This window comes from Mytilus trossulus, chromosome 5 (genome assembly GCF_036588685.1).
Source record: "Mytilus trossulus isolate FHL-02 chromosome 5, PNRI_Mtr1.1.1.hap1, whole genome shotgun sequence".
Classification (NCBI taxonomy): Eukaryota; Metazoa; Mollusca; class Bivalvia; order Mytilida; family Mytilidae; genus Mytilus; species Mytilus trossulus.
This window is the reverse complement of record NC_086377.1, coordinates 12,022,599-12,084,447: the sequence shown is the minus strand read 5'-3', so window position 1 is coordinate 12,084,447 and position 61,849 is coordinate 12,022,599. Positions and strand designations below refer to the sequence as shown.

At 33.0% G+C, this 61,849-nt stretch overlaps 3 protein-coding genes and 1 long non-coding RNA gene across 4 annotated transcripts; 2 read left to right on the top strand and 2 right to left on the bottom strand.

Moving 5' to 3' along the window:
* Positions 1 to 12,913: 12,913 nt before the first annotated feature.
* On the bottom strand, positions 12,914 to 15,172 carry LOC134717602 (uncharacterized protein C11orf24-like). Its single transcript, XM_063580095.1, has 2 exons — positions 14,968 to 15,172; positions 12,914 to 13,341 (listed from the first exon to the last, which is right to left on the bottom strand). Exons 1-2 carry the CDS (start codon positions 15,170 to 15,172, stop codon positions 12,914 to 12,916), a joined length of 633 nt encoding a protein of 210 aa, XP_063436165.1.
* A 20,086-nt stretch (positions 15,173 to 35,258) lies between these two features.
* Positions 35,259 to 38,653, top strand: LOC134718525 (uncharacterized). The gene is made up of 3 exons (XR_010107405.1): positions 35,259 to 35,636; positions 36,292 to 36,369; positions 37,299 to 38,653. It is a non-coding gene; the product is annotated as an uncharacterized LOC134718525 (long non-coding RNA).
* Positions 38,654 to 42,006: 3,353 nt separating this feature from the next.
* On the bottom strand, positions 42,007 to 43,222 carry LOC134717601 (uncharacterized). Its single transcript, XM_063580094.1, has 2 exons — positions 43,177 to 43,222; positions 42,007 to 42,881 (listed from the first exon to the last, which is right to left on the bottom strand). Exons 1-2 carry the CDS (start codon positions 43,220 to 43,222, stop codon positions 42,007 to 42,009), a joined length of 921 nt encoding a protein of 306 aa, XP_063436164.1.
* Positions 43,223 to 46,883: 3,661 nt separating this feature from the next.
* LOC134719417 (uncharacterized) lies at positions 46,884 to 50,768 on the top strand. Its single transcript, XM_063582416.1, has 5 exons — positions 46,884 to 47,783; positions 48,183 to 48,248; positions 48,395 to 48,475; positions 48,948 to 49,013; positions 50,391 to 50,768. The coding sequence occupies exons 1-5, from the start codon at positions 47,522 to 47,524 to the stop codon at positions 50,762 to 50,764; spliced, it is 849 nt and encodes a 282-aa protein (XP_063438486.1). The 5' UTR covers positions 46,884 to 47,521; the 3' UTR covers positions 50,765 to 50,768.
* Positions 50,769 to 61,849: the final 11,081 nt, after the last annotated feature.

Genomic DNA, 61,849 nt, shown 5'->3' with positions numbered 1-61,849 from the left:
TCTTGCACGTTAAAGACACCCTTGTAGATTTCGAAAAAGAGTAGGCTACTGCCGCTACAAGGCAGCACTCGCACCCGCACAGTAGAAAGGGATTAATATAAGTTGCAAAACTTGTTTCCCAATCCACTATACATAAATATGTTTAAACTAAACTATGTGGTCTATATTGTGGGAATGTTCTCTTAATAATTTTTGATATCTAGTCATAAACATGTGTCTTTTTTATTGTTTGAAGTATTACATACCACTATTGTTAATGTTATTTTATTAAATACTTTGGATAATAGTGCTGCTTGTGTTTATATATTTTTGTTTGAATCACTCAATAGGCGGAAATTTACGGTCTTTTGGAGACTTCCAATGAAAAGCTCTATTTTAATCCCGTGTTGTTTCATTTATGCGAGGGTTGTATTTGTGTTTTGTTTGATGGTGGGGTTTGACTCCCCCTTCCCCAATCTAAATGAAAGAAACATGCGCAGATATAAGCTTTAAGGGGGAAAGGGAGGTGACCGTCCGATTTCGGCGGGAATTAGTACTATAAAAGTCGAAAACCTATTAATTTTTTTCATCGTCATCAAGTTAAAATGGCAAGTAACGTAGTTTTTCAGCAGACCGAAAACAAAAGTGGGGATACCGAATTTAGGGTGAAATTTGGAAGGAATAAATCGTTAGTGTTTAGATTGATTGATTGATTGATTGATTGTTGTTTGCTTTAAGCCGCATTAGCACAAAAAGGCTATATCGCGGCGAGAGCTAATTCGAATATTTTTACAATTTAAAGCATATTTTTAAAATAAGACAAAAAGTCCTTCAATATACTAAAATTCTTGACTAAAGCAAATTGAGTAGATACAAATAAAAATCAACAGTAAAATAACGTGATAAAAATTAAAATCGATTTAAATATAACATTTTTATATTTTATAATAAATTCCAATTTCTTTTAAAAAAGCAACAATATTTGTAAATGGAACATTATTAAATATATCATACATATTATAGACATTGAAATGCTTCTTACGAATATCAGCAAAGTCAATACAATTAATTAAAACATGTGTAATAGTATACTTGCAGTTGCAAGGAACACATTGTGGTTCATCTTCATTTTTTAAAAGATACTCGTGTGTTATTCTAGTATGACCAATACGACATCTAGTAATAACACACTGATCTTTTCTGCACATAATATTATCAAAAGGTTTGCCTAAACTAGGTTTAATTGCATGCAATTTATTATCATCTTTTTTACTCCATTTAGTTTTCAATATATTAAAAACATATTCTCTAATATTAGATTTAAAATCAGTATATGGTATATCAGAGTTAGATAGAGGGTCACCCAGGGCATTCTTTGCCTCAAGGTCTACAGCTGTGTTTCCAAGGATTCCAACATGACTCGGAACCCATAGAAATATTATTTCTTTCAGAAGAATTTTTAAATTCCTCATTACATATAAAATTTTCAGGATTGTTGGGTTTTTAATTTTAGTATTTCGTATAGCTTGTAAGCATGAAAGTGAATCCGAACATATAATAAATTTGGATTTATCTGAAGAAGCAATAAATTTCAAAGCCAAAATTATTGCTTCTGCTTCAGCAGTTAAGATGGATGCATCAGATGTCAAACGGAGGGTTGCAGCTCTGTCCCTGAAGACAGCAGCAGATGCAATTCTATCACCATCTTTTGATCCATCACTATAGTCAGTTGAAAAATCTAGATAATCGGCTTTAATTTCAGCATAGTGTTGCTGAATTAAAAGAGGATTAGTTTTATTTTTATTGTGTTCATGGAGATCAAATATCATTTTTGGTTTGGGAAGTTCCCATGGAGGACATTTGCAAGTTTTAACTTGAGCAACAGACTTTAAATCAAAAGAAGCTAAATGTGGTTTTAAACGTATACCTAACGGAGAAATTTTATTTTCATGTTTTGCAAAAATATCTTTATAAATCGGATTAAAAACACAGCTGTAGGCAGGATTATCTGAATGGGCTTTTAGTTTGACAGCATATTGAAGTCCAAGCTTCAAACGTCTGTCAGAGAGTGAATGCTCATCAGCCTCTACATACAGACTCTCAACTGGTGAGGTTTTAAATGCGCCGTTAGTGTTTAGGAAACATGAACAGTTTTATTATTTAGATTTGTATGAAAACAAGTATGGGAAGGCCCGTTTTAATGGGATTTGTCTAGGACTTGATGAACTAGATTTCATCTTATATATCCGAAGAGATCTAGATTCCATGAGCAGTATCTTCCCGGCAAGAAAATCAGTCGAGGTAAGTTATTAATTTGTTTAACTTCTAAACTTTTCTCCGTTCAATGGAAATTTCACGACCTTTTTTAATCTGTAAAGAACCTTTCACCCTTTTTTTTAATTAGGAGTCTTCGCATAGGATTCAGCAGCAGGAAGAATCCAGTAGGGTGGCAATTCAACAGCCTACAAGTACAGTTGCGGCCTACCATTTTCCACCAGCACCTGTTCAGCCTACAAGTACATTCGCATACCAATAGCACCTATTCACCCTCAAGTTGCTTATAAACAATCAGGAGCATTTATTGATCCTAGCCTGAATGCTTTCAGACAACAACCGCCGCCAAGTCCTCCAGCAGGGTCGTGCCAACAGATTTATGAAGAGGTTGTCCCTACGAGGACTTATCCTCAGAAACGAGGATTTACTCATACTACTGAGTACAGCTGTTGTCCCTGCGAGGACTTATCCTCAGAAACGAGGATTTACTCATACTACTGAGTACAATCAACAAACTTTTACCCCTACTGTGAAAGATACAGAAGACCAAATAAAAAAAATGAGATATGAAACTATATCTCCCGCGCCATACACTGATGAAGCTCTTCCAGAGAATATTCTGGATGATTTAATCCTCTTTCATCAAATGAATTGAAATAAATTTCAACGCCTTTGTGTTGACAAAAAAATATCAATGATAGTGTCTTGTGTATTCGAAAAACCGTAATTTGATTTTACCTCCTTCCTTTACATAAATAACACTCATCGTAATTGGTGTATTTTTTATTTATTTTTTATATATATTCTCACTGCTCCTAGTTTGATCTTGCTATTATTTTGATTCAAGTGTCACTGATGAGTCTTGTATATATATTCGAAACATACGACTGTCATTAAAATTTTATTATAAGTCTTATATTTGACTCTGAAAAGAATCATCCTGACTTTAATTATTTTCTAGATAAATACAACATAAATGATTTATTTTTTATTAGGAAACAAACATCATATATATGTACATGATTTAAGGCAAACAAATCACATTTCTTCAATTTTATAATGTCCAAACGCATAACCTCTCTAATGGATTTTTCCAGTAACGTTTATCGTCGAAACTGCAAAGTCCCTTTTTCACAATTGTGTCTATGAAAAGCTGATGGTTTTTACTCCTAATCAAATTCATCGAATTTAATGTGACAGTTTCATTTAACAAGCACTTTTTGTAATTTTCATGTCTGAGTGTATTTTTAATTTAACATCTAGCGATCCCTTTAGCCACTTTTTTCTCTCCACCTGATATTTATTTATCCGTCCATCTTCACTTTTTTTTCAATCGCATCATATTTTAAACTGTACATTGTGGGACGTAAACCTACAAATTCTTTGATGGGAACACCTGAAAGTGTATAATTCCTTTTACTATTTAGAATAATTACGGTAGTTAAAGTGCTCTCTTATCTTAAAAATACGAAAGGTATGTATAATTTACATAAATCAGGGCTAGGAAGCAACTGCATGATCTCTATAGATTAGTGAAACTTACAAAGTAGCGATTAACAATTGATAAACGCGAGAAAAAAAATGTTTAAAGAAAGGAAGCAATAATTAATTTCAAATCAGCATATTTATCACTGAACAATTTTATTATGTAATAATCTATGTCTTTAATCTAGAATAATATATTATAACTAATACATTTCATTTAAATGAAATACTGGTTAAAACTAGAGAAATTCGAACGAGTATAAGTAAATACGGGTGGAGTAAAATAGAACGAGCTGCTTTCCCCTAGCAGAATAAGATCCTGGACGCCATTAGGAGTTCGAACAGAGACTGAGGAATTTCACTATTTTCTAGATATATATTTGTAACATACATCACTTATTCATTCGTTATGTAACAGATCTCTTCTTTGGCAACCTTTTCATATAGAATTCATCAGATAAAACTGAAGATACGCTATTAACTTTACCTGCAAGTTCATCTTTCATTTTCCCTGGCACCTTCGTAAATTCTTTTGAAAATAATGGATGGATTTCTGGATAATTTGAAGTGTCCAAGTGCTCTTTAATGGTATGCATGTCGTGGTATACATCTTTGGTTCTGATTTCATAACATAATGAGTCTAAAGAGCAAGAAAAAATACACTTAAATATACAACAGTCAATTTCACAAGCAAAGGCAGTACATAACCAATGAATAATAATGGAAGATTTTTAACGTGTAATTTCTTTCATTCACAATCTTAACTAAGTTTAATAGGACATCTGAAAAATAAAAATCTGTCATGAAATTAAAAATAAATAAAACTAATTTAACAGTTGTGAATGAGGCTTAAAGGTAGAAGAATAGTAAAGTAATACCTGTATCTGTAAACAGCAGTTCTATTTTTCCGGATATATTTTCTGCATGATATCATAATGGAATTGATGCATAAGTGTTTTTCGACAAATCTAATATGGCTTGTCCAACAAAGATTGGCTTATTCAGAACAATATTTGTCTTTTTGTTCAGTATTCCAACAAGTTGTTCATCGAAAATGTACAAGAAGAGGGACGAAAGACACCAAAGGGACATTCAAACTCGTAAATCTAAAACAAACTGACAACGCCATGGCTAAAAATGAAAAAGACAAACAGAAAAACAATAGTTCACATGACACAACATAGAAAACTAAAGAATAAACAACACGAACCCCACCAAAAACTAGGGGTGATCTCAGGTGCTCCGGAAGGGTAAGCAGATCCTGCTCCACATGCGACACCCGTCGTGTTGCTTATGTGATTACAAATCCGGTAAATAGTCTAATTCGGTAGGTCAAATTCATGAAAGGGAAGGGGATTGTAGTTACGACGTAAGGAACATATCCGATATTATTTGTGAAACGGTTATTCCATAACGGTCAACCAACTCGTGATGGCGTCCGTAAAATTTACGAAGGGATGATTTCAACTTCACCATTTGGAACTCTTGGTTTAATAGCTTCCTTGTGAGCAGTAACCCTCTATCAAGAAAATCATGATAGGAAATGCAAGCACGGGAATATCGTATCAATTGGGAGATATATACCCCGTATGCAGGTGCTGCTGGAATGTTGCTACTTAGAAATGGAAAGTTAACAATTGGAAAGCTGAAATCATCTCTTTTATCGTAAAGTTTTGTCTTGAACCGACCCTCATTGTCAATTTCTAGATGTAAGTCAAGATATGAAGCCGACTTAACTGTATCTGTAGTATCCTTTATCTCCAATTCGATGGGATAGATGCGATCCACATAGTCACCAAATTTTGAATTGTTTAGTGAAAGTTACTTTCTTTACTTATTATGAAATGTATATTTAAATATTAAATTTCTTCGAATTCAAAAATGGAGCTGTTGTTTAGATTTAGCTAACATAGCTAGTTTTAACTTTTTTACACCATTGAATTTCCAGTTAGATACCAGTACTGTCAACGTCAAAGTCTTTTTATGTACCTGTAAATGAAAAATACTTGCACATTCGTGGTACAAATTAAACCATGTTAATGTTTGCCTTTATGGCTTTGTGAACATATTAAATGAAGATTGGATAATAATTGCAGATAATATCAGAGTTATGTATGTATGTAACTAAAACTTTAAAGTGCAATTTGTTAAATTGATCTGTATGTTAGCATTTAACAGGGACATGAAATGTCATTTTTTTTCATTTACCCATGTGACAAAAAAAAAAACTTTGCATGGTTACGGTACAAGTTAAACCACGTGATGTTTACCATTATAATTTGGCGACATTAATTGAAATACTATTTTTAAAGTGCAGTTGTTTGCAAGTATCTAAATTAAGTTCTTGTCTTTATTTATTTTAAAATATTTCTTTTATAATATAAAAAATATTTGTATATTGATCTCTTTGTTATATATACCAAACAGCGACATGAAATGACAATTTCTTTTCCATTACCTGTGTGACGTCACGAACAAAGAAAATATGTGTTGACATTTAAACAAAGGGTTCCGTGATAGAAGGCAACGCTTGTACTACTGCGTGGCCTTACAAAATGCATGATGTAATCTGGCAGTATATTTTAATTCATATTTCATACATTTCTTAGATTATTCTTTAAAGCAGTAATTCCATATGGTATATTCGTAAACATAGATATAGAAAGATGTGGTGTGAGTGCTAATGAGACAGCTCTCCATCCAAATAACAATTTAAAAAGTAAACCATCATAGGTAAAGGTACGGCCTTCGTTAAAATGCATATTTATGTCAAAACATATACAATACAGAAGACCTAATCGTATTGACGACAATAGTGTTATTTGTTTGGTTCGAAAACAGTTTCTGGATCATGTTTACATAAGGTTAAAGGTATGTTCTAACAAGGTATATTTATACCTTTTGTGTAGGGTTCCTCTTATGGCATAAGTGTGAAACTTGCTCCACTGAAGTTGGCTAATGGCTTGTAGGTCTTTTAGAAGCCCGAACTCCATTTTCCTTAATTTGAATTCCAATTTGTTCCTGGTCTCATGAACCATAATATGGTAGACTGTTGTTACAAATCTCCCATACAAGTAATATACATTCACAAATTCTATAATTTGTAAAACAAATTGTTAAAAAGCCTTCTTTTCATAAGCATTGCTCTTGCATTGGATGCATGGACCGATGTGTAGTCAATTATCTATTACAGGCCCCTGTTCAAGACGAGGTTAAATATCTCATTGATTTTATTTGTCATCTTTTTTGTTATTTAAATCATTCAACCTCCTGTTAAGAAGGAGGATGAATTTTATTTCATCATCCTTATCTTTGTTTTTTCTGTCTATTTCTTCTTGAATACTTGTGACTCTTTTCTCCACAAATTCTTTACACTTTCTGATGTGTTTAGATTCCCTACAATAAATAAATAAATATGCTCTAATATATAAAAAGAAATATAATAAATAAAATAGAAATAGGTATGGCTTTTAGATTCAACGTTATCCCCAAGGGTGACTGGGGAATAGAAATATGGTCACTTGGTCTTCTCCCGACCGGCAGTAAAACGCTTGACGAAGTGGGGCGTCCGTTTGGCTGTGCGGGATGTATCAAGTTCGCAGTCACGTCCGGTCAGAAGGGGGACGTTAAATCCGATGCCTCGTGTAAAGAGAGTGCCACGCTCTTTGCACGTTAAGAACCCTTGCGACAATTCTTTGAGGGGTCCGTAGGTGGCCTGTTGCAAGGCTAAATTTCTGCCTTTATCCAATATACCCTCGTTTTCCAGTGGCAGTCCAAATTTCCCCGACCATCATTCCAGATGGCCTCTATTAAACCAACCTACATATTGCATTTATTGTGAACTTGTTCTCGTCCTGAATATGCATGAAATATTTGCCACTGGACGTTAAGCAACCAACAATCAATCAATCTATAAATTCAATGTTTGTGTAAAAATAATATTTTCAAAATTTAGTCAGTTATAATTAACAATGTTAAATTAAAAATGATGAGTTTCTTTTGTTCAGGACATTCAATATTTGATTTTTTAGCAGTCAATCTTAACTAAATAGAATGTTTTAAAAATTAACTTAATTTAAAAAAAAAATGAGTTAAGCGCTATTTCAGTAAATATTTATACCTTCTGTGTAGGGTTCTTCTTATGGCATTAGCCACACGTTCATCGGTTTGAAACTTGTTCCACTGAATTGGACTAATGGCTTGCAAGTCTTTTAGAAGCCCTTAAATGCCTTTCTATTTTTTTCCCTGGTGTTATGAACCACAATATAGTAGACTGTTGTTACACATCTCCCATAAAAGAAGTATACATCCATAAATTCTATACCTTGTAAACAATTGTTAAAAAGCCTTCTTTTCATAAGCATTGTTCTTGCAGTGGATGCATGGACCTATGTGTATTCAATTATCTATTGCAGGCCCCTGTTAGGTTTCCTAGTGGGTGTCCATTTGCCATGATTTTTTTGTTGTGACTCCTCTTTGGGCTGCCTCCCGTACTCCCATCGTCACTGGACATTTGTTTTTTCTGCAAATACAAAAAAATACAACATTTTGAAGGCCCAACTTACTAGTAACTGGCCTCGTCGTTCAATATAGCAGCTGTCAGGCGTGGACTGGCTTGGCGGCTGTGCCATTGGCTGAAATAATCTTTCCGTCAATGTACGGTTCTCATCAGTCAGGGACGTTCCTTTGGTAGGTGTAGTTCCCCCTGACGCGTCGTTTCCACGATGGCTTTTGCTGCCGATAACGGACTAGGGTTGTAAACGGATGTCGGTATCGTTGGTGCCACCGGTGTACTTGGCATTTTTGACAAATCAGTTCTTTTTCTCCTTAGCAGATAGTCGTTCATCGTATCTTTGTTTTTGTAGTTGATAAGAATGGACATCTTGATTGCTTCTTTTGTTTAAAATTTGGGACTTTCGGGCCTCCACCAAAATTATCAGGACTTATTTTACCGTCTCGTAGTTATTAAGACGGACCTGTAACTCTGCCGTAGTTTGGCTTTGGGTGGGACGTTTTGGCTGTGAATAATAGAAATGAAGTTTCTATATTTTAATATGCCGCAACACCGAAGTCATGTATTACAATTAACAATACATAATAATATATAAACAAACATAACAAATATAGATACAGAATAATTGAAGAAGTTTTCATACTATGTAGTAGTATATTAATAAGCGGTTGACCTTATGAGGTTAACATCCTAAATTATGTAAATAAGTTGTCCATTAGAAAGAGAAATAATGTTCTAGTTTATTTACTAAATATTGCATTAATTGTTTATCTGATATTGACACAACTTTGCATAAACATTCAAACCAAGTAATTTAATAATTTGAATTAACTTTGCTTTTGAATAAATAATAATATAAAAATAATTTATCTTTATCGAGTACTCAGTTTACTGCTTAAAACTTAACGAAAAATAGTGCAACTAACCTGTGAATAATAGAAATGAAGTTTCTATATTTTAATATGCCGCAACACCGAAGTGCCTAGTGTTGGGCGAAACAGGTTTATATAGTACTTTCGTTAGCAATAAACTGAGGCCCATGAAAGACAATTTCCCTTTATTTTCTTTTGAAAGTATAACAATATAAGAAATGAAATATTTGTTAGCATAATTTTAATTGTATTTCAATTATTCAGATTTGTGTTAAAGGCTTTGACAACTGTCTATAAATATTATTGTTTGTGTTTACAGTCACTGGAAGACCTTGCTTCCACTACTGGTGCGGTTGAGACCTCTCCTCATACGGAGGGGGTTCTCCTGACACCTCGACAGACCGGTCTCAAAGCGCTCCAACATCAGTCGTGTACGAGCACAGCCAAATGTCCAGCACTCTCCCTGACCATCAACAGGTCGGTTTTCAACTATAGGGCAAAGAGAATCCCTACTTAACATAATCATTGCATTGTGGTGATGTATTCTAAAAAACATGATTACCAATAACAATTTTGATAGTACTATTTTAGACATTTATACTTAAAAATTTCTCATGCTTAAAATTCAGCTAAAGCTAAATGTGTATTGATTGTAACATGAAGTAGGGTGTGGATTAGGTTATGTTATTTTGTTTGTGTACATGTAGTTTATTTTGTTAATTTAGACTACTACAGAATATGAGATGAACTCAGCAACACCATGGATAGTAGCAACCGCCACCACTTTAACAGGTAGCTTAAAAGTTTATATAATATTTCTTTTACCTTATATTTAACTTAAAATGAATATACCCTTCTAGATCCTTATTGACGGTGTTAACGATTGTTTCATATGTCAGTCGTTTCTAGATCCCCAAATACACAATTTAGGAGTCGTTCCTACATCCCCAAAACACAGATATGCAGTTAGAAAATTTGTATTTCAACATTGACACTTCAGGCCAAGGCCTAGGTCATGATTATTGTCTTTCACGTTTTCTTTTACGTTTATCTTCATGCAATAGTTTAAGTATACATCAGTGTATCTTGTTTATAGTACAGGGGTATGCAGTAATTAACATCCCTTCTAAACTTCTTATCTTACAACTATAACGTTATAACATCGATATCCATAAATCATGGAATATCCCATCTGTGAAAAAAAAAATAGAAGCAAAAAACCAGACTACATATCTGACATGCATATTTCATGCAAATTGTCCTCTTTTTTTTTTTTAATTCTAATGGAATATAATTTGTTAAAGTAATAAAAACCAGTAAGTTAACTTTAATAATTTAAAATAAATAATACTATACATACAATTAACCATAGGCATTCATTCATATGTAATCTGAGTGAAGGAGAAAAACTTTAAAAAATTGTCAGTAGTAATTTCCCCTCCTTAAATCAAACTTTTTTCTTAAGTTTTGTTCTGTCATAGCAATTGTTACTGCACGTTGCAGTGTTAGGTTTTTCGCGCATAATTTTCATCTTAAGCGTATCCTGAGATATTCCATTTATGAAAAGAAATGATCAATTATCGCTCGAGTCCCATCTTGACCCCTGAAAGCTTCTTCTGCCAAGGTTAATAAACGTTCAGCAAACACCTGAACGTTTTCTGTCGGTTTTGTTTTAATTTATTTACGAAAGCATGCTGAGAGTCAGTCACTTCAGCAAATCTTGAGCTTAGGTATTCTTTTAACTCAGACCAAGTTCCCCTGGGATTGTCCCTTAGCCATCTATGAATAAATCGCTTACCGAGCTTGTGCTTGACTGATAAGCTACTAATTTAGTATCGTTTTGTTCCAAGTTTGTTAACATAGCATATTTCTCAATTGATTTCATCCAATTTTTGAAATCACCTTGATTGCCCAAAAATGTTGGAATAATTTGATTTACCCATTGAGCCATTAACTTTATTGACAATACTTGTTATAGATGTGAAAATTTTTGAAATGCTACCCCAAAAAGTAACGGTTTTTAAAATGCAAAAGTTTGTTTTACTTTTTCTGACAAGAGTAAAGATTCTTGGATCATGGCAGCCAAAACAACCCTATATGTGATACTATAAAACCAATGGCTAAAGAGGATCTATTTTTTATTCAGTGTCTAGTTACAATCTGAACTGTCTTGTTAGGGACAGTTCTTTTATACAACTACGAACGTGACTTTAATTTAGAAAGAATTTTGTTTATGATATGTACTTACTTTTAAAAAGCCCAAAGCCACAAAAATAATGGTTCGAAATAGTGACCATTACTTCTGGTCTCATATACTTAACGTTAGGTTAATTAAAGCCTAACTATTAAAGTCCAGTATATTGAAGGACTTTTTGTCTTATTTTAAAAATATGCTTTAAATTGTAAAAATATTCGAATTAGCTCTCGCCGCGATATAGCCTTTTTGTGCTAATGCGGCGTAAAGCAACCAACAATCAATCAATCATTATAAATCCGATTCAAAATCCGTTATTTCGATAACCTTCCGTCTTTTTGTGAAGGCTTTTTCCTGAAAATAAAATAAAAAAGAAGACATAATCAAATAGATTGATGAACAAGCAGGATTATTATAATAAAATGTACAAATAATAACTAACCTCTTTTTCAAAATTTTGTTACACATCTGAAGGATGAAAGTATTTTGCACCCTTTCTGTCAAAACTATCAACCTCATTAATACTGTATTGTCTCCATAGTACAGGGGGTCCGTAGGTGGCATGTTGCGAGGCTAAATTTCTGTCCCTATCCAATAGACCCTCATTTTACAGTGGCAGTCTAAAATTCCCCGACCATCATCCCAGATGGCCTCTATTGTATCAACCTACCTATTGTATTTATTGTGAACTTGTTCTCGTCCTGAATATGCATGAAATATTTGACACTGGACGTTAAGCAACCTATAATCAATCAATCTCCATAGTACAGGAGGTCCTCTGATTTACCACTGCTGCCATGTAAAATGGTGTGGTAGAGTCCGACCGCCATTTTACTGAAATTGGTGTTGTCAGTTAGCCTAGATATTAATGCCATCTGCATTCTACAGTCCAGATCCATGGTGCAGTAGAGGCATGGAATCTGCCTACAATCCACCCATCTCAGATTGGGCATCTTTTGTAATCCGCTTGAGACTTTCATGAATAGATCCATTTTAAAGAAGTAAAGTTTTATCTGTTAATAAGCAAAAATGTTTGTCCTGTTCCTGACGCTGCGGTTGCTGACGTAGCTGGAGTTGAGGCACTTGCTGCAGCAGTAGCGATAGCTGTTGTGGCAGTTGTTGTCAAACTGGGATATAACGCAGCAAAACGCTGTGGTGTCTGTAACCGTAAATTTCCTGCAACAAATGTCGGTATTTTGGAAGGAATTAGTGGCTGGTGTGATACGCGATGGAAGAGATGGCGGTCCTGTCCACGATGAAACGAAAGGATTGGATTGTATAGGCGAGACGAATGAGAAAAAAGTTGGTCGTCTACTTCAGGGAAAGTTGTATCGTTGTCACAATCGGCAACTTGGTGTTCAATCGGATAGCCTTTTTTTTTTTTTTATTTCTGAGCACAATAACTAAATATATAACAGGAAACAAGTGTCAAATAATTTGACAAATAACTGAATGTTGACAGAACAAACAACAGTGACCCTTTTTGTCAGTACGAAACTCAGACAATCAGAAAGGACTTTAGTCAAACTGAAGTCGCTCTTCACTATACTTCTACCTGTCTCATGAACCATAATATGGTAGACTGTTGCTACACATCTATTGTGAAATTAACTGTGAAACTGGTGCCGCTGGTGGTAATGATGAAGGTGGCAATATCGGATATAGAGCTGAGAATTGCGCTGGCGTCTTCAATGTTGGTTTTGGTGCTCTTGTTGCCAAGGAAGCCGGAAATTTTGGTTTCAGCACCACTGATGGCCGAATTGGTTTAATTGGAGATGGGAGAGAAGATTTCTCCCAAGCAGGAATGTAAGGTTGCTGAAAAATTGGCGAGACTGGCGACGAATGGTATCTCGGTGGCTGCTCGAGTGGAACCGTGGTATCGTCACTATGCTTGTAGCAGTTTTCTCTATTAGTATTAAAGACAACAGTCTCTTCTCTGTCTTCAAGTTGTCCAAAATGTAACCTCTCAAATGCCGTATCCAGCTGTTGGTAGTTTATAGGCGTTTTTCCTTTTGGTGTCTTCCCTGTTGAAAACATGATTTTTAGAGGGTCCTCACCATTCTATTGTGTTGCTATTTTTCGTGTTCCAATTGTATTGCTTTACAGCACAATTGAGGGGTAAGTCTCACGGTAGAAAGGCTGGGAACGATGGAACGCAACAGGAAAGAAAACCAAACTAGAAATATCAAGAAACCCGCAATTAATTTAATAAAGAAAACATCAAAGTAATGACAATATAATTTTACAATATTATTTCAAAGTTAAAATAAATTGAAAACAATAATAAAATACAACATATAATTACAATAAATTGTTGAATAATATAATAATCATTGTTATAAATTTAAACTTTGTAAATTAAAAAATATCAGTTACTTATAAATTTTATTTAACTTTTCCAAAATAAAATAAAAAGAAAAATAATTTTAAATATAAATTATTTCCAAACTAAGAACTCACCTAGAAATATCAAGAAACCCGCAATTAATGTAAAAGCGGCTTGATTCACTTTATATAGTATTCGGTTCGGACCTATCAAAAATGTTTTCCATTGATTACAAACTAATTGTCAAAACAACCGAATATGCAAATGAAAAATGAAATTAGAATGACCAAATATGGTAATGGTCGAGAACCAGGCCAAAACTCAAAATTATATAAAAATAGTTTTTCTTAAATTACTTCTATTTCTTATTTCAAAATTAACCAAATTATATTTCAAACATATAAATAAACATTTTTCTTTTATAATAAAGAACAATTTGTTATTAAAACTATGCACAACATGATATACAATAATTATAATTTATATAATTTAAGATATTCATTAATGGTATAAATGACTAATTGATTTGATCGAACATCCTAACCAACACTTAAATTTGCCTACGTAGTTTGACCATTGTCCAAACACCTGTTACTTGACCTATTCAATCAAAACAAAGTAATTACCAATTTCGGTCAGAACTTGAAGATAAAGAATTGCATAACCCAATGTTATAAACGAAGAGAGATCAATCTGACAAACATGATAATGCATATTCTATTGACCATTAGCTAATTTAAAGTTTCCCTTTAATCCTAAAGGTAAATAAATAACTGTTACAGATGACCATACATAAAATAATCAATATTCTATATGAAACAAATTAACTGCAAAATCCTATTACAATACATCTCCAAAACAAGTAGTATACATCCACAAAGTCATGTAAAAATGTTAAAAAGCTTTCATTTCATAAACATTGTTCTTGCATTGGATGCATGGACCTATGTGAAGTCAATTATCTATTGCAGGACCCGTTTAGGTATCCTTAAGTGAGAATGCATTTGCCATGATTTTTTTGATGTGACGTAGATGTTGTTTGTCTATAAATCTCTTTTTAAACGGAGACCTATTCATCAAAATAATATTTTTTTGTGGCTGAAACTGTGCCATAATAAATTCTGGCATGGTCTTCCTAACGGAAGGGGAATTACTCTGCACTCTTTTGCTTTGTTAAATCATAAAAAGAACAGTATTGTTTAAAAGTGTTCAGCCAAGTTTCCGAGTTTTGAGAATTATTACCCTTGAATTTTTCGATCTTTTAAGAAGAAGACATGTTAAAAAAGTTCATAGGTGGTATTGGTGTCCTATCTGCTGCACTAACTGGATGTTGTTGTTGCTGGTGGTGGTGCAGAGGTCGTTGGAATTGGTAATGAAGATGCAGATGGCACTGTAGTGGCTGCTGTCACAATTGCTATGGCTGCTGGTGCCGTGTTTGAAGAAAAATGGGACGGCGTCTGTAAAGCAGGCAATGCAAGTTTATTTACCGGTAATGACGTTCTGGGTGTTGATGTCCCTGTAGACTGCATTAGAAAAGCTTGTGGAATTTTGGGTCTAACTTACCGTGTCGTTTGTAATGGCCTGATTGGAGTTGAGACACTTGAAGGTATGAACGGGTTATGCTCAGGAACAGGTCCATTTGGTTGATCATTGTATTGAGGAGGAATAGTCCACGGATCTTGGACGAACGGTATTGTGATGTCGTTGCGTTCAGGAATTCTATTTTCGAAACGGTGTTAAAGTACGAATTGCTCCTCTTCTGGAAACATGTTCAATTGATGAAACGCTGTCTGGAAACATGTTCAATTGATGAAACGCTGTATCTAGCTTATAGTGTTCTACTTCTTTACTGTAGAGGTGTTTTTCCCGGTTTTGTAGGTTTTCCTGTCGCTTTAAACATCCTGCACCATTCTATTGTGTCAAATGTTACTGTGTTTTATAATTCTTGCTAAAGTATTGACGTATGTCACAATGAGGGGAAAACAAACTCACAATCAATTAGGCCGTAATCAGCAAGAGGAAAAGCTAGAATACAATAAGTGTTCGAATTTTTAAATGAAGAATAAAGTTAAGACATTACAATATAAGATAATATCAAAGTATTTGTAAATTGAAAACATTAATAAAAATGAAACATCCATTTGTAATTATCGATCTAAATTATATCAATTACCACATGGTAAAATTAAAATTCATTTAATGCCCATAAAGGCGCAAGCCAGGGCCGACGTACACGGGCTGTATAGCCAGCTAAGGTCGTTAAAAACTTCCATTTTTTATAATTGTTCTTAATATAATTAAAACAGTTATAAGGAATACATTACTTATGATCTTGAAATTTCTTTAATGAAAAATGAATAAATTTACCTATTAGAAATGATCTTAAGAATAAATAGTTTATTTCAAATTATCTAGAATACAACACTGCATGAAATGATACGTTTACAAAATTTATTCATATATTAAATTTCTAGTTTTGAATTTAAGGTCTGATTTATGAAGAATTATTTTAGTAGTTTATTAAAGTTTCATAATTTTGTTAAATTTCTTATTTTCTTAAGTTTAATTTCGATTTATGGGTTATTAAATTTGTTATTTATTTGAAAAATAATACCAGTTTAAATTTGTTATTTAAAAGGTTTAAATCTAGTTTATCGCCATTAAAGTTTTCGTTTAAACATACGTTTATTTTTTAACAAACTACTAATATAAGACAATTTAACTGAAATTTAATTTGGAGTAAATAACAAGTTTAAACTAATAAACTTTCGTTCGGTAAATTTGTAATTTAAGGCAAGTTTCCGTAACTTGTTTAGTTTAAGTATCTTGTTTTATTTCAATGATTACTTCTTTTTCTCAAGGGTCAACAAATTAAGGCTCAATACTGTCACGACAGATGAATACATATTGTACAAAATAAAATGGAGAGTTAGTAAGAAAAAAAGACGACAAAAGTTACAATCGGGCTTATTATAATTGTCCAAAAAGAAAAAAAAAGAAAATCTTTCGTTGCAAAAATATCAACAACTAACGTAAATAATTATTCAAATCTTGAAAATCCCCAAATCTTTAGAGATTGTCAACCAAGTATATGTCTTCGTCAGATTTCCATGGACATTCTGGTTATCTTTTTATTTTTCTCAATAACAGAAAATACAAAACACAACAAATAACAAGAGCTCTCTAAATAATGGCTAAATTTCATCGTTTGTTTTTATCGTTTTATAAGGAATAACTAAGAAATGAATAGTTTGAAAAACATGTATTTATCGAAGTACATAAACACAAATAGAAGATATTTTTAGAAACAAGCAGTTTTGGTTATCCCCCTTATTATAGACTAAATATATTTTGCATTTTGACATTCTTCTTCCATTTGATAATTATAGTTATTCCATATTTATAAACTTTTAGTAGGTTTTTCTATATGAATGGGATTTTGAATAAATAAGCATATTCACCTGCGGAAAATGGATATTCACAGCGCTAAACGTCGCGTGCTTTTTCGTGTACAATTTTGGTAAAAAAAAAACGTTTGATTTACAATTACTTTTGGTAAATATTTTCTATTGCATTCATTTCTTTCTGAATATGGAATAAAACATTTACTGTCTTTTGTTTCGGTAAATATGTGGTTTTGTTGACTTTTGAAAAACTGATATTCACTTCGGCCGTTGGCCTCAGTGAATATCAGTTTTTCAAAAGTCAATAAAACCACACATTTACCTCATCAAAAGACAGTAATTGTATATTATTATAATCATATGTATACGAAATGCACTTCTGTACAGTGCACTTTGTCAGATATTTCTTAAAGATCGTATTACTTTAAAGTTTTTTTTAATAATATTCAAAATGGGATGTAACTCATTTTGTCATCAGTCATATCTGTTTCAGATGAAAATATTTATTTCTAAAATAAGTTATCTCCCATTACATTTGAAAAGCGTAAATATTAAGATAACATTTTATAAAAATTTCTTTTTCTTCTTTTTTTGTTTATATTCAACACTGTTTTACGGATGGATGGATAATCCTTAAAAAAAAGGGCCGCATACTAGTATAAAAGGGTCCAATAAGAAAAAGTAAGAGCTGTTTTAGCGCAAATTTCAAAATATTCACGACTGAAGTAAACGGGATTTTTTCTTTTTTCCAACTTCAAGTTGTCGTAGTTTGCTACTGAATCTTTCGCAAATAATGTTACTCGTTTGTACACCATATTTCGCTTTTCCGTAAGTGGACGTTACGCGGGCGCATTTTATTTGCGCGCATTTTGTGATTACATTGGCGCGAATTAGTTTTTCAGAAACACTGTGACAGGTAAATTAAGAAAATTCATATTAAAAATGACTGTAGTAATATTAAACTTGAACATGTTCAAAATTTAAATTATATATTTTTCATAATTTTGTATTTTATTTGTTTTTTTTTAAAGAAAACGAAAAGACTTAAAAGCAGACCGCAATAAGGACCTCAAATTGGATGTATTATTTTTTTTATCTATTTGTTTTTATCGTAAACACAATCTTACGTTTTGGGCAGGTTACATGTGCCTACCTCTTTCTCTTATTTCCTATGAGTTAAAAAACGATGAATATTTAAAAAAATAATTGTGCATTATGACGACCTGATTTGAAAAAAAAACAAAGAAACAATTGCAATAAATTCAGGATCTTCTTTTGGAATCATACAGTGAAGATCACTTCTAATCTCCCGATAGAACTGTAAGAATAATCTATCATAGGACAGTTCTAGATAGAACTGACCAAATCAGTTCTAGGTAGAATTGTCTAGATCAGTCTTAGGGTTGATTGATTGTTGGTTGCTTAACGTCCAGTGGCAAATATTTCATGCATATTCAGGACGATCAGTCTTAGGATAGAACTGTCTAATGTCTAAAACAGTTCTAGTCGTATAACTGTGAGCAGACCTGACCAAATCAGTTATAATCGTGGAAATGTCGGCAGAAGTGACTGTATCAGTTCTTACCGTAGAACTATCAACAGAACTGTCTAAAAGTTTTCTAGCCGTAGAACTGTCCAAACCTGTCAAGATAGTATAGAGCAGTTCTAACTGACGTCACTGCAGTTATGGGCATATATATATATATATATATATATAACTCGTCTAAACATCAACCCAACAATGTTAGATCTGTAAATTTGCTTTCGCAAATTTTTGGTTCTTCCCTCGCCGGGATTCGAATATATGTTCAATGACGTCACATAATGTGTATATATATATGTGTGCACCTTATCTACTATTGTTTCTGAAGCCTAACACATTTTAAAAACTAGATGTGTCAAAGCGACACGAACAGCCCCGTCTCAAAAAAGTTGAAAACTCAGGAATTTCAATGTGGACATTGTGGACACATGTGGACACAAACATAATAGTAGTCCTACATATCAAAAATCAGCTCAAATTCTAGAGGCATATAGAAAAAAAGTCTGTATAACTTATTTCTAACAATTTTCAAAGTTGTTTAACCTTCATTTTGGCAAAAATAAGCTGAGCAAAACCAACTCTTAAACTTGATCTGTAACTCATTGTGGTTAACTCACATACCACGAATCAGCCCAATATCTGAAAGCATCTAGAAAAAAATCGGTATAAGTGCGATTTTCAAAAATTTATCAAAGTCCGTAGACCTAAGCCCGAAATTACAGAAAAAAATAGCCGAATTGGACAAAACTTATTCTTGAGCATCATGGGTAACTCACATACCAAAAATCAGCCCATATCTGAAAGCGTTTACAAAAAAGGTATGTATAATTGTGCTTTTCAACAAATATCGAAGTTCAAAGCCCGTAATTTCGGTAACAATTAGCGGAGCGGAACCAAACTTGAACTTGACCTAGCTGTAACTCATCATGGTAAACTCACATACCAAAAACCAGTCAAATATCTGAAGACGTTTAGAAAAAAAACCGTTAAATGGTTTGTTGCGGAATAACGGAATAACGAAATTACGGAAAATACGGAATTACTGACAAGGATAAAACTATATGGCCCCGACATCCTCGTACGGACCCTTGCTGATGATGTATCTCTGATATACATGTAAGTTTGATAAACATTTGGAAAAAATTATACAGATGAGAGGGCTTTTAAACTGGGTGGCCGGACATATACACGGACACAACCGGACTCCCGGTAATTTTGTGATGCGGGATTCACACAGCGCTGATCATTGCTCCCGTTTGAGACCAGACACCGTAAACACGGAAAGTAAAAAAGTCGGCCTACTATCCTCAATGTCATGGAATGTCCTATTATTGACCGATCGCTGTAGTATACGTTCGTAACATATTCCTACGGCTTAGAGAGGTCCAAGTGAGGTGACTTGTAATAGGAATTGAGCAAATTCGATTTGTCTGGTCGGATTTCAATCGTGATTATGTCGTGACAGATTCTGCTGTAAATAAAGGCAACAGTAGTATACCGCTATTCAAAACTCATAAATCCATGGACAAAAAACAAAATCGGGGTAACAAACCAAAACCGAGGAAAACGCATTAAATATAAGAGGAGAACAACGACACAACACAGAAACGGACCAAGCATCAGACAAAACACCACGAGAATAACAAATATAACATGAAAACCAAATACATGAATTTGGGATAGACAAGTACCGTGCCACGTCTTATCTCAAAAATAAGAGAAAAACACAAACGACTCAACGTTAAAATGCAACACACACAGAAACGAACAATAATATAACGATGGCCATCTTCCTGACTTGGTACAGGACACTTTTAAAGGGGAATAAAAGTGGTGGGTTGAACCTGGTTTTATGGCATGCCAAACCTCGCACTTTAATGGCAAAGTTAAATATAACATTGAAATGACAACATAATATTACAGGACTACAATACAAATAAATAGGAGAACATATTAGACAAAGAAAAACATGATTAATAGATAACAAAAAGCATCAGGTTTAAAATTCAATACGCCCAAAACGCGCCTTGTCCACACAAGACTCACCAGTGACGCCCAGATATAAAAGATCGAAAGTGAAAAAAGTACAAAGTTGTACAGCACTGAAGATCAAAAGTTGAAAAGGTTTCGCCAAACACGGCATTGTAACAGTTACAGTATCGGAACAATGTTTTGTGTTTTTGGACGGTGTCCTGTGGAACGGGCATGATCTGGATAGATTTGTCATTGGTGTTGTTTTTTTTGGCGAACTGAGTCAAGATTGCATCCCGAATACGAACCGTCTTTGATGAACCCGGTCCGAAACAGTCCCGTAATTAATACGAAATTCGGCAATATACACTCTTCTGAGTTCGGACAATTACTGAACACGATACGATTGAGTCTAGACTTTTGTTCTGTGACTTTCTGTCCGTTTACCTAAAATATTTGTATAATGACCTATCTTGATCTCTCTCTATATATACTAACATTTCCCAACGAATATCTGGTGCATGGATTGTTCTTCTTGATCCCTATTCGAATTTTATTGACCTTCAAAAGTTATCGCATCGAAAGTTGAATCAGTGCCAAGCAAGATAGACACCCGAACATTTTCGTTAAACGAGTCAAATCCGTCTTCTGGTTTCTTAATCGATCTGTGTTAATCATTTTGATTGAGTCTGATCGACAATGTGACTAGAGGGGGCCACTTCCTATGTAATGACTGGTAGGGATGGGCCGCTGGAATAGGTCACTATTTCATGCTTCATGATATATGAAAAGGGTGAGAAATTCAGATTAAATATATCAATAGGTTGATATTATCACTTGCTGGATATATATTATAAGTATCTAAAACTAATCAAATGTTCCTGTTTATTTTTAATGCGGTTAAACCACAGTCGTAAATACATCAGCTATTTGTCAAACCAATTAAACTCTATTTATTCAATGTGGTATTTCCACTGAGGTTAGATATAGGAGCAATAAATCCAATCATTTTGACATTTCCACCTCATTAACATTGAAAGGTTTGCATACATGAAACATAAGAAGAAATTGCATAGAAAAGTGTCAGCATCCTTCAAGCGGGAACGACAAATCAGTTTTTAATTAATGTAAACTCAGTAAAAGTGATACTCTCTGAAGTGTTAGGCAGCAACCATTTGATTTTCGGGGGGGGGGGGGAGGGGCTATGTTTTTTTTTGGAAAAAAAAGTTTGTTTCGAGGTTTTGGTGAAAAAAATAATTTGTTTTGGCCCCTGAGAACAAAAAAATGTTTGTTTCACCCTCAGCTGCCACTATATGTAATGCTAAAAGTGAAAGAAAAAAATTGTTTTCCGTTGGTCGCTAAAAAAATAGATTGTTCTTCGCCGAAGGCGAAAAAAATTGTTTGCACAGAAAAAAAAACCATAGCCCAAACCCGCTCCCCCCCCCCCCCCCCCCCCCCCCCCCTAGAAAATCAAATGGTTGCTGCCTTACTACAATTATCTGATAAAACATTATCTATTGTCTTTGCAAATTGAAATTTCTTCATAATTAAAGTTATAAAAGGGGCAAAAAGAAGAAAGAGTGAAGAATATATTGGAAAAGCAATGTTTGATTATTGCGACTGCGTTGCTTCTAAACAAAAACGTATTAAAAAAAAGCGGGACCTCAAAATTTTTGTAAACTCTAATGTATCAGAAGATGAAAAATATCCAAATATATCTATAGGTCTGTTTTTTGTTCATTAATATATGACAAGGTATATATTTTTGATAAACAAAATATATGAAAAGGGTGGGGTACTTGATGTCTCAGCTGCTCACCCCTACCAAAAAAAGTTTGAAGTGGCCCCCCGGGCAATGTGAACCTTACTTTGTTATTAAACTCGGTACTTAAACATTTAACTTATCTTTTCTTACTCGATGTTTGACTTTCATATCGATAAGTACTCGATGATGGGCTCTCTTTTATGTGAAACCTGCCTGGACTATATTTTTAGAACTTTTTTTGCAGTCAAATTGGCAATTTTTGAATAAAATGTAAGCCCAAATTAGCGGCCCAAGAAACCAAATAGTTTAATTAACCACAAAGGTAAAAGAAATATTTATAATGATAATGTTTTTTGCAAAACATAATACCAAGACGGGCTATTAAAATGCAAACAAAATTTACACAATTATGCATATACCTAAGATGTCATGTTATGTTATGGTATGCTACGGATAGATACCGAAGCCGTACAGAAACATGCATGTATATAGATACATATAAAAAAGAAGATGTGATATGATTGCCAATGAGACAACTATCCACAAAAGACCAAACTGACACAAACATTAACAACTATAGGTCACCGCACGGCCTTCAACAATGAGCAAAGCCCATACCGCATAGTCAGCTATAAGAGGCCCCGATAAGACAATGTAAAACAATTCAAACGAGAAAACTAACTACGTAAAAAAAAAATTAACGAAAAACAAATATGTAACACATAAACAAACGACAACCACTGAATTACAGGCTCCTGACTTGGGACAGGCACATACATAAATTATGTGGCGGGGTTAAACATGTTAGCGGGATCCCAACCCTCCCCTTACCTCGGACATTGGTATAGCAGTATAACATATGAACGAACTATAAAAATCAGTTGAAAAAGGCTTAACTCATCAGATAGACAAAAAATAAGTACAGTTTCGATCAAATTTTGTCGATCTGCCTGCTGTCATTTGAAAGAAAATTCCAATTTATTTTCAAGGAAGCCCTATTGCCAGTAAGATTTTATTGAAATATTAATGTTTATAAATATCAAAATAAACAGACATCTCAAACAAGTTTCTCCAAAAAGACCCTTTTAATTTTGTTCATTTTTTGGAGGTAGATGTTAGCCAATAAGACTTCATATACCTGCAGTGGCGGATCCCTAATTTTTTATTAGGGGGGCTGGGGCGCTGACTGACCCAAATCTCTTTTCTCCGGAAAACGGGGAGGGGGCGGCGGCCAAGAACCCCCCCCCCCCCCCCCCCCCCCCCCCCCCCAAACCGAATCCGCCTATGACCTGTCCCTTTTCAAATATTCTTTTTTAAACATGATATATACCCATGTATATTTCCAAATATTTGTATAACAAAATGAAGACCTACACCTATATAATGATCTGATATGCGCTACATTGCCACTCCCTCTTAAAACAAAGCTTATCGACAATTGCAAATTCCAACAGTCTATTTTAGATGTCAAATGGGTGCACATTTCATAATAATGCCGGAAACATCTGACACATTTACAAATGTGATTTTAACCGCAACACAATAAATACTAGCATCAGACACTTAATTAGAAATAACCTTGACCGTTTTAAATTTCCCACCCTTTTCATATATTAATGAAGCTTGAAAGACTTATTCAAGCTATTCCTATATATAGCCTTTCCCCCTGGGGATTATTGGATTAATAAGTTCCATTATAAGAATAGGGAATTTAACTAGCGGATCAAGAAATGTTATAAGTGGGGCCCACTGACTGCCTAAGAGGGGTCCGCCCTGGTCATGCTACAGTGATAATCAACCATTTTCCCCCAGAAACCCCGGGGGGATCCCTGGCCCCCTTCTAAATCCGCTTCTGAATTTTAAACATCCTCTTTTATAATTTTGACGACTTCTCTCCCAAAAACTACAGTTAAATATGCTTTTCGAGCGTCTTTATTGTAGCAGGCTATTCTTAATACGACTTTTATCTTCCAAAGGTAATCATTCAATTTTTGAATGTTGACCTTGCTATAGAAATTTTATAATTTTTGTGCACAGTTGTGCACATTAACAACGCTCCAGTCTTAACACTTATCAGTAACTACGTAGTACTACATAACTTCAAATTAACATGTCATTTATATCAACCCCATGCAACTAGGTACACAGCTGCATTCAATGAAACATGATCAGAGATAAAAATAGATGTATATTCTGAATCAGGTCCTTTCTTTTCGATACAACATATAAACGAGGGAAAAAAAGGGGGGGGGGGGGTGTCAGAAGAAAAATTATCTTTAATTTTAAATAAACTGATGTATGCAAATTGCAAATTCAATTAAACGCTATCAGTGATTACTCATCATTTGTATCGATCAGATCTGCATTTCTTTTGCACCGATTTTTTTTATTACATTTTCGCCGAATTTGCGTTTCATTTGTGCTGTTTGTGTACTTGTAAATTACAGGTTCATTTTGATCATTATAAATCTCATTCGGTAAGTACAGAAGTTATGAATTGTCAATCATAACATGTATCTAACTGTTGTATTATACTCACGGGGGGAGGGGGTGGAAGTAGGCTTCCGAGCAGGATTATAAAAAAGAAGATGTGGTTGCCAATGAAACAACTCTCCACAAAGACAAAAATGATACAGAAATTAACAACTATGGGTCACCGTACGGCCTTCAGCAATTAGCTATAAAGGGTCCCTATATGACAATGTAAAACAATTCAAACGAGAAAACCAACGGCTTTATTTATGTACAATAAATGAACGAAAAACAAATATGAAACACATAAACAAACGACAACCACTGAATAACAGGCTCCTGGCTTTGGACAGACACATACCATGATACATAATGTTTCGGGGTTAAACATGTTAGCGGGCTCCCAACCCTAGCCCTAACCTTGGACAATGGCATAACTGTACAAAATAAGAACAAATTTAGTCAATTTAAAAAATTACTAGTAAAAGTACATCCATGAAAATTTACACTGTTATTCTTACAGTTTTCAACGCGTGCAGCTGACCAGCATTGAGGTGGCTAACTTGATGTTCAATATATATAAGTACAACATCTTAAAATGCATGAAATTGTCATCCGAGACGGATTCGAGCATCAGACATAATGGCAAACGTGAAGCACTCCTCGATTTCATGAGGGAAGGAAAGGTCACCGAAAAACTGCAGTAGCCATTAACTAATTTCACTTGAGTTTTCTCTATACTCTGTGCTTAGCCCATCAGACTGACCCCCCCCCCCCCCCCCCACACACACCAGTTACTTCTGCGCCAGATAAAAACCACAACATAAAATTGAGAAAGGAAATGGTGAATATGTCAAAGCGACAACAACCCGACCATAGAGCAGACAACAGCCGAAGGCAATCAATGGGTCTTCAATGTAGCGAGAATTCCCGCACCCGTAGGTGTCCTTCAGCTGGCCCCTAAAAATATGCATAATAGTACAGTGATAATGGACGTCATACTAAACTCCGAATTATACACAAGAAACTAAAATTTAAAATCATACAAGACTAACAAAGGCCAGAGGCTCCTGACTTGGGACAGGCGCAAAATTGTGGCGGGGTTAAACCGAATCATGGCCAAAAAAAGTTAAAAGGCCAAATAAAGAGCGTTGGGTACCAAAGCGCTCTCATGTCGACAATTTTGACAGATATTTATAAAAAATATATTCAATGTCTATACGAGCAATATCTAGTATAAGTTCGAAATTCATGCAATACTGGTCACTTTTCTTTCACCGTCTGAGCCATTAGTGACGATTCATCTCTGATATAAGCTTAATTCACAATTGACAAGAACTTTACATGAAAGAGCTAACAAACCAGGTGGCTAGACAGAAACACGGACACATTCGGAAGCCCATAGAAAAGTTCCATGTCCACCGCAACGTATGTCGCGTAGGGTGATACATTTTAGAATTATAAAGAAGAACATTGCTGACTGCCAACCTTCCCACCTAAATATAATGGAGCGATATAATTGACACGATTACTTATAAGAACTTTTTTTTTTACATGTATGTACTAATTCCCGAAGTCTACAAAAATGAATTCCGATCGTCATCCCGTTCACAAAAATATAAAAGTACCGCTTATATATGATGACTAGTATCACACAGTCATGTTCCATGGCGAACGAGGCGGGTGCAAATAGCATAAGAAGTGGGGTTTTTTTTAATTATTATTTGACCTTGATGTGTTAACGTCATGTTTCTAAAAATTTAGGCGAAGGAAAGAAATATTTATTGGCGAAAATGAAAAGATGTTCTACAAATGATTTAGAAATACCATGGCAATTCATATTTAAATGATTATAGTATAAAATTATAACAACCTTTTAGGAACTGTATATGCATGCACAAGATCCCCCAGCTATAGTTGATTTCTTATTTGAAATCCAATTATTAGTAAAAATGTATAAGAATGTATATATTTTGAAAAATAATAAAATCCTATATATACATATAAAAGAAGATGTGGTATGAATGCCAACGAGACAACTCTACACAAAAGACAAAACTGACACAGAAATTAACAAATATACGTTACCCTTCGGCCTTCAGCAATGAGCAAAGCCAATACTGCTTAGTCAGCTATATAAGGCCCCGAAATGACAATGTAAAACAATTCAAACGACAAAACTAGCGGCCTATTAAACAAAATTGAACGAAAAACAAATATGTAACATATAAACAAACGACAACCATGCATGTACTGAATTACAGACTCCTGACATGTGACAGGAACATACTTATATCAGGTGGCGGGGTTAAACAAGTTTAGCGGGATCCTAACCCTCACCCTTACCTTGGACAATGGTATATCAGTACAAAATAAGAACGAACTATATATATATACAACTCGTCTAAACATCAACCCAACAATGTTAGATCTGTTAATTTGCTTTCGCAAATTTTTTGTTCTTCCCTCGCCGGGATTCGAACCCATGCTACTTTGATATCGTGACACCAAATCGCCTGCACTACAGCCGTCCCACTAGACCACACGACCACCTGGGCTCTACAATAATAGAGCTTTCGCTGGCCGTGTGTTACCTTTCCTCGTCAGTTTTAATCTAGCAGCGTACTACAGTACATGATATATAAGGCATGAAGATGTTATAAACAATTGAAAAAGGCTTAACTCATTAGATGACAAAACTACAAGTGGACGTGGCCTGGTACTTGTACATCCCAACAACAAAAAGATACTAAGTGCAGATCTAATAGTACTCGCAGTTAACTTAACAGCTTGTTCAAACGGCCAGTAACAACTAATCATCTTAGACTAATATGGACTTGCACATCACTATTATGCGTATAAACATCCCAGTTGCGGAACTAGAAATATTCATAAGTGAGATTCAGTGACTTCCGAAAAAGGGGCTTGTTCCAGTCATGTTTCGGTGCTTCTCTTCATAATAAACAACAACAAAAATCACAAAAAGGGGGAGCAGGCCACCTGCCACCGGATTTCCTTGATTCGCCTCTTCATCCTACAAGATATCAAGGTCGTTGCTTAAACAATGTAGGAGTAGCTCTAGATGCTTGAAATATACATAATTGTTAAGATTCAACTCGGTCTTCCTGGCATTTAAGAATATTTGACAAAAATAAAAATGCCGAGGTATACATGCATGAACATCTCAATTGTCTGTTCAGGCAACCTCCGAAATATTAAAACTGTAGTTCAACAAATCTTGGAAGAGGAAGCAGGACAAACCATGATCTCTCTCTTTGCGTTTTATAATAAAATGTATCCAACTACCTTGTATTTTGAGGATATTTAACTTAAAATGTTTCAGTTGCAACCGTCAAAAACTGGACGAGGTGATAGTCAGACAAACCAATCTATAGCTGGACTAACAGACGAACGGGTAGACGAACGAACCTGTAAGCGATAAATTAATATACCCTACGATGAAAGTGGGGTCATACAAATCAAAACCTCATAGTTCTCAATTTGCTTAAACAGTTCTCTTCAGTTGTATAACCATGAATTCTAAGATTTCTTAAACCGTTCTAAATTTAAGTCTCTGAATTGAAAATTATTTTTCAGGGATCCGATGGCTGCTTTCTGTCAAATTCGTTTTTTTTTGTTTTGTTCTCGTTTTCACATACTCTATGCTATTGTTTCACATTTTGTCACATCGGTACATTTTATAAATTATTACATATATATTAGTACACTTCGCATGTGTTGGTTTATTATCGAAGGTTGTACTTCGAGCTTACCGATTGATTCGACGGGAGCATGGACAGTTACAATACATGTGTCAGATCGGAAATTATACAACATTTTCTGTTATTTCCGTATTTTGCGTGGAATTCTCGTCGCGTTGAAGATCGTTTTATTATCGAAGGTTGTACTTCGAGCTTACCGATTGATTTGACGGGAGCATGGACAGTTACAATACATGTGTCAGATCGGAAATTATACAACATTTTCTGTTATTTCCGTATTTTGCGTGGAATTCTCGTCGCCTTGAAGATCGTTGAAGACACATTAGATGACATCGGCTATTGTCTGCTTGTTTTCGAGTCGTTGTCTCTTTTACATATTCCCCATTTCCATTCTCAATTATGAATTCCAGATTTCAGCAGAACTGGAAACATGATAGTATATAGGGAATCACTGAAGCATGACTGGAGAGATCCCAACTTTAGGTCAGTCAACTGTCCCCCCCCCCCCCCCGGAAAAGTTCTGGATTCGCCACTGTTTGTCTTATCCGAGATTCTATTCTAAATTTTTAACTGACTAATTGTCAAAACTAACTCTTCCGTTTAAAATTCAAAATACCTGAATTGTCAATCAACAATTTGAAACACGAAACACTTCATTTCTTTTCTTTTGTGTTTGGGAAAGCCGCTGAGACTTCACGAACCGTTCCCTTTTCATTCATTGTGCACAGCAGACCAGAATATATGTATACCCTGTCATATATTTGTTTAAAAAAAATATATTGCCATTCATTCTAAGATCGAGGCTGAACATTTAAGAATCGTTTTTACAATTTATTTTCAATAGCTGCAAATGTTAAATAACACCAAGATTAAAAGCGCCTAGCGCCAACAGCTCCGTTGGTATATTTAATAGAAAAATAATATATAGTTGTTAACTTGTTATATTTGCAAATGGGGTAAATAAACTCATCATAAATACCAGGATTGAAATTTTACATTCACGACAGACGGGTATGTCGTCTACTAAAGACTCATCAGTGACGCTCAAGTAAAAAAGTATTAATAAGGTAAAATGAAACTGACCATTAAAACTTCAAAAAGGGCAAAGCGCAAACATTTTTTTTAATTTTCAACGCTATCTTCTTGACCACAATAAGTGTTTTCATCAAAATTGGAAATGATTATATTTTTTAAAGAAAAATCTTTACCTACGTCGCATTATATACAATTAACAAGTTCTAAATATACTGCTAAACAAAAGTTAAGCAACTAATACATTTAAGTCAAATTTTATCTTAATTTCTGTCAAGTTTTTCCATTTTCAAGTAAAGAAAATCACGCAATATGGTTCACTTTCTTTCCTGTAATAATTAGATCACTTGTATACTTCTAACACACACACACTGACAATAGGTGTTGTTTATTTGTTGAAATATTTGATTAAAATATGCGCTGCTGAAATTATTTTACTCAGTATAGTATATAGACTTGTATTCCAAAGACAAATTTATATATATTGTTTAATTTTCTGTAGTCATGTAGTGTTTGATAATGACCCAGTGACCTACAACTTTTATGATAAATAAACCACATGTTGTGCATATTGGCAACGCTTCTCAGTAAATCAGTATAAAAAGTATGAATCATTTGTTAAACTAGTGTAAAATGTGGTGTGGAATAATTGGTAAAGTCAAAGATATCCGGCTATTTGAATTGACCCGATGAGCTAACATGATGTTGAATTGATTTTGGAAATAATACACTAATCCATTATTTTTATTTTATTTCTAATACTGAAAAAAAAATTATGGTCCATCATAGCACAACCAAGTAAACAAGTGTCCATTAATTTATACTAAAATCAAAAAAATCATAGAACATTCATATTCCGACAAAATGAAGATAAATAGAAAAAAATCGTTTAGGAGGGGTATGCGTTGTTGATGTTGTGCAAATGGTATGAATAATTCCCCTATTCAATCCTTCTTCTGGCAAATTATTTGAAAAAAGGAGGGCTTTGATAACTGTTACCCTAGCTTGCCCTACAACATAATGCATCCCAAAGAATATAGATTTCATATTCATATAAGTCTGAAAATTAAACCCAATATAGTTATGGAATCAGATTTTTTAGGCTGACAAATATTTTTTGTCATTTTACATTTCAATTTGCACAGGTCTGTCTACATGTTCACCAGTTTTTCAATCATTTACTGGTCTGTTTTTACTTTCACAAGTCTCTCTTATAGACCCCTAGTCTGTCCATATGATTCTCAACAGTCTGACTATGTGTCCACAAGTCTCTACGTTTTCACCGGTCTCTATGTGTCCGTCAGTCTGTCTCCGTGTCTACAAGTCTATCTACATGTTTTACCGCCATGTTACGTTTCTAACAGTTTGCCTTCATGTTCTACACGTTCACCAGTCTGCTTATGTATATACCATTCTGGCTACAAGTCTTCAAGAATATCATTTCAAATTCTGAAGATGATGATATTTCTCATAGTAAAGTCGTTAATACAATGTACCAGTACTTTAGGGTCGACATAAAAAAAAGCAATGAAGGATAAAAAACTTAATTCAAATTTCTGCAAGTTTTGTATAAATTGACATCGATTTTTACATATATCCTTATTGGTCAATCAATTTTTCCCAAATTAATTTAAGAGGGGGTAGGGTGAAAAAAACTATATGAATTAAGTTTTTTACCCTTCATTGAACTTTTGATGTCGTCCCTTAGTCTATCAGTTTCCATCTTCATGCAAGACTCGGGGTCTGATGAAGGTTTTTAAACAGTTAAAGATTCATCTACACACAATCCTTTTGACTGAAGTCAGTCTTCTCGGTCAGAAGCAAAGAAATGCCCGATTAGTGCTGCTGAATTTGCCCGGGGCACGTGGAGGACCAGTAGATATCGACACACCAATTTCAGTTATTCGACGAAGAATTTAAACACATATCTCATTTAACACAAATATTACACAATAATGTCAACATGGAGTCAGTAGCTGAGGTTACATTAAGTTAATTTAAAAGTCAATATCTTGGATAACTCTGATTTCTGCATACAATTTAGAAAGCATATATCACTGTCATGAATCAAGGATTTGTATAGTAAGAAGGTTCTAACTATCATCGGTACTTTGGGATAGGACAATTTTTTTACCCTCCCCCTTTTTTTCAATATCCGTTATTCTTTCGATTTCTGTTAATTAACTCTCTTTAGTAATATATACGTGACCGCTGTGGATAGTAAACTTGGAATATATAGTAAATAGCAAAACCAAGTATTTTGTAGTCTATTGTCTTACACTATGGAGTATGTCTTAAACAGCGATTTAGAACAAATATCAGTATGGTCTAAAGATTGGCTTATTAATTTTAACCCTAATAAGACTAAGGCTAAGTAAGTAAGTAAGTAAGTAATTTTTATTGGTTTAAAATCCAAAATTACAGGATTGATACCAAGACAATACAAATTTGTTATACAAAAACATACAAACATATATATATATCATACCTAATTTATAAACATTATATGAGGAGGTGGTACCACAATGTTATTTAGTGCTTAAAAGAGCATTTCTAGAAATGTACATGTCGCTTATAAATTTAACAATAATTCTAATTATATCAGTCTCAACACACGTATACAAAAATTTAAATCTTGCTTCATTAGTCGTATTGAAAAAAGAGGGAACTATTTCACTAATTCTGGAAAACAGTTGGTCTCTAATTATATTTAATTTTGTACATTTTAAAGTGAAATGAAATTCATCTTCTACTTCTAAGAGACACAAAGGACAAATTCTTTCTTCTACAGGGGTTTTAGTGTGACGCCCTTGTTCAATTCTAAGAACACTATTACTAATACGAATTTTAGCAAAATGCCCTATTACTTTTCTGTCTATATTTAACAATAAATAGGTTTCCAATTTATAATAAGGCTATGATATTCGCCGGCCATACTTCCCCAGATGATATTGAAATAGAATTTCAAAACCAATTAGGAGAATTTGTCTCCTGTCATAAACACTTAGGGATTACTTTTGATTCCAATGGTAAATTCCATGCACATATAGAAAATATTTTAAAGTGTGCAAGCACAAGATTAAATGTTCTTAAAAAATTGAAATATGTATTGAATAGAAATTATCTTGCTCGTATATATTTAACTTTTATAAGACCCGTTATGGAATATGGAAGTGAGTTATGGGATGGTTGTACTCAACAAGCAGCCGACAATTTAGAACATGTTCATTTAGAAGTAGGGAGGTTAGTAACTGGGTTGCCCGTGTTTACTAGTCGGGAAGCTATATATTTTGAAACTGGCTGGCATTTGCTTGTGGACAGAAGAAAATCCAGAAAGCTTAATATGTTCTATTCCCTACATAATGGGACTGCCCTTGATTGTCGCTGTGGTTTAATGCCCCCGCTTGTTGGTTAAGTATCTAACTACAATTTGCGAAACAGTAATAATTATGTAGAACCCGGTTATAGACTAGACATAACGTACCAGAGGCGGATTTAGGGGGGGGGGGGGCAGGGGGCCCGGGCCCCCCTCAGTTTTGGGAAAAAATTGGTTGCTTATATAGGGAATCACTGAAACGTAACTGGAGCGGGCCCCCTCTTAGGTCAGTCAGTGGGCCCCCACTTATGAAAATTTCTGGATCCGCCACTGTGCAGTTCTTTAAATTCAGATTTTTTTTGGAGTGCGCTTTGCACAACGAAGCAAGAGAAATACTGTTTTCAAAATTAGAAAGTTATACTATATCCATTGAGATTAATTCTGTTTGCTGGTGACGGTGACCTTTCCTTTCAAAGACAAAGACATTTTTGAGTCCGTACAACCTTATATCAGAATGACACAAAGATTTAAAACAATCAATTAACATTCCAAATTTCTACTTTACAACCTTTCACTCCAGTCCAGTTGTTTTATTATTATTCCTTATTATATTGTATTTTTTTTCTTTTTATTTCTAATTTTTGTTTGAAGTATGTATTACATGCATTACTACTATGTTTTCCCCCCGCCATTATCTAATGTGCTACTTTTGCAAATAAAGTATGTTTAAATTAAACTGTAGTGTATTGATGTTCTAATGACACAGACAGACGCAAAAAAAATAATAATAGAAAACTAAAAAAAATAACAGATTTTGGAAAAAAGGGTCGGTTAAATTTTTTTATGTCTTGTCCCCAAGTACCTATGCGCACTATTAAAGCAATAATTTGAGAAATATATATTAAGTGTTTTACAAATGTGTGAATATTATGAGTCCAGGTAATTCGATCAACTTGATTTATGTATGAAAAATTATATTTATTATCTGGTCCCGCGGTTTTTTGTAATGTTGTTATATAATATAATAACAGTGTAAGTTAAGACCAAAAAGTAGACCAGGAAAATACTTTATTATCTGTACTAGTTAATTTCTGAAGATCATGTGTCTGTCATTTATTCTGTAATTCACATCCTTTAAACAATTATAACAGCGTGTATTATCTCAATCTATCAACTAGGATACATTATTTTATTTGGCTTAATAATATATTACTGGTATTTAGTGCGACCGTGCACCTTTCGGTTGCCTCGAGTGTTTTCTATATAGCAATCTTTAACTCGTCATGTTGCGGGATTTTCAAATTCGAAAAGAAGATGAACAGCATGATTTTCGATTTGGTGACCGTATTACTTACAGATAATTATACATTACATAACCTTACACAATCAATTTACTTTTTATGATTATTCTGATATGCATGCCCCATATATGTTATTCCCAAAACCTTTAAAAAGGAGGAATCCGGGTCAGGCACAGGGGCTTGTTACCATTGCCGGGTTTACTATCCATACGAACCCCTAAAAAAACAGGTAATGGTAACAAGCCCCTGTGGATAGTTGTCTCATTGGGCCAAAGGGACAAATGTCCACAAGAGACCAAAATGGCCAAATGTATGAGCATAGAAGGTCCGCAAATAGTCAAAAAATAACCTATATAAGGACCTATGAGCTACAGTTCCACAGCTAAAAATGACTCAGACATTAACAGCTAAAGTCACCATACAGCCGTCAACAATGAGCAAAAGCCCATACCGCATAGTCAGCTATAACAGGCCTCGATAAGTACCGATTATCAGGTTATCTGCATGTTGATATCGTAAAATATCAGCTGCAAGACATCATATGAAGCTTTTTGACGAGTGAGCATAGCGAACGAGATCAAAAAGCATTCATATGATGTCAAGCAGCTGATATTTTCCAATATCAATATGCAGATAATCTGATAATCAATTTATCAGGCTATATTTGCGTGTTTCAGAAGTGTCTTCTTTGTTTCACCAGCACACACAAGATGACTTGATAAATTCGGGTCAAAGTTATTAACGTCGGTTCAAACATTATGACGTCGCTGATATGTCCGGGTCAAAGTTAATAAGGCGGGGTCAATGTACTTGACGTCACAAAGACATGATACGAAATAATATTAAGAGCTGAACAGAGTGATATAGACAGTGGGACGACCGATAAGACATATGTAAAACAATTCAAACGAGAAAACTTAAGATATGTGCATTGTTCATCATGTTCATATTGTATATGAAGATTAATAAGATTAAAGTAAACAATGTGGTATGTTTCCAAAATAAAAGCTATCCACCAATGACCAACTGATGTCCATGCAATTACTAGCCATACAAATGATACATACATGTTGGTCACCATACATCCTTCATTTATATTATGACTATTGAGTAAATTTTTCCAAACATGGCAAACCTGTACATGTACATGCTGTTTATATACATATTACTACAGTTCAATGACTCAAGTTTTAAATGCATAAGCTTAAGGTCATAACAGAATTTAAACTAACTATCATAATTGTATGAACATCATGATGAATATTTACATTCTCTCAAAGAGTTTTAATTTTACTTAGCTAATACAGAAGATGATGGATTCCCCAACAGAAATCTTGATGATCGAACGATTAAGGTGAAAAAATTGAAGAATTCCATCAATTGTTACAGAGAATCGATTTGCAAGCAGAAACAGGTGCTCAAAGATAAGGGAATACAACAGCCATCCATGAACCTTTACATGTAAAGGTATTATATTGTATATATACACTGTATATATTGTCTACATTTTCTGAATTTATGATTTTTAAAAATCTTTCAAAAGATATAAATGTACATTGTCATGTCATGTCATTCAAATAGAGACGTGCACACTGCAATTGTCTTTGATAAAAGATAGAGTTACACATTACTTTTGTATGCCTTTTTAGTGTTATCAGCTTATATACTTGTTCAGTATTGTTAAAATCTATAAATGTACCTTATATGTACATGTATGTTGAAATGTCTGTCGGAATATATACATATACATGTAATCATAATGTTTCAAAAAGCCAAACATTGTAATTATTTTTTGGGGTCCATTATAGCCTTTTGTTCGGTGTGAGCCAAGGCTCCATGTTGAAGGCCGTACATGGACCTATAGTTGTTTAATTTTATAAATTGTTATTTGGATGGAGAGTTGTCTTATTGACACTCACACCACATCTGCCTATATCTATAATATATATATATTTGGAATCCTCTACACCCTGTAAATTTCCTTTGCTTAGACTAAGTTTAACAAATATAATATGCAATGTTTATGATATATACTAGACTTGCTTGAAATTTTTTAAATTCAACTAATTATCTACTGGCAATGCACATTTAGTTAGGGAATTTTTAATGTTTTATTTTGCAGTAAGTAGCTGTTCATGATGCTTATAGGCATATGCAATCTAGTCTGGGCATGTAAAACAGCAGCTGGTTCTATTTTGAAGTAAGCTATTAAGTGATCTATTGATTAAATATTACTTTATAGATCAAATTATAAATACATATTAAGGTTAAGTTAAAAGGGCAGTAATCCAATTTCAGATTTTTTGTTGTTGGTTATATTGTATACAGCTGATTGTACTATTTACAAATACTTCTCATATGTCAAAAGAAAACACAATTGCTGTACCTAATATTGTGATTTATATTGAAATTAATAAAGACAACAAAGAGTTATTCAAATAACAATCTCCCTAGGGGAAAAGGGAGTGTTACATAATTTTAGACCTCCATAGTGGCCCAAAGACACATCAAACACTCACCAAAATATAAGCCTGAACCCCTGAGGGGATCACACATCAAATGATAAAAGTTGTATATATTCTACACAATAAGAGCAAACAATGAAAGTAGGAGTTTTTAAATATAAACTGTCAGATACAAATCAATAAATGTTTTAATGTTGATGAATAAATCACAATGTGGTTAAATAGTTGTAATAAAATGTAATGTCAGCCAACAATAGTAGAAAGGTTTTATGTTTTATGATTCCTGCTTTTTTTTGTTCATCTTTATATCTGTTCTGGTCAGGATTGTTGTTGATGAAGTAAATGACCAATCAACTCAAAAATAGATACACATGTGCCTTATGTTATAATCTTTCTAATGATAGATTAATGGTTTTGACCCCAATTTCATGGTCCATAGAAAATACAAAATTTATCATGACTTCTAGCTATTCTTTTAATAGAGTTATGCTACAAGATATTTTTGGGTCACTCATTAGAATATTTTTTAAATGCAAATGTTTATGATTTGATTACAACTGCATTAAGATAAAATAATTGCATGCAGAAAACTATTTCTTTTGTCATATAGATATCAGTTAGTCAATTTGATAAAATTAAACACTTTTTAATTACTTTATTGCAGAATCTACAAAATAGAGCTAAGGTCCTTTAAGCCAAGAAACTGCTAGTGTCCGAAGAGGACAATTTAAGACAGGACATGAAAATTGATTTAATGTCAAGTTGGAACAGTGATTCTGTAAATAAACTCGCCTGATCACAAGACCTCGGATTTGACTGAATCTTACATGGATAGACCAAAGTCATTTACTAGACTGTAAATACTAGAGGCAGCTGAAAGCACAAGGCACAAAGCTGAGGTCCAAGTAAATCAGAGAGGCCTTGTCACAAGAAATGTACAGAACTTGCATGTTTTTTTTCCTTATGGGTATATGACAAAATATTGAGATATATGTCAATGAAAATTACTTTGAATTTAAAAAAGGGCCAATTCAATGGTACACTTTTGGAATTTGCAAGAACAAAAATACCTTCATGTTTACTTTTGAATTATAGTTGACAATCTTCACTTTAAGGGGAACCTCTGAAAATAAGTCCAATGGAGGGGTTTGGTTTATTGAATTCAATTATTTTTTAAAGAAAAACATGAAATATTGCTCTTTAATTTCAACATTTGCATTTTGCTACATGTATTAAAATTATTTACAAGTGCAGCATATCCATGACATCAGATTATGTTATTGTGTTTGGTTAAGCTACATATTTCTTTTTACTTAAACTTTCTGTTGACTTTACTAGTTAATAAAATGCTGAATAATAATTTGAGTGTGGCTCATTCGAGTGTCTAGTATTTCCTGTCAATTTTTTTGATGATTTTACCATATTATTTATAATCCCTTGGTCAAAGGGAGATAACTTATTGTATTTTCACATTAAAATGCTGAATAATAATTTGAGTGTGGCTCATTCCAGTGTCTAGTATTTGCTGTCAATTTTTTGGATGATTTTACCATATTATTTATAATCGCTTGGTCAAAGGGAGATAACTTATTGTATTTTCACATTAAAATGCTGAATAATAATTTGAGTGGCTCATTCCAGTGTCTAGTATTTGCTGTCAATTTTTTGGATGATTTTACCATATTATTTATAATCGCTTGGTCAAAGGGAGATAACTTTTTGTATTTTCACATTAAATCATCTGCGAAGAGGATTATGTAAAATGTGAATTGTTGAAAACTAATTTTATGGTTCAATAAAATCAAAATAAGTTACTGCCATTCATTATAAATAAATTTCTATCAAAAATAAGGCTCAAAGAACTTTTTATATTACTAATATTAACAATAACAATGTACACACATGTTGAAGTGTTAATACACAACGTCAGAGTGGGTGTATCACCATAAAATATAAACATTGAAAATAAAACTGATACTTTTAACTAATCAGGAGACAGTTAATACACCAAATATATTTTTAAACCTATAAACTTATTATTTTCTTCAACTTTTAAGGTGTTTGCTATTTGTTATAACCCTATTGTTATGATTCTTAAACCATCTATACAAGTAAGCATGTTGATTTGTCACTTACCATTATTTTATTGATTAGTTTGAATTTGATGAGGTTCTTCGATGTAGAACTGGACTTATTTAAACAAAAAATGTTTTGTTTATTTGTTTGATAGTAAAATTGTATAACAAACATTTGACATTTTATTTAATTTATCATCAAAACAACTATTTTGTCAGTATCTGAATAAAATTAATTTGTTAGATAATGTGTTTCTTTTATTTAAGTATATACAAAGGGAGATAATTCAAAATTGTTTTCATTATTCTGACCTGATGAGAAGTCATGAAAATAACTATGCCCAAGACAGGATGACAATAAGAAAATGCTGGAAATTGTTGTGTATGGTTATGCTTTGTCCAAAAGTTTTTGTTATCTCCTGTATTATTTATTGCTTCAATTGTCAAAATCCAAATCACACATAGAGATAGCCTTGTCCTATAGTTTATATCTGGTGTTTGTGTTTTTTGTATGTCTTAGATTCTAATCCTTCAAGTTCTTATACACATTCAGATGCAGTGCCATTCTTTACATAAAGGTAAAAGCATACTTACAAAGTGTTATTGAGCTTTGCAAATGAATAACAGTCTTCAATGTTACTGACAAATTATACGTTTGCACATTGCCATATGAAACCACAAATATTATTCTACTGTAAATATACAGATCAGCAATCCATGCCTTTTAAGTCTTATACTTTGTAAATATGGATCAGAAAAGTTGGAGGATCAATTTTATTTGTTCAGTAGCTACAAAGTTATAATCATTGACACTTCCTGTTTTTCCTAATATTCGTTATTTATTTAATTAGATATTTCTAAACCAGATATTTGGGTTAAAGTAAAAATAAATCCCCTACATCCCTTTTCCAAAAAAAAAAGCAGAGGGACAAATTCTTCTTTTTCTTAATTTTTCATTTACACTATTGTTTTGTAAGTACATCAGTTATACAGGATTATATTGACTTTAAATTGCATTAAACTTGATGGAAGTTCTAATTTAAATAAGTCATAAACAAGAAATTTATTTGAATTTACATGAAATTAAATTACATAATTATTCAAATTTAGTTCATATTTAAATTTGAAATTTATTCAAATTTAATTTACGTTCAATGATCTTTAAATCTGAAATTTATTCAAATTTAAATTATATTAAAACTTCTTTAAATTTGAAATTTATTCAAATTTAATTTATATTAAAAATTCTGTAAATCTGAAATTTAATCAAATTTAATTTATATAAAAAATTCTTTAATTTACAAATTTATTCAAATTTAGTCTATATTTAAATTTTTTAAATTTGAAATTTATTTAGATTTAAAAATACCTTTAAACTAGGTTGAAATTTGGGAATTTATTTGCAATATTAAATTTAGTTTAAATCTATAATAAATTAGAAATTTTCCAGCGAAGTAAATGCATAATATTTTTTGTAATTTGAAATTTAATATGCATAATATATGCATTTAATTTTATATTAAATGCATCATTTCATGCAGTGCAATAAGTGTTCAAATTGAACACAAATTGTAAACCTAGGCTTTGATAGACTTTATTGTTATTATTGATTATCAAATTATCTTTAATTAACAATCAACACAGAATCATGCAGCATGTGAAAAATACTCAAATTTTATTTTATATTTTCCATTTGTTCCCACTTGTTTAGTAAACTTGTCCATTTATAGTTGTGTAAAGATTTTGTGCATTTAATTTGTTCTTAAATTATCGATGATTACTATTTACCATTCAGTGCACGTTTGTTAACATTTTTCATCACTGTTTTTCCCTCGCACCGAAGTTCAACTTCAATTAGGTTACTTAGTAACATCATCAAGCAGTTCTAACGAGATTTCTCTTAGTTAAGTTCAATGCATACAGAAATATCGGTGAACCGGTGAATTACAATGTAGAGTATTGGAAGACAATTGTTCAATATCAGTACATTTCTGGAATCTGAAATTTGTGTTGGGGGAGGGGGAGCGTACAACAAATTTCATTTTTATACATCACAAAATGTTTATACTAGTAATTGCTATTAAACATACCATCGATCGCTGCCAAAACTCCCCAACAGAATCCATAACCGGTACACTTTGTCTCCACTCGATCCCCAACTAGATATTCTTCTTCCTCTTTCCTCGGTTTTCTGAACACCGACAAGGGGATGTCATTTGTTTTTTTTTTTGTCATCCCAGTCAATGATAGCAAATCATTTCTTTTGATCCATTTGAGTTGTTAATCGAAAATAGTTAAATAAATGTTTTGATGAAAAATCTGATTGGAAAGCGGTAAAAAGCGAAATCTGAAGTTCGAATTGTGCGCAGTTTCGTTCAATACATTTTTTAAAACTATTCCTATGTGTTTAAAACTTTCGAAACTTTTGTGAGTGGTAAAAACAAATTAATAGTTTTCTGCATTACAAATAATCTTATTATTACTTCTTTTAAGGAAAAGAAACGTGGATACTAAAACATTCGAAAATAATAACAAATATATATATATTGTCTCTCATAATTTTACGGAACGATCCTGTAATTGTTATATGACGACAAGGACATTATACTTAAAAACGGATCTAACAACTAATGTTTGTTACACATGTATATATATATATAACATTGTAAAATGGTAAATAAGAAAATGATAAAAAAAAAAACAGTTACATCAGACATTTGAAAAGCTATGATTGAGGTTTATTAAAGCACAAGTTATGTTACAACTACATGTACATGTATTACTTTCTGTGATAAATCTACTAAGAGCTACTATTTCAGTAAAGGCTATTGTTTAAGATAAAAGGATAAAAGCTACTATTATTGATTAAGTTATGCATGTTATATATAACACAAATTTACAACCTGAAAACAGGATCTTGTGACACTTTACTTTGTCCTGAACATGATGAACTAATTTGATGTCGCAAACTTACAACTCAATTTTTTTTACAGGTTTCCTATTGCACATGTACATATATGTATATACATTATCATATATTTCATTTAATTTGATTCAATGATTATTCTTCTATAAAATAGATGTTATGATGACTATGATATGATTTGTACCAAAATAAATGAACATACACTATGCAATATCTTCAAATTTCTTTTTGAATACATGTGTATACTAATTAAGATACATGAGCTGGCTGTAAATTACATATACACGAACAAATAGTCACGATACTGTCAGAATGCGGTACAAGATGGAGGTTCATGTTGGTACTCAGAATGTTGAAGTTTTTCACTCTTTCTATATGGTACGTTCAACATGTATACGTACATGGGCAATCTGTCTTGTGAGTTCAATTTCTTTTGCACTAAGTTGAGATTTGCCACGAGTAAATGCTGGGATTATCAAAGTAGCTCCGTGACTAGCTAATTCTTCTGAAATCAAAAATCCACGGTCAGCTAAAACTTGGTCACTATGTTCTAATTTGTCTAGATATCCACTGCGTTGAGTAATGACTTTGTCTGATGTCCTGTCACCGAATGCTCTTGAAACATATGATATGACACCAGTTGGGGTTATGGAAACGAGAAACTTAATTGTGTTGTGGTGCTTGTAGTTGGACCATGTTTGAGCTCTTGCTGTAAGGTGACCTGGTCGATTTATAAAAACCTCAAAACAATCTATAATGCTTACACATCGAGGATAAGTCTTTTTGAAAATCACTGGCATGTTCTTGATAAGACTGTCTTTGTCTGGCCACTGTACTAAAAAGTTCAACTTCTTGGCTAGGGCAGGTAATCCTTGGTTGAGAATGTCTGACACGGTTGTCTTTGAAATATTCAGGCGGAAAGCAATGTCTTCTAAATGTAGAATTAGTCTGAGCTTAATGAGTAGACACAGTAACACACCTTTTGGAGAGACGACACGAGAAGAAGCAAGCACAGTAGTACAAAAACTCAAAACCCACATAAATAAAGCTTTAGACGGAATACCGGTATAAAATATTGTCTTGCTGTCTGTAGCCACTGCACTATCTTCAAATTTTAGGTTGAGCAGTTTTGTTTTCAGATGTGTGTTTTCAACTTGAAATCTATTTAGCTCTGTATAAAGTTGTTGATTCTCTAAACGCAGACTAGCAATGGTCTTAATACAGTTATCATATACTGATGGCTTTTCTGAAATAAGAAAATACACATTTTTTAATATTTCAAACAAATGGAATGACAGTCATTAATTATATTGCATACATATAAAATAAATCTGATAGCGGGCCAAACAATTTGCAAACAAAATATGTTGTAAACATTAACTGATGAATTAATTGATTTCATACATTATGTGATTAAGAAGTGATTTGTTAACAAATTTTCTTTGATGTTTTACTATTTTAATCATCATTAACAAAAAAGAAAATTAAAATTAATGAATTACTATAACTACTAACTGGGGTTCTTTACCCCCCTACAATACCTATTATAACCCCTATATGTTGAGCCCCTAGATACACAACCTCCATCTTATATGGGGGATAATTAACCCCAACCTTTCCAACACACACATAACATCCAATGATATGGGAGTTCAATAACCCCCAGACTTTAACATTCAAATGTCAAGGAGGTTAAATTGATTTTAAATGATATACAAGTTTGACACACTTATATCCAACATCTAAGTTTTGTACTGAGGGGTCATGTCCCATTTGTTACATCCAGAATATATAATGATACGATTTTCTCTTATGTATATTTACTCCAATTTTTTTTTTTTTTTTTTACCAATTTAAGGTGAAGGGGGAGGTGTTTCTGTTTAACCAATCAGGAATACAAATATATAACTGACAATTCAACAATATTTTATAAAAGTGTGTTTAAACTCTATAAGGTTATATATATTTTTGAATTCTAACAGAAAGGATTTACTATTTAAATTAACCATGTCTCATACCAGAATCAATTCAATATCACCACAAAATAGTGTCACATCAAGTTTAATGAATATGTACCATCAATATGAAATTCACATAAATGTACTGAAATGGACAGGTGTTATAGTGCTTTTCATATTTACAGCATCTACCCTATGGATAACTGGTAGTTTATATTTGTCATCAAACATGTCAAAGCATAACATGAATGTTTCCAACTATGATATAAATGAACAGAACCTTACTTTTAACCAATCATTGTGTTCTTATATTAAACATTTCCGTCTACCTGGTGAATTTATGTTAACTGTGTGTGAATACAACAAAAGAACAATTATAGACATTCGTCAATTTTTGAACAATAAACCTACTATTAAAGGAATATCCTTATCACAAAGACAATGGGACTATTTGAGGTCTATAATACAGTATATAACAAGAGTTATTTATCACAGAAGTTAATAACAGGACTTACTTATGTATTTGGAAAATATCAAAATAAATGTATGAGCTATTATGTAATATATGTGTTTTTCTTAATATAAAGTATATTTACAGGTATTTAATGTGTTATGCATGTAGACATGAACGGTACAGATAAAAACTCACATGTGACTTTGATTGTGATACAGCCATTGGACTTGAGTATGTAGGTTCTTTGATTACCTTCCTTGCTAGCTGAAGCGTAAATTCGTTACTAGGTTTACCTTTATTACCCTCATTTCGAAGTAGTTCAGTCCAATAGACGATATATTGGTTAGTCCACTCTGGAATTAGGGTAGTAAAGGTAAACCTAAGAACGACGTTACGCTTCAGCTAGCAAGGAAGGTAATCAGAGAACCTACATACTCAAATCCGATTGCCGTAAGAGAGGGAAGGCAAGAAGGTAACTGCATTCCGGTACTGTCCATACATTTGCTCATTATGAGTTTGTCTCACCGTAAGGGTACTTTTTGTGTAATAAAAGATTAAAGAAAACAATCATAACATACAACTCTTTTATTGTATTTAAAGTTCTTTAGTGTCCATTTCCAAAGATCAAATTATATGCCATTTGTTCTTCTTTCTAATAGCATTCTTTTTCTCATTTTTAAATGTTTTTTAAAAATAATTTCCTCTTCTAACTTTCTCTTTTGTATTGTCAATATGTGGGCATTGTATGCTATCTTGGTGGCTAAATCTTCGATTTTTGTACTCATTATGTTGTTTAAATGTTCCACCATCTCAAATTCTGAAGGTCTAAAAAATATAGATAAAATTTATTTTTTACAGCACAAAATTAAAATAATAAATTATGATATATACAATTACTAATGATTTATTATATAAACACATTATATAAGGGTTTTTTAAAATGATTTTTTAAACATGAAAGTCAATGGTTATAATATACAATATCTAAATTTTGTGAAGATATATTTCCCTGATGCAATGATCACCTTGAATAATATGGCTTAATGTTTAGGAACTATGTGTTTTATTTGCTCACAATCAGACATTTTCTTTTAGATTGTGGATCTTTAAATTATTTTGATGTAATCTGTACTGAAGAATACATGTGTGTGTTGTATTGGAGTTCTATTATTTTAAAACAAAATAGGCTTTTAAAAGAAAAAATATACTCACATGTTCTGGGTATTTCTATTAGGTGGCTGTTGTTGCACAGGTTCCAAAGGCACCTTAGTAGGTCTACAAAAGCATAAATTAGATGTATTACTTTTATGTAAAGATTATAAAATATATAAATTTTAGCAGTATATACACTGTAAAAATTGTGTTTAGGGCCTAAACACTTTTCTATACACATTTCATGTTATACAATTGGTTACATGTTTAGGCTCTAAGCATGTGGGGCATTACATGTTGAAATTCTAAACATGTTTAGAATGGGGACACAACAGACATTTATGTGTATAGCTTCTAAACATTTTCCTAAACATGTTTAGCTCTAAACATGTTTAGGCTCTAAGCACAATTTTTACAGTGTAGCTAAGGTAAATGAAGATAAATTTAATACAATGGAAAACGAATACCACGGCAACAAATCAAAAGGATAATAAAAACAAATCATAAATTCATAGACTATTGCAAAATTCGGACACATGCAAACAAAGGACGCAACAAGAAATACGTATAATACACACGAAGACAACAAACAAGTACATGGACAGTGTAAACTCACTCAAAGGATGTTTAAATGATATCTTATCAAAATAATTGATTATATTGTGAATATGAAGGCAACATAGTCTTGCTAACAACCTTACTGATATATACCTGGTCTGTTCAGGGGTTCTAACTGGTACTTCCTGTTTTATGACAGATTCCATTTTAATCTAATAATTAAAACAAAAATATATTTAAAAAACATATATAACCATTACAATATTAGTATAAATAAGAAGATGCGGTATGAGTACCAATGAGGCAACTCTCCATCCAAGTAACAATGCATAAAAAGTTAAACAGTTATAGGTCAAAGTACGGCCTTCAACACGAAGCAAAAGCTCACACCGAACAGTAAGCTATAAAGGGCCCCAAAATAACCAGTGTAACATAATTCAAACAGAAAAACCAAAGGTCTAATCTATTTACAAAACGAGAAACGAGAAACATATATGAAACATACTAACAAACTTTACGTATGTATTTAATAAATATACACAAATATTAAAGAGGGTCTTAATGTGGACATTTTTCAGAAATCTCTGAACAAAATTAAGGAGAATAAGGATCACACATTAAATTTAACAGTTTTCTGGTTTTGTTATTCGTAGTAAAATATCATCTCCAAAATCAGGAACAGCCCTAACTTACGGACATATTTACACTAAATTCCTTTACACAAATTCAATATCATTTTTTTATTATTTAATTTAGAATTTAGGGTTTACCTGTGTCACATTTGGACTGATTAAAACCAGAAAACCAACATTAAATCACTTACATATGTAGTAGTAGAATTAACCAATTCAAGTTTAATTAATTTATTAGAATTATAAAAATTTATTTTGTAAGGTTTCTAACAACAAAAATTCATAAATTTAAGTTAAGATGAAGATAACAAATATTTTATCTCATATATAAAGAATATGCGTTAAAATGAAAAATAACTCAACAAATTGTACTTACATTTTTCTCAAATTCCTTTCTCTGAATAAAGTTTAACTGATTTTTACACTTATTATATATACAAATGTTACATAATAAATGAGACTTTTTAAAACTAGACTATATGCATAATAGCAAAGATTTATTATATAAATAACCCATTCCAAATGCCATCCGTCGGGTACCCTGTTTACACTCTGGGAAACCGTTAATTATCTTTTGTAATAGGATGTTACACATTTCATTAAATTTGAATAACATCTTGCTAAAGGATTATTATTATTTTAAAATGTTTTGTTAATGTGAGAAAATATGTAACAGTAAAACATTATTATATAAACTACCCATTCCAAATGCCACTGCTTACAGTTAACTGTGAAACCATTAATTATCTTTGGTAACCTCATTTCAATTAGCACATTACTAAAAGATCATTATCTAAGAATAGTTTTCACTGTGTAATTTTAATCATGTTGTTAACGTGTGAAAATGATCGGAAAATTAAATATCTTATGAAACGTTCCGGAAACAATAACATATCCATTCCAACATATATATTTAGTGAACCGTAAGGAGTTATGTAATTACCACAGTTAATTTTTTCAGTTTTCTCTCTTACGACGTTAATTATGTGTGTTAAAATATGATGAAAATTGATTTGTTTATAAAATATACTTATATTGTTTGCTATATATTATATTTTTTATGAAGATTCCGATGTTTTTATTCTGTTGTTTACAACCCATCACGTTCTCATTGGTACATTAGAAAACAAACATGGCATTTTGGATCGTACATTTTCTTGTGTTATTGTTAGTTTTAAACGCAGAAGGACAGATAGATTGTAAATATGAAACGGCAATTGCCAACTGCTTCTGTAGTACAGAAATAAACATTCTTCAAAACGTCAGAATTATTGAAATTCAGTCGGAAAGTTGTAATTGTACCATCAATTTTCTTGAGGCACAAGAGCAACCGCCAACAGTGGTACACATGTTCAACAAATTATGCAATTGGCATTGCAATGAGATAGAATGTGGTAAGTTTTATGATTACCCTCACAAGATTTATGTCTTAAAGTCCCACCATTCTAACGATTTCAACAGTTTGCCTTATTTCGAAAATTAAAAAAAGGGGGAATAACTCTAAGGGCATCCGACCAGTTCTTGACAAGGAATTATTATAAAGTTGAAGGATAAATAAATCTGATCTTCATGTCCCATGGAATGTATTCTGTATGTGCATAATTAAACAATTTTGTAGTTGATTTTTGCAGTAAGTGTGAGTGATCAAAATTATAATTCCATGGGAACATTTCCAACAAATTTATTTTAAAACCAGGTATGAAATATCAAATTTCTCTTTCAATGTCATGTGAGATTGTAACAAGTTTTCAATCGGTTCCAGTATTAGATTTTTTTTTTCATTTATTTTACAGTACCAGACAATATTTTACCAGAGGAAGGAAAAACAACTAGGAAACAGGAAATAACTACAGTTCATGGTAAGATTTATTATTTAAGTATGATTATTAATATTCAATACTTAAGTAAGATACTGCCAGTTTGTTTTTGTTTTTGTGTGTGTGGTTTTTTTTTAAGGAAGGAATTAAACATGTTTTATTAATTTTTTTTTTCATTTATTTTGTAGTACCAGACAATGTTTTACAGAATTCTCAATTGGAAATGACTAACAAACAGAAAAAGTCTACAACACTGACTACAAATCAAAGTAAGATTTTATTATACAATTATTAATGAGTAATACTTCAGCTATATACAGTACAATATGTTTTTTTTTTTTAAAAGGGGGATTGATGGTAAAATGTTGGGGGCAGTAAATTTTACCAAGATGCCTACTCTTATCAAATTATATAGAACTTTATACTGTACAGAGCATGACATTTCTCCAAATGGTTTCTCTACAATGGTTGGGGGTCAGGTTTTTATATGACTGAAAATAAAATGGTTGTATTATGGTATGTGGGACAGTCTATGTCTGTGTTAGTGTTGTCAGTGTCTGTGGACACATCAGTTTTTAATATAACTTTGAAATTTTAACATGAGGTTCCTTGCCAATTGAGGACTTATCCCAGTAACTCTGTAAATGGAACATTTTGATTATTGAGCAGGTTTTTTTTTTTGAAAGGGCCCTACACAACATAGTAATGATTTATTTATAATATTTTTTTTTATTATTTCAGTACAGGACAAAACAATGATGAAATATGGTGACAAGATGTCAAGCACCATGGAAACTGCTATGATAGGTATGCATCTATAGTTACTTAAGTTATGTCTCTTTAAATACAGAAGAACTTTGATTGCTGGAACACAATGGATATCTTGAACCTGTTTTGTTGTCACTCTCAAACATCTAAACTTATGACCCCCTATATCTTAAAGGGATTTAATTATCTCCCCTGCATGCATCAATAAAGGGAGATAACTGAATACTTTTTCTCATTTATAATAGTACTAGTAAAACAATGGAGTAAACATATATGAGATATGATTTTACAGACATGTATAAAATTTATTATATATATATATATAATAAATTGCAGTGCAGGCGATTTGGTGTCACGATATCACAGTAGCATGGGTTCGAATCCCGGCGAGGGAAGAACCAAAAATTTGCGAAAGCAAATTTACAGATCTAACATTGTTGGGTTGATGTTTAGACGAGTTGTATATATATATGAATATAATTATTTTCTGTGACTGTATCTTACATTAATTTGTAGGATCCTTTACTATAGATAATTTTGCTGATCTGTAACAATAACATCTTCATGCCTTATATATCATGTACTGTAGTACGCCGCTAGATTAAAACTGACGTGGAAAGGTAACATATGGCCACCGAAAGCTCTTTTTTTGAGAGCCCAGGTGGTCGTGTGGTCTAGCGGGACGGCTGCAGTGCAGGCGATTTGGTGTCACGATATCACAGTAGCTTGGGTTCGAATCCCGGCGAGGGAAGAACCAAAAATTTGCGAAAGCAAATTTGGATCTGTAAATTTGCTATATATATATATATACAACTCGTCTAAACATCAACCCAACAATGTTAGATCTGTAAATTTGCTTTCGCAAATTTTTGGTTCTTCCCTCGCCGGGATTCGAACCCATGCTACTGTGATATCGTGACACCAAATCGCCTGCACTGCAGCCGTCCCGCTAGACCACACGACCACCTGGGCTCTCAATAAAAGAGCTTTCGGTGGCCATATGTTACCTTTCCACGTCAGTTTTAATCTAGCGGCGTACTACAGTACATGATATATAAGGCATGAAGATGTTATTGTTACAGATCAGCTAAATTATCTATAGTAAAGGATCCTACAAATTAATGTAAGATACAGTCACAGAAAATAATTATATTCATAAGTACGTCTGAGTCAGTGACAACCCTACAACAGATGTATCCATCGGATCGCCATCAATGATGGTGATACATGGCTGTGTACATAATGTATATATATATATATATATATACAACTCGTCTAAACATCAACCCAACAATGTTAGATCTGTAAATTTGCTTTCGCAAATTTTTGGTTCTTCCCTCGCCGGGATTCGAACCCATGCTACTGTGATATCGTGACACAATGTTTAATTTATATTTATATAAATTTGTTTTACAGCATTCTGGGCAGGGTGTGGAATTTTTGGGATGTTTACATTCTTGTCTGTCCTGAAATGGATACTACAACTGAAACGAAACACTACATATTTGCCATTACACCAACCGCTAGACACCACCACCATAACAGCTGACAGACACCAGATATCTCAAACACAGACCTCTTTTTTGAGTATGATTTCCTCTACTGTCCCGCCATCACTCACTCCACCTCCGACATCAACACCCAACTATTCCATAGACAGACTTCCTGTTTTTTCATTTGAGTCTACACCAATTGAACCATACCCTTACCAACATCAGATTCACCTACTACTTTTTTTGAAAACAGAGACTCATCACCCGAACCGTCTGCTCCACCCATGGAAATGGTAGAACTGAATGACACAAATCAGACAAATGTTTACTACTACAGGTATCATTTAACGAGTACAAGTCACACTTTGGTAACGACACAAAGAAAAGCTGACCTTATATATCTGTCAGATATGTGATTTGTCTATTTTCAGTTTCCCAAAAGTGTCTTACAATTAACTGCTGAATGACTAATTTGGTCACACAACTGACATGTGATATCGGAACTGCTAACTCCTTGTCCGTTCCCGTTGCAAAAACGTTTAATATGATTTGGCGGATTACAATTGAAGCAAAGATTGTTTGTTGCCTGTTGTACTTCTTTGACAAGTTTATCTTCTAATGTTCCACCTATAGCTTTCATTAGCTAATATACTGCTTCCAAAGCTTTATACACAATTTCATCAGCAACATTGTCATGTTTGTCCAATTGTTTATGAAAGCAAGAAACCCTTTTGTACATTTCTGTTGTAATTGCATTTTGATGCTGTGTTATCTTAAAGTTTCAGTACTCAATCTTGTACTTGGTTCTTTATTGAAGGGTTTTCCTTTGTTTTGAGGATTTATAGTGTCATGTTTCTTGCAAAGAAGAATTTATTCAAATTTGAATGTAATTTTTCGCCGCTCATTGAAACAAAATCATCTTTTGAGATATCGAGATATGTTCATAGAGGCTGTCGAAATCCGTTGACAGCGTTTTCTATGCATAACTGTTTTGAAGAATGCTCATTACTCTTTCTGGGACCAAGCCATTAGGAAAATTTTGCCTGGAGACTCTATGTAATCTAGATTACAACAGACGGAGTACCATGTATCATCAGAAGGAATACTTCCACTGGGAATAAATTGCTTCACGCTCTATTGTTTTTCCTTCAAAACAAAAACCAATGTCTTCACCTTTTGATGGATGACCACTGACGGTAAATGATATATTGCTGTCCCATATATTTCGCACGTCATCTGGCATAAAATGATATTGAAAGTGTGTCAAACAGTTCGATATTTTGATAATTGGAATGGGATCTACCATAAAACGATTTCTTTCAGGTGGAATTTTGCACTGTGTACAAGGTCGCTGTTGTTTCTCCTGACACCCATTCTGAGGTTAATGATAGCCTGTGAAAATCTAAATACTTGGATTATTTTTCTAATGAAAGGGAGAACCATTTCTTTCCTTGCCGTTGTGTGAAAAACTAGTAAAAGTTGCCACGCTACGTGATGATCTTTACATGTTTTAGCAAATGTCTTTGCATTATTCGTTGTGAAGTTGAGTAATTCGCACATACTCTCCAGATAAGGCGTCCAATTAAGTTCGAAGAAATATTTAATAACATTCATTTCGTAAAGTCCTACGCCTATACACATATACAACCAGTCAAACTGATTTGCAGACGAAGGAATTAAATTTACATGATTTAGTCTGTGGTGTTCCCTAATGTGCACACACTTGCAACTATATAGCCTGATACTGGATAATTATAGAGAAATAAATGACACATTTAGAAAAAGTGCAATTATGTTTTCTCCAGTTTTTCGTTATTCCACGATCTAACTCATAATCCATGTATAAATTATCGTTACGGATATCAACAGCATCAACTTTCCTACATTTCACACGAATTTACACAGAATGACAAATGTTAAGGGTTGCGACGAGAAGCAGCAAAACACAATAAGACAAAAATGACATTTGCTTTTAAATATACAATAGGAATCTATGAATTGTTTTAACATCTTTGAAATTACATATTTAAATGTTTCCTCTTGTGTTTTTAGTCAACATGTATATATAGTCATAATAAATGTCATTGCTTTTAATTTATAACTGCTTTACCTTCCTTCTAAATGATCTATTATTATTTTCAAATTCTGGAGGGTATTGACCATCACCCACATAACCATACGGCTGTGTATATTCATCACTTTCTATTTTGATCACATCTGTGTTGTCTTTATTCAAATTTCAATTATGATTTAACTAATTGATTAAAACATGTCAATGATTGCTAAATTATTTCCCTTCTTAAGGGACAGAAAAAAATAGCTACACTATGAAATATTGTCCTTTGTGACACATTTTTATAAAACATCCATGAAATTATGTGCAAGTACTAGGGAAATTTTTTCACTAAGGGAGACACTATTTTATAGTTTACAAATGTGATATGCTTTCCCATGAACAAAATTTCACAGATGAACTGTGAAATAATGTTCTAGAGGACACAATTTCATGGGACACTTTTTTGGCTTACATATTCATTGTAGTTATGCACTGTAAACCTGAACATACTAGCCATTACTTATTCTAGAGAACGAACATGTACTATGAACGTGAAAATTATTTCAAAAAATATATCTACAATGTGGTCATATTTATAAGTTTCTGTAACAAAACGTTCAATTTTTAAAAAAACTAAGGATGTTCTAAACCCAGGTATAGATTGTTGTAAACGCATTCAATTTTGATAGGCAATATGTTTAAAGCACAAACACATTTACATTAAATGGTCATTGAAGACAAACTAATATTAGGTATATACCAATATTGTCAATATTATTTTTCTATTACCTGATCAACACACAATGGAAATAGGCGTTGTCACTCTAACTTTAGTTCTGAAATGACTCCTGTTCCGATTATCATTGTTACTTTCCATCCCTATCTTGAAATTTATCTTTAAGTAATAAATTTCTTCGAATTTAAAAGTCTTATGCTGAATACAGAATTACTCTTTAAATTTAATCTATTTATAAAATATGAATTATCAAGAAATATCAAATACACAAGTCGTCAAATTTATTTAGTAGATCTATCTGATTAACCGTAAGATGTTTATTGTTTAATAACCCCTCCGTGATTCTAACAAATTATTTACAATTGTGTATGTTATTCTACCACTGCATTTCAAATACTTGTCATTATTTTTCAAATACTTGTCATTATTTTGTTCTGGAGAACGGATATAATTTTTTTTTAAAACTCAGAAGATGAAAACAATTATCTATGAACGTGAAAATTGTCTTAAACATTATATCTATAATTTGGTCATAGATTGCCTAACAATGTAATATAACACACTATTCAGTATGTAAATATAAGAATGTTCAACATATTTACAAACTGACAAAATCTTTGCAATATTTCACTAGACCAACTAGCTTCATCAAGCGTACATCTATCCCGTTTTACTCAAAACTCCTGTCCTGCCTATTTTTAGCTCACCTGGCCCGAAGGGCCAAGTGAGCTTTTCTCATCACTTGGCGTCCGGCGTCGTCCGTCGTCGTCGTCGTCGTCCTGCGTCCGGCGTTAACTTTTACAAAAATCTTCTCCTCTGAAACTACTAGACCAAATTTAACCAAACTTGGCCACAATCATCATTGGGGTATCTAGTTTAAAAATTGTGTCCGGTGACCCCGCCAACTAACCAAGATGGCCGCCATGGCTATAAATAGAACATAGGGGTAAAATGCAGTTTTTGGCTTATAACTCAAAAACCAAAGCATTTAGGGCAAATCTGACAGGGGGTAATATTGTTAATCAGGTTAAGATCTATCTGCCCTGAAATTTGCAGATGAATCTGACATTCCGTTGTTAGGTTGCTGTACCTGAATTGGTAATTTTAAGGAAATTTTGTTGTTTTTGGTTATTATCTTGAATATTATTTTAGATAGAGATAAACTGTAAAAAGCAATAATGTTCAGCAAAGTAAGATCTACAAAAAAGTCAACATGACCAAAATGATCAGTTGACCACTTTAGGAGTAATTGCCCTTTATAGTCAATTTTTAACCATTTTTCGTAAATCTTAGTAATCTTTTAGAAAAATCTTCTCCCCTGAAACTGCTGGGCCAAATTATTTGAAACTTGGCCACAATCATCATTGGGGTATCTAGTTTAAAAATTGTGTCGGGTGACCTGGCCATCAAACCAAGATGGCCGCCACGGCTAAAAAACATAGGGGTAAAATGCAGTTTTTGGCTTATAACTCAAAAACCAAATAATTTAGAGAAAATCTGACATGAAGTAAAATTGTTAATCAGGTCAAGATCTATCTGCCCTGAAATTTTCAGATGAATTGGACAACCTGTTTTTGGGTTGCGGCCCCTGAATTGGTAATTTTAAGGAAATTTTGCTGTTTTTGGTTATTATATTGAATATTATTATAGATATAGGTAAACTGTAAACAGCAATAATGTTCAGCAAAGTAAGATCTACAAATAAGTCAACATGAACGAAATGGTCAATTGACCCCTGTAGGAGTTATTGACCTTTGTAGTCAATTTTCAATCTGCTTCCTTTGTTTAATATTCACATAGACCAAGGTGAGCGACACAGGCTCTTTAGAGCCTCTAGTTTTCAAATTTCATCCTACCCCCCCCCCCCCCTAAAAATCAAATGGTAGGTCCCTAATGCATATCATGATAAAACATAATAAGTTCCAAATACATTTCAGCACTAAACTCTGATATTTCTTTGTCTAGCAGCATGATAAGAAATATTTATATGTTCCAGACCATATGAATATGTAGACCGTAAACATACGGTCCGGTCCGTATACGTATACTCGTACGGTCGGACCGTATGAGTATACGCGTACGGTCCGCTTAGAGCTGACTGTTTTAAGAGTGTTATTTTATCACATGGGTAATTAATTAAATTGAAACATACATTTATCGCAATCTTCATTTTACTAGTAATGTTGAGATTTAATAATTATTATTTGATAATTTATTACTACCGTGCAGGTCAAATAAATAAATAAAATAATTTAACAAGTTTACCTGCTTTTGAAACTGCTCGCACAGTTCCGTCTAATCGAACACATTTACCATCCTCGCCAGGTCGCAATTCTCCGCTAACGACATGGTGAAAGTTTTCCAAGCGCTTGAACCAGTCTTTCCCGCTGGGCTTTTGAGATTGATATAGGTCACGCCATTATAGTTGTAGATTTGGACAGTCTTTGTCGATCCAAAGGATCCAGTTACTCGTAGCAAATTCTCACCATCCTTGCTTGTGACCAATCCTCGTTGTTGGGAAGACATCATTTCTATGAAGAGAAAGACATTGTACATCAAATATTAGATAATACTATTAACCAACATATTTACCAAAACTCGTATATTTTGCTACATATGTCTTCGTCGATAACGACAATTTGTGAAAACTTGACAAAATATTGTGTGTTGTCATGGTGAAATGTAACCGCGGGTTGTGGATTGAACAAGTTTTTGGTACAATTCTTGATCCTATTGTGAAAACCTAGACACATTTTGGCTCAAGCTCTCTGAGAAACTCAATTAATGTCGTAAGTATAACAATTATACATTATTTTCCTTCAAGACTAACGCAAGTTACTTAAGAGTTTTCTTTGAAGGATGCCTTTTATAAGTTATGGCTTTGACCTAGCTGTCAGATAACTGCGATAACTCTAAGTTCTGTTCCTATTTCTTTTCGTTGATTAGGTTTTTTTTATAATGTATGCTTTGCTTATAAATATATATTGAAATAAACGAAAACAATCAACTACAACTACGTTAATTGATACATTATGTTTTATTTCAATCATACAGGATGCAATAAAAAATCAGGATTCAAGAAAATAGATGTAAAAATACATTACAAGAAAATAGTAACTCAATTACCCTCAAACATTCTAACGAATACTATATACAATAAGTTTTAATAAAAATAAGATGCATCCACGATCTCCCTCGCTATGTGTAAAACTCGTATTAAAATCACCACAAATTTTGATATTTAAAAAATCCCAATTTTGTACTTTTGTTATAAATACAGAAAAAATAAAATAAAAAAGGTAACAAAACATTTTTTCTGACCGAAATGTGTGATGAACAACAACATATGTAGAAATGAAAAAGTTTAAATCGACACTATTTTCCAAGGTCAAAGTTTTCACATTTTCTCTGTATTTTTAGCTCACCTGGCCCAAAGGGCGAAGTGAGCTTTTCTCATCACTTGGCGTCCTGCGTCCGTCGTCGTTAACTTTTACAAAAATCTTCTCCTCTGAAACTGCTGGGCCAAATTAATCCAAACTTGGCCATAATCATCATTGGGGTATCTAGTTTAAAAATTGTGTGGCGTGACCCCGCCAACCAACTAAGATGGCCGCCACGGCTAAAAGTAGAACATAGGGGTAAAATGCAGTTTTTGGCTTATAACTCAAAAACCAAAGCATTTAGAGCAAATCTGACATGGGGTAACAATGGTCATCAGGTCAAGATCTATCTGCCCTGAAATTTTCAGATGAATCAGACAACCTGTTATTGGGTTGCTGCCCCTGAATTGGTAATTTTAGGGAAATTTTGCTGTTTTTGGTTATTATCTTGAATATTATAATAGATAGAGATAAACTGTTAACAACAATAATGTTCAGCAAAGTAAGATCTACTAATAAGTCAACATAATCAAAGTGGTCAGTTGACCCCTTTAGGAGTTATTGCCCTTTATAGTCAATTTTTAACCATTTTTCGTAAATCTTAGTAATCTTTTACAAAAATCTTCTTCTCTGAAACTACCAGGCCAAATTTAAACAAACTTGGCCGCAATCATCATTGGGGTATCTAGTTTAAAAAATGTGTGGCGTGACCCGGCCAACCAACCAAGATGGCCGCCACGGCTATAAATAGAACATAGGGGTAAAATGCAGTTTTTGGCTTATAACTCAAAAACCAAAGCATTTAGAGCAAATCTAACAGGAAGTAAAATTGTTTATCAGGTCAAGATCTATCTGCCATGAAATTTTCAGATGGATCGGACAAACCGCTATTTGGTTGATGCCCCTGAATTAGTCATTTTAAGGAAATTTATTATCTTGAATATTATTATAGATGGAGATAAACTGTAAAGAGCAACAATGTACAGCAAAGTAAGACTTAAAAATAAGTCAACATGACCTAAATGGTCAATTGACCCCATAAGGAGTTATTGCCTTTTAAAGTCAATTTTTAACAATTTTCATAAAATTTGTAAATTTTAATTAACATTTTCGACTGAAACTCTTAGGCCAAGTTCAATATAGGTAGAATGTTTGTAAGCAGCAAGAATGTTCAGTAAAGTAAGATGTACAAACACACCACCATCACCAAAACACAATTTTGTCATGAATTCAAATGCGTCCTTTGTTTAATATTCACATAGACCAAGGTGAGCGACATAGGCTCTTTGGAGCCTCTAGTCTTAGTATGTGACTGTATTTAAATTCTCGGAACGCCTGTTCAAAAATGTTTTTCAAGATTATGCAGTTCACTATCAATTAAACAATCAGGTCTATGTTGTGATCCATGTTCAACTTTGCATTACTGGCAAATCTTCTTTGATAATTGTTGCAACATTTCATCCAATAATTCAGCAAAAGAAAACAGTAATATAGTTGAAAGTAGTCTTTGTTGCATTCAGATTTTAATTGCCACCATTGTACTATTAGTGTTCGTCTATAAATGAATGGAGAAATAAGATGCCTTTCTTTAGATTAGTTTCGTCCAATTTTCTTTAGTGATCTGAATATTTTCCCCTTTAACAACAAGCTGTAATCGGGTTTGTTTTCCAATATTCTTCACCACTACTTTTGTCGTTTAATCAATTAAACACTCAATCTGTTTCTTGAATAGAACATGCAAGTGATCAAAGTCACAACCGTACAGTAACCTAGATAAATCAGTCTGTGTCATTGATATAATTGTGTGCTTTTCTAGTATTGGTAGCGGCTTAAATTGTTCATGATGGTTCAAATAGAGATAAACGAAACGTAAGGTCAATGTTTCAGTCACGTGATGGGAAATATGGTTACTCAAATACTTTTTTCCTCCCTTCTCTTTTTGTGAATCTTATTTATATTATATAAATGGAAGGGTTTGGTAACATGTAACCAGTACAACCACTTAATAACCTAACCCATAGTTTTATACTCCCATTTTGTGTTGATAAATTAACAACTGACGCAATAAGAATTATGAAAACTATTATCATCTGACAGAAATACACGATCTCTGCTTTTGGTACATTCTGTCCGAAAAAACACAACTTTGTTTGAGGGTTTTCTGTGCTCATTCTCAGTACGTGACTGTGTATATCCACAATAATTTTATTATTCATTTTTATTGTTTATATACACAGTCACGTATATTGAATTATAGTGTTTTGTTTATATTATTATATTCAGGATTTTGGATTAAAATCAATCGACCAAAACTTACCTGTATTATTACTGATCTATTTTCACACCTTAAGCATTATGTATCAGTATTGTTAAATTGTGTGACACAAGAAGAAGGCCATTTGTTGAGCCGAAATATTTGTCAATACGATTTAATAAAAACATTTCCCATTAATTACACCTTATATCAGTCTGCAATTGAATATGGAGTGGAAGATTGTGACATTGGCTGGGGAATATACGGTGGGTACGTTGATGATTAAGTTGGTTGTTGATACCTTGTTTTGACCTCCATGTAGTTAGATTTTGACCCAGCTGTTGGAGGTATTGGTAGTTGTTGATTCATCTGAGCCCCCATAAATTGTGGTGTGTTAGAAGGTTGCTAACAAAAACAAAAAAGTAAAAACTATCTGAACTTCAAAATCCGGTTAATATTTTTGAAATTTTAACATTAAAAAGGATAGAAGAGAGGGCCGTTAATCTGGCAACATTAATGGAGGATATTATGACAGAAAGGTAAAATTTAAATCTATAAATTGATAATTCCTAAAAGAAAAAAAGAAAAAAAAAACAATATTTCTTAACAATACACATTTAAAAGCATATCACAAATTAAGTCGGTTTGGGGTTGTTGTTCTTCTCCCACTACGTCTTAGGGTTGATAATTGCACTGCCTGTGGAGGTTGAAGTTGTGCTCTTTGTGGGGGTGGTGGCTGTGCTCTTTGTGGAGGTAGTATTACATTTTGTAATGGGAAGGCAGGTGGTGCATTAGTAATCCTCATAATGAGTTCAACTAGTCTATAAACCCCAAATACCACACTCATTACGGAAATGATAAGCAGTTCTACACGATCTAAAAAAAATATTTCTAATTCTGTCATTTTCTGCATAAAATCTGTCTGTGTTTGCTCAAAAATAACATCCTCACTAACAGATTCAGAATTGTTTTGGGATAATCTTCTTTTTCTCCAAATGAGCCATAATATTACCAAAGTTATCAAAACTGGAAAAGAAGGATGATCACATGTTATTAAATATGAAATCCCCCCTCCCTTAAAGATCACGCCACCTGCCCTTCATTTAATATTTATGAGAGTTTCGTATGATGATATACAACGTTCATTGGTATACGTTCAGAGCCTAATTCCACATCAACACCCCTACCATTTACAACATTTATATCGTTTCCCTACACAAAGGCAAACGAACCCAATAAGAACTGCAAAATAAGAGGATATATCTATCATATATATTTGCATCATCAGTTTCAATTTAATATGTATTTATAGTCATTTATTACATATATGTAACATGGCGTACATGAAAACAATTTATGAATTTTTGAATTGAACCAAGTTATTGGTACAATTCTTGACCCTGTTGTAAAACCCTGGATACATTTTGGCTCAAGCTTTCTGAGAAACTCAATTAATGTCGTAGGTATAACAAATATACATTCTTTTCCATCAAGACTTACACAAGCTACTTAAGAGTTTTCTTTGAGATATGTTTTTTTACTAGTTGTTATAGCTTTGAACTAGCTGTCAGATAACTGCGAGAACTCTCAGTTCTGTTCCTATTTCTTTTCGTTGATTAGCCTTTTTTTAATGTGTGCTTTGCTAATAAATATATTCAAATAAACGAAAACAATCAACAACTACGTTTATTGATACATGATGTTTTATTTCGATCAGCCAGGATGCAAAAACAAAAACAGGATTCAAGAAAATATAGATGTAACAATATATTACAAAATATAGATGTAAAAATATATTACAAGAAAATAGTAACTCAATTACACTCAAACATTCTAACGAATACTATATACAATAAATTCTTATAAGAATAAGATGCATCTACGATCTCCCTCACTATATGTAAAACTCGTATTAAATCACCCAAATAAAAAAAATAAACTAAACACTTTTTCTGATAGAAATGTGTCCATGAACAACAACATATGTAGAAAGTTTACGTCTACACTATTTTCCAAGGTCAATGTTCTCACATTTTTCTAGTATGTGACTATTTAAATTCACAGAACGCCTGTTCAAAATGTTTTTCAAGTTTATCTAGTTCATTGTGAATTCATTAAACAATCATGTATATTTTGTGATCCATGTGCAACTTTGCATTACTGGCAAATCTCTTCACTTATGTTGTTTAATTTCCCTCCGGGTAAGTGATCTGCAAAAAGTTTACGACTGTGTTTGCATTAAGCTGATAATAATACTTGAAGAAACATTTCAACTGTAGGATCAAAAGTATTACGGCCTATTGATATTGAACCGGAATCATGTGATTGGAGATGTTACCTTCAGTGTTAGTTTGTGTTAGGTTGAAGCTGTGTAATTGTTAATAATGAGCAACTTATACACACCTATTAACACTTTAGGGTTTTTGGTGAAATTTCCCTGAATCTGGTACTTTAGGGATACAGTCGATGAGTAGCCATAGTACCTATATCATGAAAAAGGGGTTTTCCCTTTCAATTTAAGGTGTTGAACTCTCATTCCTATTCGAAAAAACACTTCGCTTGTAGCTTTGATTAGTTCTTAATTACTACAGTAAATAAACAAATTCAATTTTCATTTTTAATAGTTACGTTGATTTCCGGATTGGGGACTGAATGTACAGAAAACTGGGATTCGTGAGATTAAACAAAGGGCAACTTGGAGAAAATCATAATGATAATATTGTCCATGAAAAACTACCTATTTTCAGTATATCGGGCACAGAATTAGAGATTATGGTTTGATAAATTTCTTTCGAAGTTCATTATACTTTTCACATACTAAAATTAAATGATATTCATCTTCAATTACTTGTTTATCACACATATAAATGAGATAGACCTGTTATGGAATTATTTCATAAATCTATGGTAATTTTTTAAAATATTTCGGGGCTCGTGATTTTTTTGTTTTTTTTGT

Excerpts from the sequence above, each read along its gene's own strand:
- LOC134717602 (XM_063580095.1), bottom strand. The coding sequence starts at position 15,172 with ATGCAGTCTACAGGGACATCAACACCCAGAACGTCATTACCGGTAAAT. Across the intron at positions 13,342-14,967 it reads ACCAGCAACAACAACATCCA|GGAAGACACCAAAAGGAAAA; the intron begins GTTAGTGCAGCA and ends TGTTTTCAACAG.
- LOC134717601 (XM_063580094.1), bottom strand. The coding sequence starts at position 43,222 with ATGGAGGTTGTGTATCTAGGGGCTCAACATATAGGGGTTATAATAG. Across the intron at positions 42,882-43,176 it reads ACATATAGGGGTTATAATAG|AAAAGCCATCAGTATATGAT; the intron begins GTATTGTAGGGG and ends TTCTTATTTCAG.
- LOC134719417 (XM_063582416.1), top strand. The coding sequence starts at position 47,522 with ATGGCATTTTGGATCGTACATTTTCTTGTGTTATTGTTAGTTTTAAAC. Across the intron at positions 47,784-48,182 it reads TTGCAATGAGATAGAATGTG|TACCAGACAATATTTTACCA; the intron begins GTAAGTTTTATG and ends TTTATTTTACAG. Across the intron at positions 49,014-50,390 it reads CATGGAAACTGCTATGATAG|CATTCTGGGCAGGGTGTGGA; the intron begins GTATGCATCTAT and ends TTTGTTTTACAG.